The sequence below is a fragment of the Ruditapes philippinarum genome, unplaced genomic scaffold (assembly GCF_026571515.1).
Source record: "Ruditapes philippinarum isolate M1 unplaced genomic scaffold, ASM2657151v2 ctg19663_1_1_1_1, whole genome shotgun sequence".
Taxonomy (NCBI): Eukaryota; Metazoa; Mollusca; class Bivalvia; order Venerida; family Veneridae; genus Ruditapes; species Ruditapes philippinarum.
In genome coordinates this window covers 1-55,643 of record NW_026852626.1, presented here as the reverse complement: position 1 = coordinate 55,643, position 55,643 = coordinate 1, and the positions used below count along the sequence as shown (strand labels likewise).

At 32.1% G+C, this 55,643-nt stretch overlaps 2 protein-coding genes across 2 annotated transcripts; both read right to left on the bottom strand.

Moving 5' to 3' along the window:
• Positions 1-4,818: 4,818 nt before the first annotated feature.
• Positions 4,819-27,465, bottom strand: LOC132719439 (uncharacterized). The gene is made up of 4 exons (XM_060703208.1): positions 27,340-27,465; positions 26,678-26,877; positions 15,943-16,117; positions 4,819-9,707 (listed from the first exon to the last, which is right to left on the bottom strand). Exons 1-4 carry the CDS (start codon positions 27,455-27,457, stop codon positions 9,478-9,480), a joined length of 723 nt encoding a protein of 240 aa, XP_060559191.1. The 5' UTR covers positions 27,458-27,465; the 3' UTR covers positions 4,819-9,477.
• A 48-nt stretch (positions 27,466-27,513) lies between these two features.
• On the bottom strand, positions 27,514-52,211 carry LOC132719446 (uncharacterized; the record flags this gene model as incomplete). The annotated part of the gene is made up of 13 exons (XM_060703218.1): positions 27,514-27,710; positions 27,918-28,080; positions 28,777-28,905; positions 30,357-30,520; positions 34,704-34,795; positions 35,428-35,534; positions 38,230-38,309; positions 38,991-39,020; positions 42,394-42,472; positions 42,810-42,937; positions 43,727-43,810; positions 44,139-44,483; positions 52,104-52,211. Coding segments are annotated over 13 exons (1,706 nt in total), but the record flags the coding sequence as incomplete, so codon positions are not given.
• Between the last annotated feature and the right edge of the window lie 3,432 nt (positions 52,212-55,643).

The window sequence follows — 55,643 nt, the reverse complement described above, 5'->3', positions numbered from 1 at the left end:
AACTTTATTATTTTTTGGGAAATTGTTTTTTTTTAAAAATATATTTTTTTTTTTGGCCAAACTTTTTTTGGCCCGAAAAATTAACAAGGGAAAAAATTTTAGGAAACAAAAGCAATTTTATAAATAAAAGGAAATAATAAAATTAATTTTGGTTTCCCAAAAAAAGTCTGTAAACCCAAAAAAACTTTTTTTGCAAAATTAAAAAAAAAAGGGGGACTTTAAAAATTCCTTTTGAAAAAAATAAAAAAATTTATTTTTAAAAAATTTCCCTATAACGAAAAATTAAATTGAAAATAACACAATTACGTTTATTTGTTAACAAAAAGGTTTTTTCAAAAAGTTTTTCCCTAAAAATTTTCCAAAAAATTTTATATACAATTTTTTTAATTTTGCTTTTTTGTTAAAAAACCAAATTCATTAAATTTTTGATTTTGCCTTCTTTTTTGGGATAAAATTGTTTTTAAATTAAAATAAAATTTTAAATTTCCAATTTAAATATAAAATAAATATAAAAATAAAAAGGGGCCCTGGAAAATAAAAAAGTTGCGTTGAAAAATGTTTTATTTTCCCAAAAATTTTAAGAAAGATTTCGAATAGTTCAAAAAAGGTAGCTTTCTTTTAATGGCAAAATAATTTTTAAAATTTTTTTAAAAAAAGAAATTCCTTTTATCTTTTTAAAGGGTTTTAAACAAACATTATATATGGAAAAAAGGGTTTTATAACAAATTGTGATTTTCACAAAAATTTGAAGGGAAACAAAATTAAGCGTTAAATAAAATTTTTTTTTTCCCGCAAAACTAGGGGGGCCTAGAAAAAATTGCTCACCTGCTTTACCTTTAACGAACACTTTTTTTTATTATTTTTGATATTTCCCGATTTAAAATTTAAAGCAAAACCTTTTTTAACATTGAAAAAAAATTTTGTCCTTTATCTGGGGCATTGGCCTAAATTTTATGACGTTTTAAAGAAGAAAAAAAATGGAAAAGGGAAAAGGGTTTTCCCTTAAAAAATTAAAACAAAAGACCAAATAACTTAACCCTATTTTGATTGTTTTTGTATATAGGAAACCCGAATCATAAAATTTTAATAAAATGAGTCGGAAAATCCCTGCAATTAAATCTATTGAGTTTTAAGCACTGATTTTATATTTAAAAAAAAAGACTTTTTAAAAACTTTTCCCAACCTAAGGTTAGTTTTGGTATTTTTTCCATATGAAATTCATTCTAAATTTGTCTGTCTTTAAAGTTTTTAAAACCTGATAAAAGGCAAAACAGAAAATTTTTACAGATGAAAAAATATAAATATTTTTTTTAAACCCCCAAAAACGTATTTTTTGTTCTTTTTAAATTTATTTTGCTTGCGGGCAAATTTCCCCGTGATAAAGAAAGATGAGAGGTTTATGAAAGGTTTCCCGGGGTTTTAAGTTTAAAATTGATTTTTTCGAGTCGGGGAGCATTTTTTATATTTTTCCCCGAAATTTTTTTTTGGGGAATTTAAAAAAAGTGTGGGGCTTCCCAATATTTAAAACTTTTAAACATAAGATATTTTTTTTCAGACAACAAAATTTAAAAAATTTGTTTTTTTTATGTGGCAATGTGGGTCATTAATGGGTTCAGTTGGGTGGGAAAAAGAAAGAAAAATTTTAAAAAAAATTTCCTTTGTTTTTTTTATTTAAAAATTTTAAAAAAAATGTCTTTTCGTTAAAACCTTCATTTTTTCTTTGAAAGAAAAACAATAGAAAATGCGTTATAAATTTTAAACGGGAAAATTTGTTGTCCAGTCCCCAGGGTGACAGCGAGATTGCAAAATTTTTTGAAAAATGTTAGATATTTAAAAAAACTTTTTTAATAGGATTTTCCACACAGAAAAAACCGCGAAACCCCAACTGCCGAAATAAAAGTTAAAAAGGAAAAAAATATGCAGGGTTTAAAGAAAGAAGTTAAAATGTGTGCCCTTTTTCCCCGTTCTTTCTGGGTTTTCTTTTGATTCCCAAAATTTGAAAAAGTATTTGACGAAATTCATTTTTTTTTTGATGAAATTAGTAAAAGTGGCTATTGTCATCGGATCTAGTTTTTGCAATACCCCCCGGGTCCCTTTTCCCTTTTTAAAAAAAATTTCCCGTTTTGTTTTGGGGAAAAACCCCTGAAAAAGTTTTAATATTAAAAAAAAAAATTTTCCCTTTTTTAACATTATTTTTTTTTAGAAAAAAATGTTTACAATATCAAAAAAACATTTTTTTCTTCACTGAATGAAAACTTTTTGGGAAGATTTTGAAAAGATTTTAAAAAAGTTAACTATTAGTCGTTAGTGGGGTTTAAAATTTAAAAATTTTTAACTTTGATAATTTTTTAAATTTTTAACAATGCTTTAAAACTGCAAAAAAAAAGGTTTCCCTTAAAATAAAAAAATTTGGGGTTCTTTCAAAACCCTACCTGTCTTTAAAAAATGTAAGAAGTGCCCGGTTTAAAAAAGTAAAATTTAAACCCATTTTTTTTGGTATAGATTTAAAATACCCTTTTTTTTAAAAGAAAAATTTGATTTAACAAATTTCCCTGAAAAAGAATTTACCTTTGGGTATTTTGTGTAGTAAAATTTTAAGAGAATGTTTTAAATTTTTATGTGAAATTTAAACCCTTAAAAATTTTTCCCTTTCCGATTTTTAAAAGGACTGGGTATTTGCAAAAACTGATATGAATTTTTTGCCCCCTTTTGATTTGTTTTTTCTCTGGTTGACAATTTTTATGTTTTAACAACCATCAAATCCTTGATGTTTGATTTTCCTGGAAATTTGGGAATTTTATTGAAACTAAAAAAACATGTTTTTTTAACACGGGAAAAAATTCTCAAATTTTCCAATATTTAAAAAAATTTAAACAAAGTTTTTAAAAATGGAAAAATTTGTGCAAGCTTTCAAATAAAAAATACGGCGTTATTTTTATTAAAAAATACTTTTTTTTTCGCTTTGAAGTTCAAAATTTTTGCTATAGTGTGTTCAGTCTTTTTTTTTGTGTTTTTAAAAAGTTATTTATTTGTTTAGATTTCAGTTTTAAAGGGAAAAAAGTTTAAACCCTCTAGAACTCAAATACCAAATTTGGGGAAAAAGTTTAAAATTTTGAAACATTTTTAATATTTTTTAAAACCTTTTGACTTGGTTAATTAAACCAGTCCGGAAAAATTTGGGTTTTAAAATTTTGGGGTTTTTTAAATGGTTTTATAATTAAAAAAAAGCATTTTGGGTTTTTTTTTTTAATTAAAAGAAGACGGGGTTTACAAGAATGGAAAAAAATTTTAATGCCTAAAAATTTGTTAATTTTAAATTTAAAAAAAATAAAATTTTTATTGGTTTTTTTTTTTTTAATAAATTTTTTTTAATTTTTGGGGGTTTTTTTAATTTAGGTTTTTTTTTTAAAAGGGTTAAAAAAAAAATTTTTCCCTTTTAACTTGGGGGATTAATTTTTAATTTTTGGGGAAATTAACCCCAAAAGGAAATCCACTCGGGTTTTGAGGAAGGGGAAAAATTGAGGTGAATTTTGGACTCAAAAGAGAGTAAAAGATGTGTAATTTTAACATCAGACAAACGACGGCACTTTGGGGTCATAAGATATCATTAAAAAAATAGTGATATTTTAACGTAATATCATGTACTGAAACATGAATGGTTAACTAGAAATAAGAAATGAAGTAGGTGAAATGTATATCTGGATATATAGCTGGATCATGTAACAATAACAGACGATTTTTATTTTATTGCATCTATGGATTGCATTTTTCCATTAAAGTATTCGATGAAATATTTTTTTTGTCTTCCATCATCTGATGAATTTGAAAATGAATGTGTTAAAATCTATTTTTTGTGTTATTAGAGGACATCATATAACACAACTACAAGAAAAAATATTCCTCAAAATATTATACATTTATATAGAAATGGTATCTCAGTCCTTAGTATATATGTAAGGATATTTCGGTTTACTTTTTAAAATGAAAACTGGGGTTTAAATTTTTGGGGCAAAAATTAAAAAAGCCAGTGTAGGAAAATTTGCTCAGGCTTTTCTGTTTAAAATTGCACCCGTTTGGCCCCATTTTTATATTTTGAAAGTTATAAAGGAAAAATGTAAGATATATTTTTAAAATTTTTTTGGGAAACAAAAAAAAGTAATACTTCCCCTTTTAAAAATTCTTTTTATAAATTTTGAAAAAAAAATGCCCTTTTTTTGATTTATTTTTTTCCCCTTGTACAAATGGTGGGGTTTTTTCCAAAGGGTCTAATTGTTTTAAGCCCACCACTTAATTGATGAAAAATTTTAAGTATTCAAAATAATTTTTATCCTAAAGGAAAAAAAAATATTTTGTTATGTTTTTGAAATGTAGATTGTTTTTAATTTGGGTATTTTAGCTAACTGAAACTTTGGGCTTTTTAAAAGGACTTTTTGGGTCGAGGGTTTAAATTTAAAGGGTATAGTTAATTAAAAATTGTCTTTTTATAAAAAATGTTCTGGGGTCTTTAAATGATAACCCTTTGGGTTTTTGAAACCTTGGAAAATTAACTGTATAAAGCCCATGATAGTGAAAATTTTTAAGATGCATATTGCCCCCAATTACCGTTTACATAAAATTTGGGGAAAGTTTAAAGTTGGCATAAAGTTAGCACCCGGGGGCCCTTGAAAAATTTGAATGGCTCTGGAGCCCAAAAACAAAATTTTTGAAGGTGGTTTTGGGGGAGAAAAATTAAGGGGGGAAAATATCATAACTAAAGGTGGTCAGAGGATGGAAAATTTTTGTTGGACCGAGAAAAAAATTAAGTTGTTTGGGCGGAACACAATTGAAGGTGGTCTGGGAACGGAAACACTAATTGAAATGGTCAGGAGACGGATACACTATTCAATGTCGTCGACAGTCAGAGACTCATCTCAATGTGGAAGAAAGGGACAAACAAATAAAGATGGTCAAAAGACGTAAACAGATTTGATGGTGGTCTGGAGACATAAGAAAAAAAACAATTCAAGGTGGTCTAGAGACGACGGAAACACATTTGAAGGTGGTCTGGGGACGGAAACACAATTGAAGTTGTTCTGGAGACGGAGACACGATTCAAGGTGGTCTGGAGTTATACTCACATCTAAAGGTTATCAGAACACGGGGACACAAATCAAGGGGGTCTGGAAACGGGGACACAACTGAAGGTGGTAAGGGAACGAAGTTACAATTGAAAGTGGTCTGGAGACGAAACACAAATGAAGGTGGTCAGGAGACGGAGACACAACTGAAGGTGGTCTGGAGTCGGAAAAAACAATGGAAGGTGATCTGTAGTCGGAATCATATCTGAAGGTGGTCAGGACACGGTGGTTTTATCATAATTTAAGTTGGTCTGGAAACAGAGACGTCATTGAAGCAGGTCTGGAGACGGAAACACAGTTGAAGGTGGTCAGGGGAAGGAAACATAATTGATTGTGGCCTTAAGACAGAAACGCAATTGAAGGTGGTCAGGAGACGGTGACAAAACTGGAGGAATATTGGAGATTGAAGCACATTTGAAGGTTGTCTTGAAACGGAGACACAATTTAAGGTGGTTTGGAGAGGGAATCACACTTGAAGGTTGTTTAGGGACGGAGACACAATTGAAGTTATTCTGGAGACTGAAACATATTTGAAGGTAGTATTGAAACGAAGACACAATTGTAGGTGGTCTTGAAACGGAATCACACTTGAAGGTGGTCTAGAGACGGAATGACAATTCAAGGTGGTCTGGAAACGGAAAATCAATTCAAGGTGGTCTGGAGACATAAAATGAATGAAGGTGGTCTGGAAACTGAACACACAATTCAAGTTTGTCCGGAAACGGAAACACATTTGATGGCGGTCTGGAGACGAAAACAAACACAATTAAATGCGGTCTAGAGACAGAATCATAATTGAATGTGGCCTGTTTACGGAATAACACTTTAAAGTTGTCTAGAAAGGTAAACACAATTCAAGTTGCTCAGTAGACAACAATTTACAGTAAACACGATTGAAGGTTGTGTGGAAATGGAGACACAATGCAAGGTGTTCCGGAGACGAAAAGACAATTGAAGGTGGTTTGGAGACGGAATCTCACATGAAGGTGGTCCAGAAACAAAAACACAAATCAAGGTAGTCGGGAGATGGAGAAGCAATTGAAGATGGTCTAGAACGGAAAAAAAAACAATTGAAGGCTGACTGGAGACGAAAAAAAATTCAAGATTGTCTGGAAACGGAAACACAAGTTGTCAAGAGATGGAGAGACAATTCAAGGTCGTCTGGAGATGGAAACATAATTGAATGTGGTCTGGAAACGGAAGCACAATTGATTGTGGTCTAGTGTTGTAATCACAACTGAAGATGGTCAGTAAACGGAGATGAAATTAAAGGTGGTCATGAGACGAAGACAAGAAATAAAGTGGTCTGGAGGCAAAAGCCCTTTTGAAGGTGATCAGGAAACGGAAACACAAATTGAGTTGGTCAGGAGACGGAGACACTATTCAAGGTGGTCTTGAGACGAAGACATATTGAACGTACTGAGGAGACAGACGGTGACACAATTCAAGTTCGCCTTGAGACACAAACAATATTCAAGGTGGTCTGGAAACGGAACACTTATTGAGATGATTAAGAGCCTGAAACTCGCTGTTTAATGTCGGCTGGAGATAGAAATACAATTGAAGGTGGTCTGGAAAGGAAATAAAGGTGTTCTGTAAACATAATAGAAACAATTGAAGATGGTCAGTGAACGGAGACACATCTGAAGTTGTTCTGGAGTCGATTACCCAATTTATGGTGGTCTTGAAACAGAAGTAGAATTGAAGATGGTCTGGAAACGAATGCACAATTAAACGTTGTCAGTAGACAGAGATACAACTGAAGGTAATATGGAAATATAGACACATTTGAAAGGGTATTGCCGCCGAAACACAATTGAAGTTGGTATGGAAACGGTAACACTAATGTAAGTGGTCAGGAGACGTAGTCACACTTTCAAGGTCGTATGAAAGAGAAACACAATTCAAGGTGGTATGTAAACAGGAAAACAATTGAAGGTGGTCGGGGGACAGAGCACACAATAGAAGTTGGGCTGGAGACGGGGACACAATTGAGGTGCTCTGGAAACGGAAGCACAATTGAACGTTGTCAGTAAACGGAACCACAACTAAATGTGGTCTAGAAACGAAAGCATAATTGAAGGTTGTCAGTAAACGAAGCCACAACTGAAGGTGGTATGAAAACCAAGTCACAGTTGAAGGGGTTTGGTAACGGGAACACAATTGAAAGTTTAATAGAAACGGAATCGGTATTGGACGTGGTCAGGCGACGAAGGCAAAATTTAAGATAATCTGGAGACGGAAACAAAATTCAAGGTGGTCCGGAGACGGAAACACAATTGCAGGGGGTATGGAAATGGAATCACTATTCGGGGTGGTCAGGAGACGAAACGTTTCATGGTGTTTGAAGACGGAAAGAAATGAAGATGGTCTGTAAACGGAAAGACAACGGAAGGTGGTCTGGACACAAAGACACAATTAAAATAGGTATGGAAACGGAATCGCAATTGAATGTGGTCAGGGGACAGAGAGCCAAGGGACTAATTGGTCTGGTGACGGAGACACAATACAATTAAAGGTGGTCAGTAGACGGAAACACAAGTAAAGGTCGATTGGAAACGGACACTTAATTCCAGGTATTCTGTGGACGGAAACACAATTGAAATTGGTCTGGAGACAGAGACACAATTGAAAATGATCAGAAAACATAGTTATAATTCAAGGTGATCATAAGATGAAACACAATTGAATGGTAGTCTGTTGACGGAAACACAATTGAAATTGGTCTGGAGACAGAGACACAATTGAAAATGATCAGAATACATAGATATAATTCAAGGTGATCATAAGATGAAACACAATTGAATGGGGTATGGATATGGAAACACTTTTGACGGTAGAACATTTAATCCTACAGAATTCCATGCTGGCACGATATTAAGCAGATAATTCAGCAGGACATAGGAATTTGACCGAAAATTCTGCTGAAACGACATTCGGCAGGACTATAAGGAGGACATCGAATTTTGCTGCAGGCAGGACCTTCGGCTTGACATACAGGAGGACATTGAAATTTTACCGAAACCCCTGCCAGCACAACATTCGGTAATTTCTTAAATGTTCTATTGATGCCCAGCCAAATGTCGTGTCAGCAGGCGTTTGGGCAAAGTTTAAACATCTTTTTATATCCTGCCCAACGTCGTGCCAGCATGGAAGTCGATGATACATTTGGTAAAGTTTCAATGTCGTGCTGATTTTCTGATATCTTACTCCGTGCTAAAGCCATACCTTTTTCACAAAGACACAGCTTCATACAGTTTGTTGTTATACGTGTTTTTTGAGAAAACACTAAGATAGTGGAACTCTTGTATGCAACTTACGCAAGTGGTGTTAAAGCAAGAACATGATTTAAGTTGCCTTCCAACAAAAATGCATCATCACAAATTCAGTAAAACCGTAACTATAATGTGCAGCTATCGATAGATCTTAACTTGTACAGTGTCTTAAATCTGTTTGGCCCAGTAAAGACAACTCTCATATTATAAACTTCAGGATGCAAATGACTTGAGAGATTTGTCGAATTGTCACTTAGTGCTCCGTCAAAAATCATCCAGTCGAACTATAGAGCGCCGTAATGCCTGAATATATGACAGACGATTTTGCCACTACGCTTCAATTTCAAGTCTCAGACCTAGATCAGGGGAAGAAGATTTACCTTTGACACATAGGCTAAGTTAAAAAAAATATACTTTAACTTTTAACAAAAGAGAAAGAAGGATATATAAGATTAGAAAATAGCAAAAGATTTTCAAAATCTCATTGAGTGACCTCATTTGAACCATCTTGAAAGAAGGAAATGAATAAGATATAAGTATAAAAAGGAAGCAACACACATACATATTTGTTGAAATATAAGTCGATGGAACCCACACTTATAGTCATCTGTCGAAAGTTCCAGATGTAGATATTCTATACCTTAAACATGCATGATGTATTCGTATCATTTGTGTCATTTGAATAACTTGACAAACATCTCATTCGTGTTCAAAGCGTAGACCAACATTATTTCCTAAATATTGGTATTACAGTCACTATGAGTCGAGCAGGACAAAAAAAATGGTTTTTCGCCTTGTTGAGACATATTTGTTTCAGTCTCTCCGCTACATTGTATCTACACTATCAACTAGAAGGCTCGTAACTAAGAAATTAACATATTTTATTAAAATTGTATAATAAGAGGTATTCGCTCATTTCATTGAAATATGTTAAATAAATATCCGACATGTATGATTGTAAGATGGTCATCATTTTAGTAAACTGTACCATTACATTACATTACACAAGGTGTCCATAACAAAAGCATCATATAAGCTCGAATTTATTATTTATAGAATAAAACTATATCTGAAGTTGGTAGGATTTAAATATACTTACAATAAGATTCTGGACAAATTGTGTCCCAATATATGAAGGTAATATCAATGCTTTGATGTTCACCGGCTTGAATTGTGAACTCTTCTTCGCAATCTTGACAAAGATTTAAAGCCGAAAGAGTTGTAAGGATCATGGTTGGCTCAGTGCAAATCTCATTTCGTCTTTTCGTTCTTTTTGAATGACCAAGTGAATCGATTGAAAGACAAGCTGCGGTTTCTTGAAGGAAATATTTATGCCATTAAGTCTTTATGACAATATAGTACAACAATTACACACTTTTACACTCGCATTTTGAATTGTTTATAATCAAATGTATAAAATAAGAAAAACATTCGAATTATTAAGAATCTAGAGCGCAATAAGTTTACTGAACGGAAGGTCATCTATACTGAAATTTGAAAAAGGTGACAAATAAATAAAATGATCAAAACACAAAACAACAAGAGCACTGCTAGGCGGAGCATTATATGCCCGAAAGTGATTTTTTTAGTAAAGATGAAGCATTTGTAAGACATTGGAATTAAATAAAGTATTACCTCCTTCAAATAACAATCCTCCTATGAAGTTTGAATATTGTGGTCCAAATGGAACTCAAGTTATGCCCAGGAAACTGTTTTGAGTTTTAAGGTAATAGTGACCTTGACCTTTGACATTGTGACCCCAAAATCAATTGGGGTATTCTACCTAATATGGACAATCATCCCATGAAATTTGAAAATTGTGGGCCGAATAGAACTTAAGTTATGCTCAAGAAACTGTTTTGAATTTCAAAGAAATAGTGGCCTTGACCTTTGACCCCTAAATCAAGAGGGGTCGTCTGCCCAATATAGACAATCATCCTATGAAGTTTGAACACTGTGGGCCAAATGGAACTAAAGTTTTGCTCCGGAAACTGTTTTCAGTTTAAAGGTTATATTGACCTTGACCTTTGACCTTGTGACCCAAAACGAATAGGGGTATTTTACCTAATATGGAAAATCATCCTATAAAATTTAAACACTTTGCGCCAAATAGAACTTAAGTTATGCTCCGGAAACTGTTTTCAGTTTTAAAGTAATAGTTACCTTGACCTTTGACCTTGTGACCCCAAAATCAATAGAGGTCTTCTACCTAATATGGACAATCAGCCTATGAAGTTTGAACACTTTGGGCCAAATGGTACTTAAGTTATGCTCCGGAAACTGTTTTCAGTTTAAAAGCCATAGTGACCTTGACCTTTGGCCTTGTGACCCCAAAATCAATTGGGGTCTTCTACCTAATATGGACAATAATTTTGTGAAGTTTGAATATTGTGGGCCAAATGGAACTTAAGTTATGGTCCGGAAACCAAATTGCTAACGGATGGACGGACGGGCGGATGCCAAGAGGTATAACATTATATGCCCGAAATTTTTTCGGGCATATAAAAATTGTAAGCACGTGAAATTTGCAAGGTTTTCTTACCTTTTAGTACTTTGTGTTAAAAATATTTTGAAAAACTTAATGGTCATTAGACTTGAATATCATTGTTAAATGCAAACATGCATGTAATGAGTTCGTTAATTTTTTGCAGAAAAACTACTAAAATGATAATAAACATGAAACTGAGTGCATGTGTTTCAGTTATATTCTCTCAACACTATCCGTTTCACTGCTCTATAACTTTCAAAATGTGTTCAAAAGTTACCCATTCATTTACTGTTTCCTCACTTTAAACCTTTGATTTTAAAGACATTCACTATACTTTAACCCTTTCCCCCATGAGCATATTGTGAAAAATGGCCGTTTTCACTGAAAAGCCTCCTGTTACAAATTCAAACTGCTATGAAACTATGAAAAATGCTTCAATACTAATCAAACTTGGCACAAATGTTGACTGGACCATTGCCTTTGTAACGACATGCTCAGTCTTAAATTTCCTGTTACCATGGCAACGAGGGGGCATCTCAAAATTGCCAAAAATCACTATTTTGCCTCGATTTTTTCCATCAAAATTTATTTCAAAGTGCTGCAACTTCTCAAGGGATTGAGATAGAGTCAAAGGCTTTTCAGCGTTGGTTAAACGTTACATTATGATCGACCTGGGGTCATTTTTAGCCTCTCACAAGTCCATAATTTTCTTGGCGATGAGGGGGACTCCGCCCCCCTTCAAACCCCCCTAACAGATGGGGGCACATCCCCCTTCTGGCAACCCCCTGATGTATCTTTTGGATGGGGGGCGGCGCCGAAAAAGTGCTCAATTTTTTTAGCAACATTTCTCAAACGACAACTTATGTTTGGGGTCCAAATAGGACATTTTTTTCCTATTTGAGGCCCAAAAAAGGGGGGGGGTCGAAAGTGCGTTGTTTCGCGTATATATGTGGTAAAGGGTTAACAAAAAATGATGAAAAACTTTGGAATCACCTAAAAACTAGTTTTTCCATGTTAACATGTGGTCTTTCACCTAATTTTGGTGAAAAATTGTTGTTTTGTAACATTTATATTTTTTTTTAGTTAACCCTTTCCCCCATGAGCATATTGTGAAAAATGGCCGTTTTCACTGAAAAGCCTCCTGTTACAAATTCAAACTGCTATGAAACTATGAAAAATGCTTCAATACTAATCAAACTTGGCACAAATGTTGACTGGACCATTGCCTTTGTAACGACATGCTCAGTCTTAAATTTCCTGTTACCATGGCAACGAGGGGACATCTCAAAATTGCCAAAAATCACTATTTTGCCTCGATTTTTTCCATCAAAATTTATTTCAAAGTGCTGCAACTTCTCAAGGGATTGAGATAGAGTCAAAGGCTTTTCAGCGTTGGTTAAACGTTACATTATGATCGACCTGGGGTCATTTTTAGCCTCTCACAAGTCCAAAATTTTCTTGGCGATGAGGGGGACTCCGCCCCCCTTCAAACCCCCCTAACAGATGGGGGCACATCCCCCTTCTGGCAACCCCCTGATGTATCTTTTGGATGGGGGGCGGCGCCGAAAAAGTGCTCAATTTTTTTAGCAACATTTCTCAAACGAAAACTTATGTTTGGGGTCCAAATAGGACATTTTTTTCCTATTTGAGGCCCAAAAAGGGGGGGGGGGTGTCGAAAGTGCGTTGTTTCGCGTATATATGTGGTAAAGGGTTAAACTGATTTTTCTTTCACACATTTTTCCATCGAAGTCCGTTTTTATATTAGATATTATACGTGTAATTTTATTATTAATGTCAATCAAGATGTGTGCCCATAGATATAACGCGAAACTTATTCCTTATGCATGCTTTCTAGATGACACGCCTTGTACCATGGGGCAGGAACTGAGACACGAAGGATGGAGTTCTTATGATAAATTTTCAGGATTTCTTATGATAACTGTCACGGAGTTCCTGGGAAACGTTACGAATTTTGTTGGAAAACTTTATTTTATGCTTGAAAAACACACGAGCAAAATAGTAATTTTTATCTTTAAATTCGGAGTTTGAGGTGCTTGATTAAACTTAAATGATTAAGCTTGCCATACAAATTGTATTATGTGTCAGAAAAAAATAACATTATAGTCCATTTTTCATCGTCTTTTGTATAAGATATGATAAACAAGATCAACAAGGAAAGGCGGCGTTCAATGAACGTAACCCCCATATGACCCAGCAACAAGAACCAATGGCAAGGAGCCCAGGCGGACCCCAAACATAAAAAGGACAGGGGAAAGACAGGCTAATCATTAAATGATAAATTATTTGTAACTGATTAGGAATTCAAAGAAAATAATAATAGGCCCACAAAGGGAAAGGGGACAGGAGACCGGGGGAAGGGGGGGGGGGGGTAATCAAAGAAATAAAAACTAGAGGCAATGGGAAGATACTTACCGTAGACGAGAAAACAACAAGGGACACAAGCAAAAGTGTCACCAAAACAGTATGAAACAACATAGCCATACATCTGAGGAACACAGTGGGGCGCCGCCTTGGAACGGTCAGCAGCATAATAATGACTGCTGGGGAATTTATACCGGTTAATGGTGCACCAAACCTCGCTCTTAGCCCCACCATGTTCCTATAAACGAGACAGTGTAAATAAAATGAATCCCAGCCAAGTGAAATTCTAACAGTTTTTATGGTTACAAAAGGTTAAATAAGTAAAACACTAAAATGATCATGTAGAAACATACAAAAGTGAACCCAATGACCATAACAAAAGTACTCAATGTCCTAAAGGAAGACAGAGCAACAAGAAAATCACCTACAAGGGCCCGACGAAGCAAGGCAGAAGACTAACATTAAGACAATTCAGTCTCAAAGGCTTTACGAACTATCCATCATAGAGTCTCCCACTTGGTCCGTCAGATGCAATCAAAAGAGGAAAGCGTAGTGTCCAACTGTAAAAGGGTTGAACACTAAACATGCAGTATGTCTTAAAATAGTAGGGTCATAACCTCTTTAAATAAAACGTTTAATGATATTAGTAAAAACAGCAGAAAAATTACCATGACCCAAAATCTTACGAAGTTTGTATACCACATCGCCATAAAAACCAGGCTGGCTAATCCCTTGTCGCAGAAGAGTTTTTAAATCACTATTGAATTAAGAAATTAAATCAAAGTTACGATTGTAAAATTTAGTAAAATATTTCCGTAATTTATGATAGCGGTAGCCCTGTTTTAGAAGCTTGTTGGTAATAAAAATATTCCGCTCTTTGAAATCCTTTACGTTGCTACAAGCTCTAGCGAATCTAATTAACTGAGAAACAAAAACCCCGTAAGATGTTGCACGGGGTACGTCTCCATCTAAATGTGGATAATTAACTATACAAAAGTCAAAGTCATCTCTTTTATCATAGATTTTCGTGTGAATAGAATTGTTGTTGATAGTAATATGAAGATCCAAAAATGATGTTCGTTTTATTAGGTTGTAGTTCATGCGGATAAATGTCAGACACCATTTGATCAAAATAAGGATTATCTAAATTAAAAATATCATCAAGGTATCTGGAAGTATTATTAAATGCGACTAAAACATCTTGTTGTTTCTCTTCAGAGAGACTCAACATAAAGTCTCTTTCATAGCAGTACAAAAACAAATCGGCGACCAGGGGTGCACAATTAGTACCCATAGGAATTCCTATGATCTGTTTAAATAGGATATTACCAAACCTGATATAAACGTTGTCTAAATGAAAAGATAGTGCTCTACAACCTTCGTCACAGGTCCACATAGTATAATGTTTAACAATACCGTTAGTAAAAAAAGCTTTGTTAGAATTACATGCTAGAAAGGTAACTTTTTTCAGTGCAAAATTTTCTGAATTAGCGAAATTAGTTTATCATTGATTAATTTATGTGGCAAAGTTGTATAAAGTGTAGAAAAATCGTATGTACTGACAGTTGAAGCTTGAAAGTTATTAATTTTGAATTTATTCAAGATTTCACCAGAATTTTTAATTGACCAAAAGAGATGTTTGCCTGTGTTTTCATAGACTTTATCACAATATCTAATTACATGTGTTTTAATGGCAGTCAAACAAGACGTCAATAAAATAGAAAGTTTACTTGTAGTGCAAGATGTAGAATTAACAATAAATCTGGCTCTGTAAGGTTTTTTATGTAATTTAGGAATCCAATACATAATAGGAAGTTTGAGTTCTTTTTCATTAATTTGGACTTTAAGATTGGAAATATTAGTAATATGATTGTTTACAATGTCTTTTTTGGAGGCAGTGGTTTTAGAATACGCATTAGTGCTATTTAGTTCCTTATGCAAAACGTTAATGTAATGGATTCGTCAAACAATTATAATATTATTAGCCGCCTTGTCCGCAGGCACCAAAACAAATTTTGAATGAAAAGCTAGAATATCTTTTTTTCAGATGTCTTAAAGTAAGTCGTGGTTAGGTGGCAAAAGATGTTCATTTCCACGATAAAAATTAATACGTGAATCAATAATTTTAAAGATGTTACGTTTCAATGTAACTAGAGCATTACTATCCGCATTTTCACGGCGACACCATTTGACCGAAAAATCCTCTATAGTTTCAGCAATCTGACCACGACAAGCATTAAAATCAATATCAGAAGGAATTCTGTATTTAGGTCGTTTCAAGAATAAGTTACGAATTCTTTTGTCTGCAATTATATCAAAATTACCAGTGATTATATGGCCAAAATCTGAATTACAGAATTTAGAAGTATTGCAGTCTCAAGTTGTTGGAGTATTAGACTGAATATCTAAGTCAAAAACCACTTTGTTGTAATTAAATATGACATTTCTAACAGGTTTCTTATATTTATAGCAAATAATTGGTATCTCGGAGTTTTTGAAGTATTTTTAATAAATTTTCCATATAACATGCACATTTGTACCTATATATTTTTGAATTATAAAACCTGAAGAATAAATCTTTCAAGACGTGTAATAAGATAAAATATGCAAGGGTGTTATGTTGAATTTCAATCAAAATCGAATTGAAATATTTAATGTTATATACAAAAAAAACGTATACCTTCAGCAGTTATGATTGCCCGGAATTTTAATGATGGTGGCCATATCCTTGTTAGAGTAGTTGTTAAAAACAACACGTTGTTGTTTGTTTCTATTACAAATACTTCGTTGTTGAAATTCTCATCAATGATAAATTCGTTGTTGTCCACTTGCGATGATTTAACAACGAGTGCACACTGCTCAAATATACAAAATTATATATAAAAATCTGAAATAAAGTTAGTACATGTATTCAACTATAATTACATAAAAAAACTATTCAGCTATTGAAAACGTTTCTGGCCAGAGATGAGCAAGGACGAGTCAATGTTTTTAATTTCAAAGGTAATCATGGTAAACGATGATAACGAACATAAGTTTTATTAGAAATAGGTTAAACAAATTTGAAAAAAAAGAAAAGAAATGAATTAAATTAAGGCTAAGTTTTCATTTGACAAAAACACAAGAGAAATAGTAGATAAAAATATCAGAAATATTATTTAGATAAAATAGAGTTAGAAAGTATCAGATTCAAATAAACACATGCTCTTCCGTCCGTGCAGATTCTTGCTCTTCATTTCTGGATTCGACATTTAACAGTTTGTAGTTAAACCTCTTTCACATTTCAGGCATATTTTTCTGCTCTTCAGTATTATCTTTTCAACTTCTTTCGACTAACATAAAGAAATTATAGACTTTAGATATTTTGTAAAAATGAATTTTCAAAAACTCCTATCGGCTGAGTACTAGGACTACTGATGATCACACTAGTCCATAAACTAAAATTTTCTCATCAAAATATGCGTAAAAAAATAATAAATTAGATTAAGTGTGTCAATGAAATATAGAATGGACTGAAATATTTAGTTAAGAAAAAGACAGAAATATTAACCGCAAAAGATATAAGCAAAAATAGAAACTTGTAGATGGCTTACATAAACCATTAACTAAAATTGACTAATGAAAGAGAGTTATGAAGGTCAACTACATTCAACGTCATAATAAATACAAAATAACAACCCCACTTAGAGACTTCCTTATAACCTCCGCAACAAAAAAAAACGGTTATTCAAGATCAAGCTTTCCAGAGAAACCAAGTGTTCCAAGCAAAGACAAACTGACATCATCAAAATTCAAAAGAAACATGAGAATTTGACAATTCTTATAATACAAATTAAGCTTACATGCAACTTAAAGATTTCAATTAAAATGAATTTTACTTCTTTGAAGACTAAAACGTCTATGCAAAATGCATATGTCATCAAACTCTTTTAACTTGAAGTGTGCAATAGTTTTCATAGTAAATTACAATTAGAGTCTAGCATCTTCATGATTCAGATGTAAACATCCATACTGTATGGCTTAATACTCATGATGGGAAAGGCAAATCTAAGAAAATACTTTTTCTATTAAAAGATACAACTCTAGAATTTCATAATGATACCAACTTATTGTTTAAATTTCGTTTAACCCTGTTGACAGTTGAACAAATATTTAAAAGACAAGGAATGATAGCAGACAAAATTATGCTAGCAGAAGATTGATGACGATCATTAAAAAAAATTAAATCATTATCAGCTGAAATAATGACATCCTTTAAACTAGGACCAGTATCATCATAATTACTAGTATCAACACGTTAAATGATAAAAGCCAATATAAGATCCACTTGACCTTGAGAAATTCTGAAACTAAGCCTTAAATTATTATTTTTTTGGGGATGCTGTAATTTTGGCATTCCAAATCCAGAAACATTATGGCTACTATTAATAACATAAATGTTTAATTGTAGTAAGATTTGCGTACCTGTAGAAATAACATATACGCCCAAACATCACAAAAATCGTTTCCTGTGTTTTTTAAGGCCAAATAAATCTTGGAAAGATTTATAGGCTGTGTTAAACCCTGTCATTTTGAAAATTCAACGATGATTGAATATTGAAATTCGATTCATTTAAATCGATCCCAGTTACTGATGTAAAGTGCTCACGCGACTTAAATAGTTGCAAAAATTTACAATAACGAAATTAAGAGTACAATGGAATAATCTATAGACATGCGGGTAAATAACTGAAAAAACAGAATTTAGAATACATATATACTGATATAATAATTGATTCTCATTGAGTTTAAAACATTTTCCTCTATTTTCACACTGGCCTTAGCTTTCGCAAACGCGGTAAATCCATCGTAGAAGCGGTGGAGTATTCGTCGCAGAATTGGTTGATAAAATATGACCGTTTGCTGTTGTATGTTTTGACTTTTTACTGTAAAAAAACCTAGTGAGACTGGAGCCCACAAACATACTCTTCAACTTATTACTCGCACACAGTGCAATTCATTGTCGTTTATGCAAACATTTCTGTACATTTTGACAAGGGGTTACTACTTTACCTAATTTTGGTAATAGCACGTACAAATGTGTCAAAACTACCACTAAATACACCGGTATCACATTGTTTGTATCATACTTGCACAAAACAAGCATATATTGGAAATATTTATTGCCTTTTTAATAAAAGAATTGACGCAGACGGCGATTGATTCGATTGCAACGAAGTGCAGTGGGCCCTATAACATTTATGTCTATTGCGATGGTTTAACTTGAAATATTATACAGTTGTTTATAGAGCACAATCCTCGTCTTTCTTTGACACCAGAGAAACGTGTTTACTTGATGTCTTAAATGACATAATCATATATACAAACATAATAATACTGCAGTGCGTTTGTAACGTTGCTTTTTATTAGATAATCGTAACATTTAAATAGATTTGTATAATACTGCACGTTTATAACGTCACTTTCATTGGATAATCGTGACTTTTATATAGTTTTATATACACGACTATTTTCAGTTTAATAAGAAGTATCACTTTTTTCTCTCAAAAGGAGGTTCGCTGTATTATTAATTCGTTATAAATTACGGTTATGTGACCGTATATAAACAGTTGTTTTCAAAATAACCCTCGCCTAGTGGCTCTGGTTATATTTTCAAACAGCCGATTATATAGGGTCATATTACATGTCAGAAATCTGTATAACTAATTATATACACGGCTGTTGTCAGTTTATGAAGATTTTTTTCTCCAAAATAAGATGCTTGCTGTATTAAAAATTTTGTGATATATAGCCGTACATAAACGGTTGTTTGCAATATAACACTAGCTTAACGGCTTTGCAATACACCACCATACAACTTGCCAAAAACCTTTTTAACTAATATCATAATACTGTACAAATATCCAATGAAAATATACGTAACAAACGTGAAGAATTATAAACACATATTTGCAAAATTAAAGATGTTCAACATATATTCTTTAAACTTGGCGTTATGTTAGAATTTGATAACAGAAATATTTCAAGCGGAAAACTTAGGGGTCACCGATCTCTTTTTCTGCTCGTGCAATTCATTTTTTCACTTATTATCAATTGGGGTTAGCTCAGAGGCACGTACGTCTGAAAGTTCCTTTTTCTTTTTGCTATCTTTTTCCATTTACTTTTGCACATTTAAAAAAAATCACATTTAATTCCCTAAACTACTTTTTTCAATTTCATTAGAGTTACTTTTAATTCTTTGATCGAACGTCTTCAAGTAAATAACAAGATAAGTGTCCTGATCAAGTTTAATGACAATTGAGTCAAAAATGTTACTATTAGAATATTAATATTTTTTTCCAAATTTGGGCAGTGTGACATAGATTTTGACCCAAGGTGAACCATATTCAAACTTGACCTAGCAATCATCAAATATGGTTTGAAAATATTCTATTTTGAAACCATATACCATTTTTTAAACTATCTTTCTCCGATGAATTTAACAATTTAAAGAAAAAAAAAAGAAAAGAAAAAATCTGCCCTTTAATTACTACAATTATTAAGGAGGAAGGTCGCTAATGAAGATAAAAATAATATATTTTATCTACTTTTCGTATCTTCTCTCGAAATTAGCAAATAAAACATCAAAACAAAAAAAAATATCAAATTCAGGAGCAAATAAACTTAAAACGAGATTTGTGAAAAGCTTTCTCTTATGAAATGTTTCACCTTTTCATTATCCCTCATGAACAGACTCAATCAAATCGAGTTTGCAATTGACATGTAAACTTGGTGTTTTAATGCTTCAGGGGGTCAACTTTTCCAAGATAATAAGAACATTTATAACTATGACTCCTAAATTCTTACCTTTATAGTATAAATATTTTAATTTTGACATTAAACTTTACAAATTTTGGAAATGTGATAAATAGAATATTATGTTCGTATATTTTCTATTTCTTAATGAGCTGAATAAGCTCGTTGGTTGAATAAAGTAGTAATATTTATCAAATCTAACCATTATAGTATACAAATTCTAATTTTGACTGTACACTTTACCAATATATCTAGATATACATGTAATGCGAACGGTTTATTAGAATATCATTGCAATTCTGGCTATAAAAACTCGTTTGTATCATAGGCAAAAATAGAAATATTAAATTAAAAACACGTTCCCTGTTTTTTGCAATCTGAGACTTCAAAAATTAAACAATGTACGAGCATCTGCATATGATATTTCTATCGTTATCCATTTCTTTGTCGTCACATTATGTAAACCTCAAAAACGAGCCAATCATTTGGTATGCTTTTGAGTGTGGGTATACAATTTAACTGTCAATTATTTTCAACAAAAGGTCCCCGAACTTTGATACATTTATCAATTGGTGTTTTAGGTATGATACCATAATACAGTGTAATTAAAAACTGAGATCCTTCTTCATTTCTACATATTCAAGAAGCATGTTCTGTTAATATTTATGAATATCTCTTTTATAAATTTGCTGTTGAAGCTGGAATTTAAGGTCGATTTAATCTCAGGTCAAACGTAGACTACTAGTATTCCATGAGAATACCGGCCAAGGGAAATTTTCAATGGAAGGAAATTGGAGCGAACTCTAATAATCATATTATTTCAAACACCAAATAAAGACGTTTCTTTGATGTCAAAGAAAGAAAAGGGTTGTACTCAATATAAAACTGCATTATGTAAAGTTAAACACTCACAGTAGACATTAATGTTATTCGGGCCACCGTATTGCGTTGCAGTCGAATCCACCACCGTCTGCGTTAAAATCAATTTTGTCAATTCTTTTTATAAATAAGAGGGTGCTAGATCGCTTCCTTGACACAATGACCTCATTCGAGAAATGTCTTAGACAAGCATCCTGACGAATTTTGATGACAATTGTGTCAAATATGTGACCTCTAGAGTGTTAACAAGGTTTACCTTTATTTGAGCAGTGTTGCCTAGCTGTTGACCCAAGGTGACCCATATTTAAACTTGACCTAGAAATCATTTAAAGAAATCTGTAGACCAATTTCCAGGATATTTGTATTACAACAGTAGCCATCAGTGAGTTCACAAAATGTTTCTATTTTGGCTCCTGTGACCTTGTTTTCCATCAAAAATGACCCATGTTCGAACGTCTTCAAGTAAATAACAAGATAAGTGTCCTGATCAAGTTTGATGACAATTGAGTCAAAAATGTTACTATTAGAATATTAATATTTTTTTCCAAATTTGGGCAGTGTGACATAGATTTTGACCCAAGGTGAACCATATTCAAACTTGACCTAGCAATCATCAAAACAAATTTTCAGACCAATTTCCAGGATATTTGGTTCAAAACAGTTTTGATCCAAATATCCTGGAAATTGGTCTGAAAGTTTATTTTGATGATTTCTAGATTAGGTTTGGATATTAGGAGTGTTAACAAGCTTTTTTTCTATTTTTAGCTCCTGTGACCTAATGTTTTACCCAAGATGACCCATATTCGAACTTTGCCTGTATTACATTGAGATAAACATTCCGGCAAAGGTTAAATATGATCCAATTAAAACTGTGACTGCTAGAGTGTTAAAAACCCAATTGTTTACGACGCACGACGCACTACCCACGACGACACACGCTGGACATAGCCCCATCACTATATACTTCGTGGTCAGGTGAACTAAAAAGGCAATACAAATTTTCAATTCAAAACATTAGGTCACAAGACCTAAAAATAAAAAAAAGCTTGTTAACACTCCTAATATCCAAACTTAATCTAGAAATCATCAAAATAAACTTTCAGACCAATTTCCAGGATATTTGGATCAAAACTGTTTTGAACCAAATATCCTGGAAATTGGTCTGAAAAATTGTTTTGATAATTGCTAGGTCAAGTTTAAATATGGATCACCTTGGGTCAAAATCTATGTCACACTGCCCAAATTTGGAAAAAAAATATTAATATTCTAATAGTAACATTTTTGACTCAATTGTCATCAAACTTGATCAAGACACTTATCTTGTTATTTACTTGAAGACATCTTATTGTTATCTCTAGAGCCAATCTTTGGAATTGCATTCAGCTTTCTTCTCAGTCTGATTTCAACTAGCTCCGGTGCACCGTAACTTTCATTCAATCTAGCCCAGACTTTTCTCAAAGCATTTTCTGGATAATGTATGATTTGTTGGACATTCTTTCTGAAGTCGAAATTATAAAAGAAAATCATTTGTATGCAAACATGCTTTGCTATTTCGATTCCCCAGTCGGTGTGAGTCCTATTGTTGACAAGCTACCAAGCCATATTCAGAATAGATGGGCGGAAAGGGGAAGAAAATACAAAGTTACGCATACCGTGACTTATCCTCCATTTCATTTTTTCGTTCAATTTATCGGCAAAATGTGCAGCTTGCATAATGATCCAAGCTTCATCAAAGATATACCTGTCCAAAAGAATGATGCACTTCGTAATCATCCAGCTAGGAGAAACACAAACAAGGGAGAAGTGAAGGAAGTTGTAAAGATGTGCCTTATTCATCAATACGCGAGTCACACATTGGAAAAATGTAGAGAATTTCAAAAGAAACCCATAGAGGAACGCTGATAGTTTTTGAAAGAAAACAGGTTATGTTTCCGCTGTACCGAATCTGGACATAGTATTAAAGAGTGTAAGACGCAAATCAAATGCCTTATTTGTAAGAGTAATAAACATGCTCCCTGCTTACACATTACTTTAAAACCAAACACTTCACACACTGAACATTTGAATAGCAACTGTTTGAAAATGTGCGATGATGCTTCTCTGTGTAAGTCGTGTGCCAAGATATGAAAGTGAATGTGTACCACAAGAACAATCCAAAAAAAAGAAACAAATGTATGTCGTCATTGATGACCAAAGCAACAAAACATTGGCTACCCCCCCCCCCCCCTTTTGACACCTTTAAGAGAGAATGTGCATTTAAAGAAATTAACTACACATTGTCTTCATGTAGTGGAAAAGTGACAACAACTGGACGAACTGGACAAGGGTTCATAATTGAGGGTATGAATGGGTCCTCATTCGATTTACCCGTTGTGACAGAATGTACGAACATTCCCGATACCTGGGGAGAAATACCTACACCTGATGTTGCCCGTAAATATCCACATTTGCATTCAATCACGGATCAGATACCAAAGTTGAACAAGAATGTCGAAATTATGTTGAACGGTCCTTATGCACAGCTTCTAAGCTTAGGATGGGTTCTTATCGGAGAGACGTGTATAGGAGGTACCCACATACCTTCTATCAATGTTAAAAAGACAAGCCTGGGAGATGGAAGACATTCCCTTCTTAGTGCCTGTGAAAGTAAATTCTTTACAAAACACCATAGTGCTGAGGTAAATTACTTAGACTCGGACATTTTCTTTCACATCAAAGATGATAATAAAGTTGGCCATTCCATAGAGGATCGAAACTTCCTGCAAATAATGGAAACTGCATGTAACAAGAATAAGGAGGGGTACTGGGTTGCTCAGGACAAACCAGTTTTGCCAAAAAATGTTTTGCCAGAGATGTTGCTCTGAAACGAGCTTTATTTCTAGATACAAGTCTCAATTGAAACTCAACAAAGTCAAAACACTTCATCAAATTTATGTCAAAGGTCTTGCAATCTGGGGCAACAGGAGTGGCTCCTTCAGTGGTTAGCAGAGAGGTATGGTATCTACCCCTTTTTGGTGTGTATCAACCAAAGAAACCAGACAAAATAAAAGGTGTATTTGATTATTCAGCTCTATGCAAAGGAGTGTCCTTGAATGGTTCCCTCCTGTCAGGTCCAAATTTGGTTAACAGTTTGCTTGCCGTTCTACTTCGCTTTCGAAAAGACAAGTGCGCAATCATGGCTGATATAGAACAGATGTTCTATTCCTTCTTAGTAAAAGAAGAACATCGTGATTACTTAAGGTTCTTCTGGTACCGTGACAACAATCCAGATAATGCGTTGATCGAATATCGAATGTGTGCACATGTTTTCGAAAACAGTCCATCTCCTGCCATTGCTACATACTGTCTGCGGAAAACTGTTGAAGAAGAAGATTCTCACGTTCGTGACTTTGTTAACAATAATTTTTATGTAGATGATGGACTCATCTCCTTACCTGAATCAGACGACATGATAAGCCTCATGAAAAGAACACAGAAGTGTTTGAAAACTGCTCAACTAAAACTACATAAAATAGTTTCCAACAGCAAATATGTCATAAAGTCATTTCCGGAAGAAGATCTACAAAGCAATATTCGATCTCTCAACCTTGATAAAGATAAGTTGCCTATTAATCAGAGCCTTCGTTTGTCATGGCACCTTGATTCAGACTGTTTCAAGTTCTGTTTCAAAGTAACTGAACCAGTTAAATATCATACTTAGTTATTGTCTGGAGAACTATAATAATCAGATATTTATCAAGCTTTATTCCTACAGTAGTCTGAATAAGACTAGGGAAAAAATATCTAAGCCATTCTTAATAACTTTATTCCTACCTTTTCGTTTTAGACGTCAATTCATTAAACGTTAAACAGGAGTTATTTCCAGTTAAACAAAATAATGGGACAAAAATCAATTTGTTTATAGCTTTTCAGTTGCATACCACAAAAAATAATGTTTCAATTGAAATCATTGAATTTTAAACGAATAGTATAAGTATTTCTTCTTTAAATTACATTTAAGGTTTAAGTTATAGTGATTATTTGCGGAAAACTGAGATGCGGCCCCGCAAGGGCTATATACGAGCTCTTGTGTTTATAAGTTGAATTGAAATCAGATTAAAATCAATAACAAAATAGATAAATACAGAATCCCTAAATAAAGCCCAACACGATTGATTGTTGATTGATTGATTGAGCCTGTTCATGGACGGTATTGGAAAGTGCAAGTTACCGTCCACGCCCCCTAGCACCGGTTTAAGCAGAATTCAACAGTTAAACATGAAATAGTAAAATTTTCAATTTAGAAACATCCGCAGATGTGTTCATACGGCAGTTATCATGGAACCTTCAATGTGACACTTCCGTGCCATTCGATGAAAAGCGGCGTATGGTCCCCAAGTAATAAAAAGCGCGTGCCTTAAACGAGAAAACAATGGGCATATATAACAAATATATGTCCTAGTCTTACATGTTTGAGAAAATTCATCGGTAAGTTGGCGCCGACATTTTGTAAATCTTGACATTAGTCGTAGAAACCCCGAGTCTTGTTTGCACACATGCACACATCATACATCTATGATAAATTCATATGCGAAAGAAATATTTAAATCCTTTCATGCATACCCAAGTTTCAGAGCGAACATTACCACAACCTTCTATATTTATATAGCATAAAAATCTGAAGTGACAAAGTTTAAACCACCAGAGTGACCTTAACCTTAGTCAAAGAAACCAAGATATTGTTCGCGACTCACCATACATCTATGTATATTTCATATAGGAAAGAAAAAATAAAATCCTTTCATGCAGACTGAACTTTCTGAGCGGACACGATCACCACCATCTATATTTATATAACATAAAAAATGACAAAGTAAAATCGCCCAGAGTAACCTTGACCTTAGTCGTAGAAAGACGATTCTTGTTTGCCACGCACCATACATCCATGGTTATTAGATATATGAAAGAAAAAATAAAATCCTTTCATGCATGTTGAAGTTTCAGATCGGACATAACCACCACCTTCTATAATTATATAACAAAATAATGACAAAGTTTGAACCCCCACAGTGACCTTGACCTGAGTCGTATAAACCCGAGTCTTGATTGCGACACACCATATATCTATGGTTATTCAATATGTAAAAAGAAAATTACGATCCTTCCATGCATACTAAAGTTTCAAAGCGGTCACGACTATCACCATCTATATTTATATTACATAAAAAAGACAAAGTTTGAACCTAACAGTGACCATGATCTTAGTCGTAGAAACCCCAAACTTGTTTGCGACACACCATACATCTATGGTTAGTTCATATGTGAAAACAAATTACAATCCTTCCATGCATATAGAATTTTCAGAGCAAACACGACTAACACCTTCTATATCTACATAACATTAAAATGACAAAGTTTGACCCCTCACAGTGATCTTGACCTTAGTCGTAGGAACCCGAGTCTTGTTCGCTACACATCATGCATCAATGAGTATTTCGTATATGAAAGGAAAATTTAAATCCTTTCATGCATGCTGAAGTTTCAGAGCAGGCACGACCACCACCGTCTATATGTATAAAGACAGACGGACTGACAGACTGTGTGACCGACTGACAGACAGACGGGCGGTTCGATTTTAATATGCCACCCTTTGGTGGCATAAAAAAGATCTTGTTTATATATGAAATCTGTTTGCTTGTAATTAAATGATAAGGAATTTCCGCATCTTAGAAAGCACCTTATTTCATATAAAAATTGTATACCTCTGATAAAGAGACGTTTGTGAAAATCAATTTAGCAAATTGGTGTGGTTTAAAGTTTACAATCCATTGCAGATCAGTGTCCAAAATTGTCCTGAAGGGGTAACTTAAGGACGTAATAATGGAGTCTGTATCTACGTATTGTACGTGACCAAAATACAATCCATCTTTGTGTTTAGCCCTCGGGAACGACATCATATGTACTGTTTAAAATATAAAAAAAAATACATAACCTGAATTAAATCCTATATGGGCCTCATGAGGATATGTCTTACTGATAGGATTTCTCATGAATTCCATTTAATAATAATGAAAAACTTAAGACAACTCTAGCAACAGCGTACAGGTCCGATGTATTACATTTAATGGAGGATATTAGTTTTACTATTTATTCTTTATAAATTATTCTGGAAAGAAGCCGAATCAAGCAATCAAAAGTAAAGTAAAATTTGACAGCGACTTGAGTAAGTTTTCGAATTATTTAACCCATAATTTCAAAAAGTATATACACAATTCGGTTCTGAAAATATTGGTCTGATTATTATAACACTGTTACTACATGCTGATTTATGTATGTCACATCAGTCTGCAGTTAAGCAGAATCCTTGTTCCTCTTAATTATATAGCTCACCAGCAAAATACTATATTCAGAAATGTTAACATACCAATGTTTTGTAGTTTGGCAAAACAATGCCCTTCATCGGTTATCTTCTTACTTTTCCATAATCCAAACGGACTATTTTTATAGTGATTACAAAGTCCGACTGGTTCTATGGATCCCATTGGTTCGACATCATGGAGTCCATTGGTATTGGTTCGCCAATGTTTCGTAATAGTAGTCATAATATAATCGTTTCAATAAAACCCCATTTAGTTGACGATATTTTATAACTGGCAACACTGCAATTGTTTTGAATACTGCAAAGTTCAAGACAACTCGTAAGATTTGTATTCAAGACAGTTGAGTCTCCAGATAGCAATTCATGTTCAAGAGGCATCATTTCAGATGATTTGTTGCTGTTAATGTCAGTTATACCTGTTAAACGAGAGATATAAAATATGAGTAAATAAAGAAAAGTGATCTTTTTATATATCGTCACGATTAAACTCGGAAATTTCAAAGGTATATAAATATGTTTCATATTGGTACACGTACATTATTTCTCTTTTCGACATTTGATTACAATCCATCAATGGTTACAATGAAACAAACAATACGCAACTGCCTTTATTGTCAACTTACGTGTCAGTTTACAGCCGAACACTTTGAAATTAAGACATCTGGATTTGCCTGTTGGCTTTCCCAGTGAATGTTTGAATTTTGCGTATCTCCCATTGATTGGTCTCGGAAGAATGAACATTTGATCTATATTCCACCAGTTTTCAGGTGGAAATATTTTAAATTCCTGAAATGATGAATCACAAGTACAAAGGATTACACATTTTTTGAGTTCGATTGATATATCAATATCCTGCCGATTCTTTGTGCAATTTTTTAACAAGATATTACTCATATTGTAACGTTTACATTTCTGAAAACTATGTTGTCTCCAGATTCCTTTATTAAACTTTTTCACAGTTTACTCGTAGAAATACTTTTGATTACACTTTTTGGCGTCATACAGCATTTGGGACAAATTTAAGTTTTTGAATAACTTTTAATTAATTAAAATATAAATAAACACTACCATTATTATAATCTTGAAGGCTTCAACATAAAGAATGAGTTAAAACTATATGTATTAAAGCGGCATGTCACTAAAATATTTCAAGAGAATCAACCTTGAGAAAAATGTATTAAGATTTTAAGAAAAGCAAACTATTTACAATTCAAGTTATATACAATTTATTACTGATTAAGCAATATTTATCACCATAATTTTACTGCGTGGCTGACGCAGTAAATGCTATTTTGCATATTCTGACCTTATTTTGGTATTTGTCGTTTGCAGTGTGTAAATTTCTTCCTTAGTACAATTGAAAATATTTTTCTTTTAAAAACATTTTGTTTCTTTTCATGAGAGTAAGCATGATAAGGGAGGCATGTTTCTTTAAAATGAATGTATATGCTTATTTTTAAATAATTAAACAAACGAGTATACCATATCCTTGTACAACTGTAAGGTATCCTTATTGTTGCCGAAATATAAATCGAAAGTGGTCCACATGTCACATGTTTGGGAAACGTAAACACCAACTCCTTCTATTGTTGTTGCAGCAACTAAATCAATCTAAATTTATAATTATTATGTGTACCAAACTTGTTGACATGTATCTGAATCGTTTTGAATTTACAAATTAGGTATCTGAATAAAAGGTACATATTCTTACGAGCATTTTTTAATCGCAGAGGAAAGTTGCGACAGCCTCAGACAACGACTAACTTTTCAAACAACCCATTACCTCTCGCTTAAACAGTCAAGACAACTGACCAAAAGAAGCGATTTCCTAGATTGTATTTACAATAATAAAGTGTGTGTGCATTTAACCGTAACAATGTTTTATTTTTGTCTTACGTTTGAAAAAATACTTCGATGAACTAGTTTGGTTATATAGTTGTGACGTTTTGTTTTTTTTTAAATCTCATTCACATCACGTTTCAGTCAGCTCCTTTGACTTGAAACCACTACATGTTTTAAGTAAGGACATATCTTAATTTTTCTAAGTAGAGATATTTGAGATATTTCTATCAATAACATTTTTCAAAACCGGACAGAAAAGTATAATTTAGGGTGTAAGTTTTGAGTCATGTTACATTAGATAACATATTAACATGTATAACCATTCATACATAAATTTCCCCTACATGTTATAAGCTAGCATAACTAAACTAACTTTTATCCTTTAACTTTACAGAAAGACTAGTTTCACAATTACAATAAGTTGTAAATAGTATCCGAATAACTATTTAATAGAGATAACAAGTTGCCAAGAAAATGTGGATTACTGTTATTCAAAAGCATATCTCGCATATAGATAAGATATTGACGAAAATATAATCATCATGTAGCATTATATCTAATTCTTACACGACTCGCATTGTTTCTTATTGATCATAGAAGAACCGAAAGTGTGTGTTATTATGCAATAGAATCACAGTTTGACATTCTATGTATAGACATGATACGTAATCATTATACATGTGACGCAACCACTAAAAATGTGACGCGCTGAAAATAAGTACGGAAACAAATCAGGCGCAATATAGATTAATATCAGGTATGGTAGCTATTTTTTGTTGATGTCGTGTTAGAATCGAAATAATATATCCCAAACAGTGATTTTATCGCTCAATAAAATCACTCTTTGGAGTTCGAATGCGCATCATAATATCACTCGGCCTACGCCCTCGTAATGCAATTACTCGCATCCGAACTCCAAACAGTGATTTTATTGAGCGATAAAATCACTGCTTGGGATATATAATTTCTTAAATAGGATTTAATCACACATGTAAGTAGATAAGACTGTTTTTTCTAGTCAAGTAAAGCAGCAGGAAATATAATATCTCAATGCTTTCACTTTGAAAAGGTTAAAATATTATAATAAATAAATGCTGAAAAGGTTAAAACATTATAATAAATAAAGGCATCAAATAATTTCTTTCCATTTAAAGTATTCTTCGATGTATTTTCGCTTTTGCTAATATGAGAGAATATTTTATGACGTGAATTTCACAAACCAATATCCAAGGTGTCAAATCTGAATCATCATGAATCCAACCAGTGAAAATAGTGTTTGTATTTGTAGATATTTGATTTGTGGTTCCAGAGGAAACAGTGATCTGACTGTTTGGTACGTGTTTGTCTTCTATTTCAATACTTTCAAAGCATGCCTCACCATTTTCTACAGAAAAAACAAACATTAGAAAATGTCATACAAGTCTTACACAAACAAATACATATTCAAACAAAAAATAAAAACAAAAATATCGTAAAAAGGTTTGCAACCGATAAAATTAATGATTTGTACTGTATAATTAATGAAAGATCATTGAAAATGGAGTATTGATTGCAACGTGACATTCACGTGACATATTCAGACTCCAGGGGCCCGTCTTAGCAACGGTCGTACGACCGTTTTTATCGTACGATTGTCGTACGTCGATCGTACGATTTTGTCGGTGTCTTATCAAACGTCGCAGATTTTCATAATCGTACGTTTATCGTAAGATCTTGCATTTTTTCTACGATCGCTGAGAAGCAGTCGTGGATCAAACAAATGGCTGCCGTGCTTCCTGTAAATGATACAAGGCGTAGAAAAAGAAGGCCTTTCAGGCATCAAGTGCAACTATTGGATTGCCCGAATGGTCATTAAGTTGTGGCCGACTATCAGCTTGGTTAATTTTCATTAAAAAAACCTATGATCTTAAGATCTTGATTATGTTTCAACAACTTAATTGTATATTATACTTTAATTAACAAATTTTGAAACTGCTTCCTTAATAATATCATTCATAAAATAAAAATGTTGCTTACAAAAAAAAATGAAAATAAATATATGATATTTTTTGAGGTGGTGGGGGCTGTCAGGGGAGGGGGCTGTCAGGGGAGGGAAATGATGGAAACGGCACGAGTGAGAACTGTCAGACGAAGGAACTGGTTAAGGTGAGAATACTTTGTCATTCATCCAAGACATGTGTGTTTCTTTTTATTTGAAACAGTAACTTCATTCATGTAAAAACAGAAATTAGAAAGTGTTAAATGATGATTTATCTTTACATTGCTTTAATCTAGCCCCAAAAACACATTTGATATAATGTAAGTCTGTTATTAATTTTCTTTAGTAGAAAACAAAAAATAATGTAAAAAAATCAAATATAACTACATGTACATGTACAAGTTGGCTTGTAATACATGTCTGCAAAATTCATTTTCACTATTTATCTATATTATCTGCGTTTCTATACTATATACGCTATATCGTGTGCATTTTACTCTAGGTTTATTAACTATTTATCACTCACCAGTGCCGATTTTGCGAATCTGTAAATATGGTATTGCACGGCCGTGCATATATTTTGACGTGACGTCATTACAAACATAGTGTAAAGACGCGATAAATGTTACCCTTATATTATAGATGCGTCAATGAAATATGACTCTTATTTCACCTTAAACGGTCTTTATTTTTGGTATGTGATAAATAGATTATTAAATTCGTGTAAGTTCATTACTGAATTTATTGCACTCGTTGAATTAAATAATATTATTCTCATTCAACTCGTGCGATAAATTCAGTATTTAACTTACACTTATTCAATATCCTCTATTTAATGATAACTTTGTAGTAAATAATTACAACAAGTATGAAAATAACAATTACTTATGTGAAAGTTTAGAATTTCGAAAAAAAACGTGCTTAAATCACATGTTGATATTGTAACAAAGGGAGATAATAATTTAGAAACATCGTTATCAATCAGTATATCTTATAAAGTTGATCAAATAAAATGAAAATGATCTATCTGTTATCTATTCAAATTATGGTATTATGCTCAAAATTAATTTATGTTATATGAAAAAATCAAAAACCATATGAATACATTATGAATAATGTAGTATATAAATATAACAATAAAAAATATGCGTGAATAAAGGAAGGTAATTAAATACTTATATCATTGACATAAATAATGTATTTGTATAGATTTAAATAGATTAATAACATTTCTAGATACAGTAAGTGATTACTAAAATAGAGCAGTCTTTATGCCAATATGTACTAAAAATGATATTGATGAGTTTGTAAAACATTGCAAGTATATATACTAGAAAAACTGTTTGTTAATTTGCAGGCAAAATGTTTTTAACTTATAATATATCCAATATCATGTCTCTTTCAAAAGTCTCGCCATATTATCATGAACTTTATCAATCGGCATGAAGGAAATTCATCAAGTGAATGATCTACGTAATTGAAATGAATTGCAACATTAGAAGAAAAATTGGGATGACAATTACTTCTTATATCTAATTTATGGCTGTTCATTATTTTTGATACCTGTTGATGAGTCTGGCCGACATACTGTATTTTACATTTTTAACAAGAAATTAAATAAATCACGTCAATAGAAGTACAATTTCCATCAAAATGCATTTCGAATAATTCTCCTACGGAAGCGTCCTGGTGCCAATTTAACATGTTCTATAAAAAAAGTAAACTACTACGTAGGGACTTTATTAGTCCTACGTAGGACTTTATAACTCCTACGTAGGAGAAAAAAAACCTAATTAGGAGTTTTTAACTCCTACGTAGAACTTTAGAAGTGTTCCTCTAAAGTTTTAAAGTCCTACGTAGGAGTTATAAACTCCTAATTAGGCTTTTTGATCTCCTACGTAAGAGTTATAAAGTCCTACGTAGGAGTTTCAAAGTCCTACGTAGGAGTTATCTTTTTTTATAGAACATGTTAAATTGGCACCAGGACGCTTCCGTATTCTCCAGTTTTTGTACTTGTGAATTCACTATTTTCTTCAATTTTTTTACAGTGAGAACATCTTTTTCTATTACACTTATTAGTTTTACCATTCATATTCCGTTTATTTAGAGTTGAATGGGTGGGGGAATCTTGAAGATTTTTGGGACGGGTGTATGCTAAGATCGGTTTATGATTATGTAATTTTTTACACTGTCATTTTCTGACAACATTAAAAAGATCCCAGTATTTATTTATTATAAGACCAAGATTGGGAAGAAACGGATTATATGGGATAACAAATTGTACGATTTTTTGCTGCTCTGTTATATTTTGGTTATTTTCCAGAGCTTCTTCTTGGGTTGAATATTTTACTTTTGCTAAAGCAGATTTTAGCTTACTATCAGGATAATTTTCTGATTTTGAAAAAGGATTCTGAATTTATAAGAGATTCATGAAATTTATCATTGTCTGAAATGATACGTCTGTAACGTTTGGCTTGGCTGTATGGTATACCATCTTTACATTTATTATTGTGGCATGAGTTATATTGATGGAAAGCTGTAGGTTTTATATGAATTTCCGTTGATAATGTTGGCCTACAATTTTTATTTTTAAGGATCTTAACATCAAGTAAAGACACATTTTTTTATATATTGTATGTAAATTTAAAGTGTAGGATGAAATGTATCTAATTTGTTTATGAAATCATGTAAGGCACTTATAGAATAATCCCATATCATAAAAATATCATATAGAAAGCGGAGCCAAGTCGTAGGTTTAAGGTCATAACTGTTTAAAAAATCAGATTATAATTTGCCCATGAATAGCGATGCGTATGTAGGGGCCATAGAACTACCAATAGCGGTACCTAGAATTTGTAAATAATTTTCATAATTAAATTGAAAATGATTACTTTAAAGTATCAATTTAAGAGGAGTGCATATTTCCTCCTTTGATAATTTACTTCCACATTTTTCATTATCAAGAAAGTATTTACAAGCAGCTATCCCATCTTCATGTGTGATATTTGTATACAGTGAAGTTACATGCAAAGTAACAAGTACTGAAAGTTTAGGTAAAGATTTTAATTTACGCAAAAAATCAGAGGTATCTTTCACATACGACGGTAATGATTTCATATATGGTTGAAATATAAAGTCAGGGTATTTTGAAATATTTTCTGTGTAACTATTGTATGCAGAAACAATTGGTCTGCCTGGATATCCTATGGGTAGACTTTCATTGTAATATTCATGAATTTTGAGCAAGATATAAAATTGGGGCGTTCTTATGATGTCTGGAAAAATGTCAAATTCGCTAGTTATGTTACTGTTTATTTTAGATATCTCGTTTATACAGTTTTGAATATTAAGTTTTATTTCCTGTGACGGGTAATTGGCTTTTAAGTATCTTATTTACACCTTCTTATTCTATATTGTCTGCGTTTTGTGAAAACACTCTTTATCTATATTGTCTGCGTTTTACCATATATCCTATATTGTCTGCATATTATTTCTGTCGAATATGTAGAAGTTATAATTGGTGAATCATAAGCCAAAAATATTCTTCCGAGTTTATTCTCTTTAGCTTAATGAAGTAAGGTTTACTTACGTGCTTCTATACTCGATATGAACACCTGAAATAACATGTCGCCAGTTATGTGTGCCTTCAATACAAATGTAAAAATACGACCTCGTGTTCTCCTGCAATTTAATAGGTCAATTAAAAAAAATATTTCGTTTGCAGTATTCTACGAAAATAAGTTTGAATAAAATAGTTCAGAAGCGTATTTTAAAGATATTTAAACAGATCTCATGATTTCTCATTCAAGAATAAACGAATATTTCATCTGGTCAAGTTGGAACAAAATAGATAAGAATCATATTTTAAAGTTTTTTAAATTGACCTTACGATCTCTAATTCAAAGATATGCGAGCAATACACCTTGTCAAGTCAGAACAACAAAGTTAAAAAGCGTGTTTTAAAACTATTTCAAAGGACCTTACGAAATCTTATTCAAAGATTTGCGAACAAATCACAATTTGTTGACTCATATCTATGATACAATCGCTTCATATAACTTTAGACATTTTTCTGTGGTTTTGATAAATGGTGTACTGGTTTTAATGGAAGGTGATGCCGTTTCAGTTGATGGTGCTGACATTTTGATAGATGACATATCTTAAGTATCTCTGATAACACGGCCACACATAAGTATGGAAGATCTGCCATTTTCTTACATCAAGTATATGTACAGTTTGATTTATTACACAAGGAAAAGTATCACACAATGGTACTTTTATTATAGCATCAATAAGGCTTGCGACAAAATTACCTTAGATATACTTTTCCTGGAAGAGTGGTAGTTTCTGTGTTACACACTGAAGATTCCCCAAAATTCCCGGGTACATCATTAACAAAACATTTGAAATAGGTATTTTCCTGAAGGAAAACACTCCAGCACTTTAAAAATCATGCAATCAACAGACTAATAAATGTTTAATTCATTAAGGTACTATGAATTTCAAAACACTGATCTTTAATTTATTCTACAATTGTTCGTAAATTAATGCTTAAACATATCATAAAATAAACGTGCATGCGTTAAGTACCTGAGCACGTGCATTTTATACCTCGAATGGTGAAACCTATTTATATCTGAAGTTGTGTTTGCTAAATATCTCGTAAGCGTCGTCCGGTTTGCTGACGTCATTTTATTTGACCAAATTCACACAAAAATGTGTTTAGCGAACAATTACACAGTTTTGGGCTAATCTCTATTGACGAAATCGCCATACAGAGAAATTTAGTAATGCATCACAAGCATTTGTTTACAAGTGGCATGGCCATAAACAAGACAGTAGTAAAAAAGCCAGAGGGAAACAATATTGTGGAGATCGGTTTACATTTGGGAAAAATCTAACGACCTGCTGAAGGAGTGATTAAACAGTGATCACAGGCTTACAATTTGTGATATTTTCGACATCAACCGTTCACTGTATTCATATAGACAAACTAAAAAAAAAACACGCGCGGTACATGCCTCGATTGTTGTTTTACTTTTTATAAAAAACATAAATTAACAACACGTGAATATAACTGAATTGTTTTACTACTTTCTTCTAAGTCTCCAAATTATGATACAAACAGGGAAGTTGTAAGCTCTCGATGACGCAGATGACAGCATAATGGACCTCGTTATTACAACAGATTAGCCATTCGTTCCCTTTTATGAGCCGGAACGAAAACGAAAAACAAGTGTATGACAACTGAATAAATAAGACACCAGTAAATTGATTAAGGTCTTTTTAATACGCAAACGTATTAAAAAATTTTTAGCATCGGGGACCTTGACTTTAATGTCGTACTGTTAGATAACTTTTTTTCTTTGAGCAACATTGCCCTTGATCTTCACCAATCTCGCTTTAGTCAGAAGGCCATCCAAGGTAAGTTTCCATCACGCTTGAAAGACATCGACCAATTTATTATGGCTATAACTTATAACCAAAGTGTAACTAGCATTATTAAGTATTATAAAGAGAAGTAATAAAATATCATAGGGGGCAATAAAGACCTTTGACAACAGTCACCCTCTCCCTGTTTTCTATCACTGTGTGATGTGTTTATAACAATTCCTTTCTAGTTACTCAATGGGCAAGTATAGTTATGTATTATCATAAAGGGAGCTTTATTAAAAATAATGTTATTGCTTTTTGTTAATACTGCAATTGTTCTTATTAGTCTCCATAACCTATGCAATTTAAATAAAATATAATTTGATGACAAGATACATATACCAATACAGTTCATCAACAAATGTGTTGCTTTATTAAGTTTCTTCAGTTGATATGAGAAATAACAAAGGAAATGACGTAAACTCGCCTTACTAAAGAGTTACGAAAGTACAGTTATTCTTCTTAAGCACTGCTTCTTCTCTCAATTGTTTTATCACTTTGTGAAGTTTAAAATGAATTGGTCGACACTTTGCACATTTTCCATCAGTATTTCAAATATTGATAAAAATATACAAATTATCATTTGAATATTTTTATATTAATTGCCTGATTTAAAAAAAATATATATCTATATATAATTCTAAATTATTTGGTATGAACATTCATGTTGAGTAATTATATTTTGTTCTAGAACATTTTATTATCTGCTATATACGTAAATATTATTTCAGATCATGCATCTTACACATGCCAAAAAAAAGGATAATTATTTCGTGGTTTCTTGCTATGTGTAATAATAAATACTGTCAACGTAATTATTTATTGAATACTTGTAACAGACATTACATTATGAACTTATTCACTTCAAATTATATCTCTTAAATGTATTTTAAGTTATTCGCCGGTCGGAAAGACGGGCGGACAGATGAAAGGACAGACTAACAATGCAGCGACTATATACTCTTCCTCTGAGAGAATAAACTAAAACGATTGGAACTATTCTAGCAATCAAAATTGATCGGTTGACACCATGACAACTTCCAAGCACACACTGCAAACACTCCCCAGATAGGGATTGAATGTGTATTATTCATCTACTACTGCACTTGCCTTATTCCCGATTAACCCTCCGGACTTTGCCTACTTCTACAGCTAAAATAGGAGTTATTAGAACTGTAGGTTTATTTAAACGAGAGACTGATGCCCGCCACCATTGATTTCAACAAAGAACTGTCCGGGTAATATTCCAAGAAAACTTCTTGATAAATTTTTGGATAGCACCACTTGAAGCGTTTTTATTGTTGAGGAGAATGCTTCGACATCGGTTAAGCCGCTTGACATGGGTCGCTTTCTTTATTGTTGTTACGGCATTTATATAATAGTTTAATGCCATTTGTGCTTAAATGACTGTTTAAATGGTATGTATTAATAAATGGTATTTATTACTACAGGCTTGAAAAATATATTGGTAGCTTTGTTTCTATGAGTTATTTAACTTGTCATGGAGAATTCGGCACTAACGAACTTGTCAAATATAATTTTTATCAATTTATCTTCAATAAAAGGGGTATAACGAATTTCAAAGTTGTTCGTCTAACAAAAAGTTGTTGGCCTTGTCAGATAAAACAGGTATTCAGACAGATTGCATTGGCTATAGTAAGTATATATAAAAACATTCTCACCAAGTGTCTAGAGTTGATGTCAATCATAACTACCTCAAGTGAACGCTTACAGTCAATGAAATACCATTCAAAATCATTAACTGAAATAAATTAAACAACACTTTGTATACAGTTTTCTATCTGAGATTTAGTTTAATATGCCTATAAAATGACAAACTTCTGACTAATTTTATTTAATTATTTCATGACTATCTTAGAACAAAGATTGGAAATAGGTAAAAGTTCAGCAATACATACATGTAAGGACCGTTACACATTTCATAACGCCTGCAAATGTATATCATGTATGTCTTCAAGATATGAAGTTAAATATTACCTTGATGCAGTTTGTAGAAAGTTCGTTGATTTAGAATCAACTCTGAAAATAAGAAAAAATAAAACAAAAAAGGCTACGCTAAGCAAATAAAATTTAAAATGAAATTTATAAATGATTAGTGTCTTTATTTTTGTTCATAATTACCGTTACGCTATTCTGCAGTATATCATTTTGTAATCTTTTTGTATTTATTTGAAATGGAATGTCTGAATAATGTTTTTTTTGTAAAAAAAACGTCGTTTATCAAAATACTGTACATACAAGTTTGATAAAATTAATGATTGAAAGTTAAACTTTTATTTCTTTAAAAATAATTGTTCAAAAAGAGAACTGACTAATATTCAACATTTAATAATGGTGCTTCATATGCGGATGACAATTTTAAATTTCATGTCTTACTGAAAATACTTAAAAGAAGATGTATAAGATAACAATTTAGACATACCTGTTGTCATTTCATAACCAGTGTTTTGGACTGTAAACAATTAAAAAAGTAAGAAACATTTGAACCGTTAGTACGGAAATCTTGAATACGTTTTCTTTTCATAAAATGGTAAATGGTTAATATAATGGTTAAAAATCGTCTCACATACGATTTCATTCATATCCCTGAATATAATTAATATTTAAAGCATCTTAGACTATTCGTTGGTCGAGATATGTAAAACCAGCCTGTATAGAAGTATGCTTCTAGTAGAACTCCTGATCGAGGTGGGATAAAGCAATCGATGTGAAAAAATACAATCCAGTCTGTTAGAAAGTTGACCTTTTAAATAAGTATTGTTTTTATACTTCAACGACAGTAGGATGCAGGCAAGAACAGTCAACTAGTAAAATCGGCAGTATGAATAATTTCCTCTTGAAAAATACCTTCCTTATTTTGTCATGTTAGAATCGAGAAAGTATTGGTATGAGCCATGTTTATCGGCTACTTAACACCGATTTGTCATTTTTGGCGAAACATTAACCACTCGGGACTATGGCCTTCGTGGTCACTTTCTAAGACAAATGCAAAAAATGAAAGATCTATCATCGCAATCGAACAACTCGCGATATCAACGACAACTGTTTTGGAAACTAATGTGTAAAAACAGTAGAACCTATGTTAATTTAACCTTAGCAAAATTCTAAATTATATTGTATATCGCAATGTTATGCTGACATATAATACTAGTAGCTTTTCAAAATTATTCAATAACATACTTTTACACTTCTTGTATACTTATATGTTCAAAATGTACGATTGTTTGTACTCAGAATTGCGATATGAGATTATATTTATAGCATTTATACGTGTGTTTATCCAAATGATGTTACTTTGATTTCTGTACAAAGCCGCCATTTACGATCTAAGCGTCTCATAATTTTCAAAAACTATTAACAATATATTAAAATTAGGAAAATTAAAACAGATTTTTTAACAGGAATTACTTTTACCCAAAGTCATGATCCTTGGTATGAATGTTACTGATATAATATGGGAATGTCAGATTTTAAAATACATGTACATTTATAATTTGAACTTTCTTTTTATTAAGAACGTTTCTGGATGTTTTCATAAAGACATGTGTGCAAAGTTAAAACTGTTCAATAGATTTCCTTTAACTTGGCATTTTGTAAGAATATGATAACAGAAACATTTTAACCGGAAAAAGATTAGGGACAAATCAAACCCAAGGTAAAGAATCAAGGAAATAAAAATGTATTGAATGAACCTATATCTATTAAAATACAACTCTACTTCGTAATGACAAACACAAAAAATAAAAGTTTTTCTTTGGGGCTGAATTGATAGTTTATATATTTAATAATCATAAGGAAAACATTCTAATCTAAATGTCAATCAATATAATTGTACTGTGTCATTATCAAAATTTTGTCTTTCTAATAATGTATGCTTACTAGCCTTGTGAACATGAATCATTGAAATAGTTTACATGGTTTCAAAACTGCCAAATATAATTCAATATAATTTATTAATTCATATTTCTTGTATTATATATATATATATATATATGATATTGGAACAAAAAATATCCTCATGTGGGAATATGTATTTTTATATCGAGTGTAAAGCTTGACCAATCAGAGACTAGAAAATCGAAAGTGGCCCTAAAATAGAAAATTACAACCAAATAGCTATTGATCAGAATACATGATAAAATTAACATTTTAAAACCAAGATGTCATTTTTCTTTTTATAAACACTTGCAAATATTGGTATAGTTGGAATTCGTCGATCACGACAAATTCGATATAGATTTTAGCAAGTTATAGATATATGCTAATTATCTATAGTTTTAAAATTTTAAAAATTATTTGATATTCTGTCCAAAATGACTATAACTAATTGATGTGACTTATGACTTAACCCATTACTTCATGAGCATTTTGTGAAGAATGGCTGCTTTCAGTGAAAAGTATCCCCTTACAAGTTCAAATTGCTATACAACTATAAAAACTGCCTTATTACTAATCAAACTTTGCACAAATGTTATTTGGACAATTGCATTTGTAACAACATACTCAGGCTTAAATTTCCTGTTACCATGGCAACGAGGGGACATCTCAAAAATGCCATAAATCACTATTTCGCATTGATTTTTTCCATCAAAATTGATTTCAAAGTGCTGCAACTTCTCAATAGATTGAGATAGAGTCAGATGCTTTTCAGCGTTGGTTACACGTTACATTTTGATCGATCTGGGGTAATTTTTAGTCTCTCACAAGTCCAAAGTTTTCTTTGCGATGAGGGGTACTCCGCCCCCCTTCAAACCCCCCAAACAGAAGGGGGCATATCCCCTTTCTGGCACCCCCCTGATGTTTCTTCTGGTTGGGGGCCGCGCCGAAAAAGTGGTCACATTTCTCAAATAAAAACATGTGTCAGGGCGCCCAAACAGGACATTTTTTCACTATTTGGGGCCTAAAAGAGGGGGGGGGGATGAAAATGCGTTGTTTCGCGTATATATGGGGTAAAGGGTTTTTAAATTATTTTTTTCAGTTTATCCGAATGATCAGTATAGTAGGTACCCGTTGATTGATCCATTTACCTTTAGATTTAGAGCTTTAACTCGTTCATGACATTTGATTTAATATGATGAAATGGTGAAGTTTATTTAATTTCCGAAATAAAAGGTGTGTTAAATGTGAATGATAAAAATTGAAATGATGCTTATTGTTTTTAAGTTTGCATTTTATAAATTTCATCAAAACAGAAATAGCTATAATTGTTTTATAAAATGGCTTTCAAAGCGACTCCCGTTCTTAATTTTGTGTACTATTTTTTGTGTACAAAATGACTTTATCACCTTATGGAGCAGTAAATTCATTGTGGCGAAATCGAGTCAAGAGTACATTTCTATTTAATGTGAAACTCTGCCGATGGGCTCTCCGAACATCAACAGAAAATCAACAAACATTTCCGAATTGAACGTTATATTTTCGCATTATATTACGAATATAACAAAATGCCTTATATACCACAAAAGCATATTGGTAAAAGTTGATTACATGGAAAATCCTACATTTGCTTTTTACAGCTTTTGATTTTTCTAAAGTCTAACACTGTGACGTAACGCATATACAGTCCTCATTTTGCTGTTAAAAATGTATACGAACTATAGTTTTATCGTGGAGTTTTCCTTTTAGAATTATATTTTCTCAACAGTATTTGATAGATTTCACAACCATTAAGAAAAATGTAGACTGCTTGGTTATATTAGGCGGACGGCAACATATTTATACATATCTGTAAAATAAAGTTTTAACTGACAAACAAAAATTTAACCCGAAATTTAAAAAAATGTAATATTTAAGATTGAATTAAACCTTGAATAAAGATGACTTACCTTTTTGGTTATAGAAACAGTGAGTCTCTCCCTGAGACACCGTTGTTACGTTGAACTGGGAGCAATTTGTACCTGCCTCCTGTCAAAATATTGGTTATTGTATTCGAGATATGTTTTTTTTCTCAACTAATCTAGTAAATAGCCATGTTTAGTGCAACATTTGATATATGGCAAAATTGTACAAAAGATTTTACAAATTCGATTTCATTATACAGTCATGTGTTTCCAGGATGGAATATGATGCAAATGTAAATAAAGATTATGTTCAAATAGGTTTCAACTAAACTCTGTAATGTTATACTTGCATGATAAATAAAATATGTTAAATGTATATTTAGTAACTTGCCTTTTATTTATTTGATTTCTGATATTAAAATAACTTCTAATTATTACTGATAAGAAATAAAAGCCATTGCCTTTTCAAGAATGAAATCAGTCTCTAACAATCTAAATGTTTCATTTGTTTGAACGTATCCCATGTCAGCCAAATTCTTTTTTGTACAAATTGAAATGTGGAGAATTTTAGTTAGCATTTCAGATTGCCCTGAAATAATACAGAAATTTTATATTTTATCTTGTTATCATTCTGAAAAATAGCAGTATAGCATGTGAAGAAAACAAAGCGACGTACAAAATTTCAGAACAAATTCAAACGAATCCTAAAATAGAGAAAAACAAAAGAAAGCGTAACACATCAAAACTGTAGATATTGCAGGCTCGGTTTGATTTAGCATGTTCATCGACGATAGTTGTGATAACATGATTGCGAGATACCGTCAACGCCGCCTCCCAGCACAATCTTCAGCAAATAAAGCCTGCAATATCTCAAGTATTATTTGTCAAACGATTTTTTCTCCTGGTACTGTTTCAAAACTGGCACTCATTGTTTAAATACCGGAGTTATCTTTTGCTTGCTTTTTGTTTGCTTTTCAGCATTTAGTACAGTAACAGTGAATAAGTATTAGTATGGAAGTCAAAAAACCCGTTGTTAAAATTTATATATCTTTATCATAAATTATTTCAATTAAATACTGTTTTGTTCCGATTTTTAGCATGTTCTAAATCCATATGAAGCTCATACTTTGCTTTCCTACAGAGAGAAAGCTGTATTCAATTCAAAAGTATAATGTACTTTCAACACAACCAGCGTCAATCAGTTTAACTATTTCGTCCATTTAAAAATGTATTAACAAAGTTTGTTATCATGCAATACTAAGAACTAACAAAAGTATGATATATTGTTCAAATCCACTTTTACGAACATTTTTTTACCACAATTGGTTAGTAAATAGCTCTTTTGACAAACAAGTTTAGAATAGTTTTAACCACGAACCTTTTTCACTCACTGCAAAATCTGGAACTTGACCATGCGACACAAATTCAGTGACAGGATATGTTCTAGTGGATTCTTCAAATTCTAGAAAAATCATGATACAAAGATACCGTTGTATTAATGGATATACTGTATACCAGATATTTCTGCATTTTAAAGTACCTATACTGATAAACATAGCAGCTCAAATGTATCATTGATGGAACATGATGGGAGTGATATATGAACATAAAACCGCAAAATATTTGATGCCAGATTAGAAAAGAAAATATAATTATATGAAAATCGCAGAAACCAAAATAGACTGAATATATTCATGAGAGATATTGGAAAGTTTGATTCATATTGCCCACGCAAGAATCAGTTTTTGTCAGAACATAAAGTTTTTCAGTATACAAGAATTGATATATACCCGTGGGACATGAAGATCCGATCTTATAAATGCTGTAGTTTCCTGGAATCCATTGTTCCTTATCAAGCGCAGTGTCATTACGGAATTTCACGCAAAAATAAAAATGCGTCCAATTTTCTAGACGATGCGGCGATTTAAAATAGTCATCGTTTATGAATGAGGAATCGGGGTCCCAATTCCTACCCAACACTGTAGAGACACTTTCTGAATTTTTACTCAATTCTACCATCTTGACTTTTAATTTGCTTTTCAACCATCCCCGAGACTGTGATTCCGGACAGCCATATTTACACATTGGTATTGCGTATGGCCCTGGTGGCCACACACTCTCTTTCTCTTGTCTTCCTGTAAACAGAAAGAAAATGTAGATTTATTTCAATTTGAAAAAAGAAAACACTTTTAAAATAAATTTATAAACAAAGCAAAGTTTCTGGTTCTTCTAATCACAGTTATCTGAAGCAAATAACGGTTAATCTAATGTGTAGCAATTGTACCTATATTTCTATGACTATGTTTCAAAATTTTAGAATGTGAATTACATATCCAATTCGATTTTTTGAAAATTTCAACAAATTAAACAAAGGAATGTGTTATGTAAAATGTAAAGTAACTCAATTATTTGAATTTCAGCTAAAAGAATAAATGTTCTCTTCGATAGAATAAGTTATAAAATAGATATTGTGCGTAACTTTTTGCTTGTATCTTTTATTAATCAGTCAATTAATCAATTAATTCGATCATTTCGTGTTGACGATAGTTTAATATTGCTTTTACTATATATCGAGGGCAAAAATGCTCCAGATTTTTTCTTTCGTTTTCAATTTAAAATTTTTAATACAATGCTGAAAAAAATATACTTTTTTGCAATGCAAATAAAAAACACAGGACATTGTTAAAGTTTCAAATTGCCAAATTGTCTTTCGTATTTGAATAGATGACTAAAACAAATCAACGGTATATCAATATCCGACAATAAAATCACATGAACCTGGAGGAGAAAGGGGTCATTTTATTTATTTGTCGATTTTGATGTTATTGTCGATTTTGTAATAAGTGTTTTTGTGCTTCTTTTGTTAAGATTCACCTAAACAAATATATGATTTACCCTAAAATAAAATGTCACAGTATGAATTAAATGTATAATTAACCCGGCAGCGAGTTTTGATTGTTTGCATTAAAGTGTCAATTACCAGAAATATAAATCTTAAAGTTTGTCAAACAGGGATCAATTTAAGACACCTTTATTAATATATGTTAATTATGTGCTTGTTGATAGGCGGCAATTGTTAATGAAATGTTCCCTCCATGCTCCCAGTACTTATTTATAACAGTAGAAATAAAAAAAATCATTAACATCTATAGATATGTTTTGTGACTGATGTCATGAGTATTAGCAATGTGCATAATTCCAATCAGATAATTTAAAGTGTATTTTAGAAAGAATACTGATACAACCAATTGAAAATGCTGCAATTTCAGTGTCAACAAAGAAAAGAATTACATGTACGTGAAATTCATCATAAAAAACCGCCAAACTAGTTTTATAATTAAAGTTTATACCTTTTTTCTGGCTTAATTTTCGTAACGTTAATAAAATGAAACAGTTCAGCTGCTGTAAAATTGTATTGTTGACCCTATTCATTGCATAAACTAATAACACATTTGTTTGTTAAGCTGTTCAGATAGCATTTATAAAAAAAAACATTTCATCAAACCGAGCCTGTAACATTTTCAACTTTGACGTTTGGACGTTCTTTGGGGATTCTATTTCGCTCTATGCAATCTCTAAGGAGATGTTCATAGATGATACGTGAAGCTAGATCGCTTGTATATTAGAGTTTCATAGTGTTGGATGATACTTGAGAGACACCATTATATTTCGTGTGGTGACTTTTTTAAAATGCCAGGGAAATTTTAAAGTCACTTTTTGCCTTTCCGAATTTGGACAAAAATGTTTTTTCCCAAATTTACATGAGCAAAAGTCTTTAATGTTTTGATGTTATGGCGTTTTATTTTTTTTTTTCAATCACCAAAAAAATATAGAACAATTGACATTGGGGGAATAGCCCCCCGAGATTTTCTTTTTGCAGGTTTTGTAATTAGTGGTCATTTAGAAAGTTATTTAAATTTAAATAATTATGGGCGGCTGTTAATAATGTTTTTTTTTTTTTTTTTAATTGTCCCTTTTATTTTGGTGGGACTTTAATTTGTTGTCTCTGAAAAATTCTGGAAACAAAGTATTAAAATTTTTAAAAAAAAATAAACTTTAAAATTGCGATGGTTTGATTTAGTCTGTACATAGTCATAATGAATTGAAGTCTTAATTTGGTGATTCATTTCTGGAGTTTTTTATTTTTAACAAATTTTGCAGCGGTTTAACGTACCTTTACGTACAACATTGCCCTAGGGGGTACCAAATCAATTTTTGCATCTGTACATCGTCAGCTATAATAGTGATCATATGTACCAAGTTATTTAAAAACAAATTCAGCGGTTTAAAATGTTATGGAGCGAACATGAAAGTGTTATGTACGGACAGACGGTCGGACAGATGGAGGGATTTATGGACAGACAGGGGGACTTACAGACGGAAGTCATTCCTATAAGCCACTCCCTGCTTTGCGAAAGGGGATTAACAAAATGTCATACAAAAGGCATCTAACTCTCTTCCTTATAAATGAAATGCAGTTATGACATTTACATAAGCATTAAATAAAGTCTAAACACATTTATTTTTATTTATTATTAATGAAATACAATGACATTACCTTTAGAATGTATGAAAGTACAATGAAATTATAGGAACTCTATCTGACGTCCAAAAGTAAAAACATAAAAAAATTTAATTCCTTAAAAAATTTTATAGTTGGAAAACCATTTAAAACATAAAGATAATTAACAAATATATCCAAATAAAAGGAAAATTAAAATTTGTTTTCTATTCTTATTTCAAGTAAAGGGAAGCGAGGGAAATGTTTTATTCCAGTTTAACATTTAAATTAAAAAAAAAAAATTCTCAAAAAAAGTTGGAAATTTGAGCTGGAATAAAAGTATTATCTAGACTACTTCAAAGGAAAAAAATTGAAAACATTTCAGCAATTGCTTAGGGTCCAGGAATGTTATGAATATATTGACTGAAAAGGGGTTTAAAATGAACTTAGGGAAACCATAATTTTGGGACGGTTATAAATGAATACGACATACCGCCATGTTTATGGGTTTTAGACTTGCAATGTAAAGAATTAAAACTACTTTAATGCTTGAAGTTTAAATAAGAAAAAAAAAAAAAATTTCTTTAATGTGCAGTATAGGGATCAACTTGATCCAAATTGCCTTTTTTAGATCTTAAAGATCGAAATACGGCCTTGTCCATTTCAAATTTAATACCATCTTTAAAATGAATAATCATGTTTTCAGTTAAAAACACCCTAAACATGAGGGAAACTTGCCTGACATACTAAAACCCATGAGAGCAATGAGCTATTTGGGCCGGTACACATTTTCTTTTTTTAAATTTGAAAAAAATTCTACAACAAATATTTCTTTTATTTGATTTTTGCCTTGAATTTCCTGATTGTTTAGAGCTTAATTTTTCTCGGGGGTTAAAATGAGTAAAAACTGGATTTTCAATTTGGGCCCCGTTTAAATTTTTTCCTAAAAATTGAACAGTTCAAAACCGTGAAAGATACTTTTAGATTTTTAAATCAACAGGTAGATCAATTCTTAATTAAACAAATTAGAAAAAAAAAAAACCTTACATACTCATAGTCTTAATCAAAATAACAATTTATATATTGTATAATTATTTTTACTTACAAGGGCTTAGATGCCATTAGTTATAACAGGTCAATTTAAAAGTGAACATAACTGTACTAATACAATCATGTACAATATCTTTTTTGTTGTACAGATAAAAAAACTAACCCTTTTGATATGCTAAGAAATTTTATGAAGGCTGATTTGTATTTTGCATCAGGGGCACAGGGCGAAAACATGAAAATGCAAAAAAAAAAACGAACCACTTTGTGGTAGATTGTATTTTCATGTTTTCATCTGTAATGTGTTGGTTTTCATGTGGCACAAATCACCCACTATAAAATTTAGTGCTCAAATTTATTCAAAGGCAAGTAACAATCTAATCTATGAACAGTCTGTTGTCGGATTGACTCTGGAGACCTGGAGGTTGAGACCGGTGTCCCTTCATTACAAATAGATAAGACAGAAGCTGTCCTTTTCAAACTATGCACATGTTGGAAAAAATTGAATAACTACATGTATTCAGAATATGATGTTTTTAGACTTTACTTATTATATTGCTTGATCCAAGTTAAGGACATTTTCAATCAATACATGCATTATCATTTATAACTTTAAATGAAAGTCTCATTCTTTTAAAAACAATGTCATAACTGTAACTCTTTAAATACAGAAATATTATAAGTCTCATCATATCAATATACTAAGTGTTTAAAATTGATAATTTCATGATGTTATCCTTTCTCTGTTTTTAGTCCCCTACCGGTTTAACCGGAGGGGACTTTAGGTTTACCCTCCGTCCGTCTGTCCGTCTGTCTGTCTGTCTGTCCGTCTGTCTGTCAGTCCGTCAGTCCGTCCGTCCACAAAACTGGATCCCGCGATAACGTAAAAAGTACTAAAAATATTTTTATGAAACTTGATATATGGATAGATGGCAGTATGGAGATTATGCATGTCTTTTTCTTTTCTTCCTATGTTGAAAATTCTGGTTGCTATGGCAACAAATAGTCTGAAAATATGGCAAATTTATCACATAAACTGGATCCAGTGATAACTCAAAAAGTACTGAAAATATTTTTATGAAACTTGAAATATGGGTAGATGGCAGTCTGGAGATTATGCACATCTTTTTCTTTTCTTCCTATGTTGAAAATTCTGGTTGCTATGGCAACAAATAGCCTGAATTTCAAGATTTCTGATTTAAATTTTTCAGCTTTTTCACTATATGTTCTTTATTTCTTAAGGTGTTTACTTCAAACTTTAAATTTAAGTTTCTGGTCATCAACCACATCATATGTGACAAGGTTTATAACTCTAGCACAAAAATTATCAGTATTACCTCCCTTGAACTTAGATTTTTTAGGGGAAAAAATGTTGTCTTTTTTAAATAACTTCTTTATTTCCTAATATATCTACTTCAAACTTCATATATATGTTTCTTATTATCACTCGACATTTTTGAGAAGGTTAAATACTCTAGCAAGACTATTTCCAGAATAATGTCCCCCTTGAACTTAAATTTTTTTCGAGAAACTGGTATTTTCACTCCAACTTCTTCATTCCTTATAGGATTTACTTTAAAATCCCGCATTGTAATAATATGACAAGGTTGTATAAACATAATTTCCTTACTAGGCATGGAAACTTAACACATTACTGTGATATAGACAAACCTAGAACTCAAAAGATTTTAAGTTCATTCATGTCATTCATTCACTGGTAAAATTGAATGGCACATGGCCCATCAGAATGTTGCTGGGGTTCTAACCGGTAGGGGACTTATGGATTGCTTGCAATACTATGATAATTGCTTGTAATATATAGGCATGAGCACCTATATGCATAGCTTTAATTTTCTACCTTTCATTTTTACCAAAGGTTATTTTATTAACAATTTATATACAAACACATAGAAATTTTCTACCTTTCATTTTTACCAAAGGTTATTTTATTAACAATTTATATACAAACACATAGAAAATAATAATTAGTTTCACATCGTGATTAGAAGATTCCTGTAGCAGAATACCTGTAGGTACGTACTAACTGAACAAACTAGAACTAGAACTGTGTTCAAAGGACACGGATGCCCCCACTGACAACATACACATGTATAGGGTATATAGTAAAAAAATTAACAAAGGGCTATAATTCTGTTAAATTTCGTCGCAGCAAATATCCTTCCTTTACTTCCATCTACACATTAAGTTGTTCATCCCTGGAAGTTTAAGCAAAATCTGCCATCCGGTTTAAGAGGAGTTGCGTTCACAAAATTTCTATATGGTATATAGTGAAAAAATCAACAAAGGGCCATAATTCTGTTAAATTTGGCCGCAGCGAAAATTCCATCCTTTACTACCATCTACACATAAAGGTTGTTTATCCCTGCAACATCAAGCAAAATCTGCCATCCGGTTTAAGAGGAGTTGCGTTCACAATATTTCGGGACGTACGGACAGACGTACGGACGGACGGACAAGTGCAACGCTATATGCTCCCCACTTTGTTGGGGCATAAAAATCCAGTATAAGGTATATAAAGCCAGTAAAAAAATCTATCAATATTCACTCCTCAGGGCTTCTTATGCTTTTGATGACCTTAAAACTGGTAAATTTTATACAACAAAAATAGTAAAGTATACTGTGCTCCTCTTAGTTCACTGTACTTAACGCTTTGAAACCAGAAAGAAACCAACAAATGAAACTTATTGTATAAAATTTGTCATAAGCTATAACATATAGGTATTTTCTGATGTATTGCACAAGGAAACAACAATATATTCAGTCAATTTTAATGGACCATACGTAGACCATAATAATGTCGGCCATTTTGAAAACAGTATATCATCATTAAAATCGCGGTAATGGTGTTACATTTCAGTTTTTCTTTCATGTTTCGATTAAAATTTCTAAATGCTATTTTGCTTGATTTTAAATATCAAAATTATCCTTACTTTGTAAGTCAAAATTTATTTTTTCAACAACCAAGAACATTCAGAAAATGATGATTGTTTCTGACATACGCACACATTTAATGGATTAGTGTTGCCTTTTGCAGAAATTTGTAAAATGTCTTTCTGCTTTACGTAATAATCTAGAGATTTAAAATATTTTGCACCAAAACTTTGTTGTATAGATGTATGAAAAAAATATGTCAATTCTGACCAATTTTAACACTGGTCACATGAAAATATGCCATTACCGTGACATAAATGATGGCACGGAATAAGTGATGTTGAGTTTAATACCTAAAATAGCAAGAAAAGAACAAATAATTTAGTAAACATGAGTTGCTTCCCCTTAAAATAGAGAAAACCTGAAACCCAAAAGAACACCCCGAACAGCAAAATGATGAAATGTTGCAGGCTCAGTTTTATTAAGCCATGCAAAGTAATGGTAAAATATTCATAAAAAGTTAGATGGCCATGTTACAGCAGTAATTGCAGAAAATCGGATAGTTTTCAAAGTCCGGATACTGGTACACTTTGTAAAAACAATTATTCTGAACGTAATATGGATAAAATCAATAGGATAATCGTTTACAGTTCCATTACCTATCCTAATACTCATTTGCAGATGAACGTTCTTCTTGTAGGAAAATTTTGAAAATATAAAAATGAATGAAAAAGAATAAGGCATCAATGTAGACCACAACGATATTCGAAATCCGGGTTTTAGTATTACCAATAAAGCTAAGGGACAAGCTTTTAAACAGATTTCGTGAAAATAATATAACAATGCACATGCTTTTTACATAAAGTTATTAAATACAAATATAACAACATATTTGTTTACTTGATTTTTACGAATCAGAATAAAACTAATTAACACAACATGACATTAATTGCTAATAATAACAGCTCCTTCCATAGGCCAAAATAAAAAGCATTCCATAAGAGACGACGCCGCTCACCGGCGTCGCCAATAAGAAAGCCCGTGATATTGAACAAGCATGTTTAGTTTGAAATGAATATCATTGACGCCAGAAAAAACAAGGATGATGACATGACTATCAGTGTCACATGCTGAGTACGAAAATGTATCGATTCTGATAGTGGACATGTATTTCAACGTAAAGTCTTTATCATGGATAGTTTTTTGAGAAAAAAAGATAATGAATTAAATCTTAACTTAAAATGATTTAAAAATATAATAGTAACAAGACCACCGCATGCAGGGATAACTTTTTCATTTCAGTGATGTTACTTACCGTAACTCATATTAAGCTTTTCACAATTCAGTCGGTTCGTTCCATTTTCAAAACATTTTGAGTATGGAAACTCAGTTGGTTTATATACAACCTTAGGTTGAAGAAACACTGAAATACATCAAATGCAGAATAAACATTAGCTATGTTTGCTGATGATAAAACTGTAAGTATATAATTTTTGAGAAATAGGAGAACCCTGAAAAGCAACGAAAACAAGATAATTATGTTTTAACACTATGACTTTTACCGAATATTTTGTTAGTTCGTGCGTATTCACTTTAATCAGAAATATATTAAATCACATACAAATAAAATTTGTTGAATTTTATCATTTATAGCATATCTCTCGATTAAGACAACACAAATTTATTTAATTTTTCAAATTTGACATCACCATGGTAATGATAGAATCGAACTACTTTTATATTCGCAACGTTGGCAAAACAGTTATCTTCTTTACATTGGTCTTTTGTGTTTGATTTTGTTTTTCCAGAATGTATGGAATTTAAAAACATTTCACTTTACTTTCTAACTTTCTTTTGAGATGTAAAATAGTGTATTTAACACTCAATTTATTCTGACAAATCTACAAAATGTATTAAATATGATAAACAAGATCAACAAGGAAGGCGGCGTTTGATGAACGCAAGACCAGCGCAAGGAGCCCAGGAGGACCCCGAAACAAAAACAGGTCAGGACTCAAGGCAGAGCACGGACAGTATGATCACTCAAATGATACTTCAAAAGAAATTATATTAAACAACAAGGAAATTAAAGAAAATCAAATATTGATTAATTAATAGGCCCATAAAATAAAAGGGCACAGGGAAACAACGATATTTTATGTAGAATCGTCTTTATATAGAGACAGCATAACAATATGTGATGTCAAAGCATCCTTATATGATGTCAATCTTTCTTGATACTATGTGCATTAATGAATATATTGTGTGGCACCATCTTTATATAGAGTCATAATAGCAGTATATAATGTCAATGTGTCCTTATCTGTTGTCAGTCTTTCATTATATGATATGCAATTACAAATATATTATAAAGAACCATTCTTATATTGAGTCAAAACAACATAACAGTATGTAGAACCATCTTTATATAGAGTCAACTTAACAATATATGATGTAAATGCGTCCTTTCATTATACGATGTACATTAATGTAAATATTATGTAGAATCATTCTTATATAGAGTCAAAACAACACTATATTATGTAGAATCGTCTTTATATAGAGTCAACTTATCAATTTGTCAGCAGTTAAGAACCGCCCGGAATTCCCTCAAGTTTTGAGATTTTATCACAATGGGATATAGACAGTTCCCACCACGAACGGTGCATAATGAGATATAGCCCGGTTAATTTAACCCCATCAGTATAATGACAAAAGCACTTCATATAAAACAGCGGACTTAAAATAATAGATGCACATCGTATACTAATAGATTCACATCGTATAATAATAGATTCACATCGTATAATAATAGATTCACATCGTATAATAAAAGATTCACATCGTTTAATGAAAGATTGTAATAACACATTTATGAGTTGACATTATATAATGATGCTAACACATAATATATTCATAAATGCCCATCGTATAATAATAGATTCGCATCGTATAATAAAAGATTGACAAAATATATATTGTTATAATAGAGTGAAATAAGAATCCCCAAAGAAAGCCCAAATTTGACTCTATATAATGATGCTACCACATAATATACTCATAAATGCACATCGTATAATAATATATTCACATCGTATAATAAAAGATTGATATATTATATTGATAAGTTGACTGTATATATTGATGCTACCACTTAATGTACTCATAAATGCACATCGTATAATAATATATTCACATCGTATAATGAAAGATTGACATATTATATTGATAAGTTGAATGTATATATTGATGCTTCCACTTAATGTACTCATAAATGCACTTGTATAATAATAGATTCACATCGTATAATGAAAGATTGACATAAAATATTATAAGTTGACATAATATAATGATGCTACCACATAATATACTCATAAATGCACATCGTATAATAATTGATTGACATCATATAAAGACACATTGACATCATATATCGTTCAGTTGAATTCATATAAGGATGCATCCATATATTAAATTCATGAATGAACATAGTATAAAGAAAGAGTGACACAACAACGTTCAATTTTATAATCATAAGAGAGTCAAGGCTATAAAGGGGTTGAATACTAAGCATGCAGTATGTCTTGAAATAGTAGGATCATTACCTCTTTAAATAAACCGTTTAATGATTTAAGTAAAAACAGCAGAAAAACTACCATGACCCTAGATCCTACGATTTTTAAATCACATCGCCATTAAAATCAAGCTTGCTAATTCCTTGACGTAGAAAATTATAAAATCACTATTAAACTTAAAAATCAAATCCAAATTACGTTTTGTGAAATTTTGTTAAATATTTACATAATTTAGGATAACGGTTGTCCTGCTTTAGAAGCTTGCTAGTAATGAAAATATTCCGCTTGTTGTAATCGTTTACGTTGCTTCAAGTGCTAGCGAATCTAATTAATTTAGAAACATATACCACGAAAGATGCTGCATGGGATACGTCTCCATCTCAATGTGAATAATTAACTGTCACCGCCTTTGTTATAGATTTTCGTGTGTATAGACTTGTTGTTGACAGTAATATGAAGATCAAAAAATAATGTACTAAAATATCATGGGGATAAATATCAGACACCATTTGATCAAAATAAGAATTATCTAAATAAAACATATCACCAAGGTATCTAGACGTATTATTAAATGTTACTATACTATTTAATAAATACAAGGATTGTGAACAAATAACACAATGTTCAAATGATTAAACTTCAATGAAATACACATTTTTCAGTTCAACGAGATAATATCCGATTACATAGAAAATATCTCGGCGAAGGGTTGTTGACAGAATGAAGAAATGGTAACTATGCTGTAATCCGGTATGACAAATTGATCGCGAATGATTTTGTGTACAAATACGATGACACTATTCAATCTATTGTGTTAATCGGTGCTCGCTGAAGGAGTACACGTCCACGTGGCCAGGCAAGCGATGTTTTACAAATAATGTATCAATTGGATGTACAAAACCACGTGAGTGCTTACGTAGAACCCAATCAACCGCGCTTTGTGAACCGACCAATCAGGAGCGATTCGGGTTTGTCCGATGATGTTTCCGACTCATCTAATATAGAATTGGGATACGGTCAAGGCCAAATAAACAATGATTATTCATGTATGAGCATTGCAAGCTGAAATATTGCGGGATTATGTAAACGTGCTGACAATGTTGAACTTAAACATTTTTCTCTGCTTCTCTTTTCTCTATTTCTCTTCTTTTGGTATTATTCACCAGTGTGAAATAAGGGGAAAACGTGTGGGTGAATTTAGCTCCTTTTTAGAATCTTAAATTTGTTATGAACATGTTAGAGCATAGCGTTCTAATAGCATTCGCAATAACGGCCGTTTT

Bases quoted from the DNA above. Each gene is read 5' to 3' on its own strand.
- LOC132719439 (XM_060703208.1), bottom strand. From the start codon at position 27,457: ATGGGATCCATAGAACCAGTCGGACTTTGTAATCACTATAAAAATAGT. The intron at 26,878-27,339 runs GTATGTTAACAT...TATTTTAAACAG, and splicing joins TGCCAAACTACAAAACATTG to TACATATGATGTCGTTCCCG. The intron at 9,708-15,942 runs GTATACGTTTTT...ATTTCCTTCAAG, and splicing joins GGCAATCATAACTGCTGAAG to AAACCGCAGCTTGTCTTTCA.